We start from the raw sequence: 69,910 nt of genomic DNA, 5'->3' as shown, positions 1-69,910 counted from the left end.
CACCATCCTTCTGCCCTGCACCTTGCCAGAAAGCAGAAAGTCTCCAGTCAGCTCAAGGGTGGGGCCTCCCTGGGGCTGGGAAATGCTGCCTGGTGTGTCCCATGCTGTGGGGAGTTGGCTGCTGGGAGTATCTTTGGAGAGACTCGCTCTGCAGTAGGGGCTTGTTGGGCTGGTGATGGGCACTGGGCAGGGCTGTTGGGGGGGGGGGGGGCTGCAAGTGTGGCATTTTGCCCTGGGCCCCCACAAGAGTTTTCAGGGGCCCCCAAAGAGTTTTTGGCAGCGGGTCCTTCAGTGCCACCAAACATGGCTGGAGTGAAGGACTCGCCACCACTGCTTCTGCTCCTGGTCTTTGGCGGCAGGGGTCCTTCTGCTCCATGTCTTTGGCGAAGTGCCCTGAAGACCCGGAGCGGAAGGACCCCTGCCACCGAAGACCCCCCAGCCCCCTGAATCCTCTGGGCAGCCCTGGCACTGCGGGGGGGGGGTGCTCAGTGACCCACTGCAGTGCTGTGATGGGGCCCAGCAAAGGCAGTCCTTCAGGCTGGGGGTCCTGTGTGGGCAGAGTGAAGGGTGGGTGGCTCCATGGAGTGTTTCTCTGGGTGTAGTGATTGGTCTGCAGGTGGAACCTGAGTGCTGAGCTTCCCTCTGCAGGCTCAGACAGCCCCCACTCTGCCTAGATGCAGGATTGGCCATGGGTGGGTTGGTCCCAGCTCTTACTGCTATCTGCTCCCAGCCAGGGGAGGAAGGGGGCTCCCTCTGTCTAGAAGGCAACTCTAGAAGGGGCCAGTCCTGTCAAGGGGTCTGCCCCTTGCAGACCCTGGGCAATGGGGACACAGCCTGGCATCAGCACAACTTCATATAGGCCAGCACTTACCTTGGGGCTCTGCCCCAGCTGGGGCTCGGAGCTGCAGTAGAGGGAGGAGCGCTGCTGTGCGCTCCTCCTGGAGAGAACAGTGTGTGGGGGTGCATGCAGGATGCTGTGCTGGAGACTAGGATCTCAAGAGCTCAAGCAGCTGAGTCCAGGATCTCCCGGCTGGCTTGAAGTCTTGAGCTGGATGGGAGATGCCCAGCACTGGGAGCGCAGGCCCAGGGCTCCCCTCCCCACCAGGAAATGGGCCTAGAGCATGTGTCCACATGGGGAGTGGACAGGGCTTTCCAGTTGGCTTGCAGGGAGGGTGCTGCGCCCTCCCTCCCCTGTGACTGTGACCATCCCCAGCACATGCTGCTCCTGCTCTGGTGAGGCCTCCTAGCTTTGGGACTACAGAACAGCTGCCTCCTGCAGGCAGGGGAGGTCTCTGTCCCTGGCCTTTGGCAGGGGTGCCCCACTGTAGTAAAGCCCCCCCCCCAAACTCAGAGCAGGGGGGGAATGTTCCCAGGGCAGTCTCTAATCCAGAGCCAGCCAGGATCAACTCTGCCCTGGGATGCCCAGCAGTGGCCAAAGGGGCTGGGCCCTTGGTGCCATTTGGGTCTGGCTGATGGATGCTGCTGTCATGGCTCAGACTGCAGAGGGTGCCTCACTCAGCTGCCCTGTCTGTGTTGGCCCTGCAGACACTGCATCTTTGCCATGGCAAACAGGGGACCAGCCTACGGACTCAGCTGGGAGGTTCAGCAGAGGATCGACAAGCAGTACGACCCAGAGCTGGAGCAGATCCTCACCCAGTGGATCCTGGCACAGTGTGGGAGCATCCAGCCACCTGAGCCCGGGAAAGAGAAATTCCAGGAGTGGCTGAAAGATGGCACAGTGAGTATCGCTGGGGCAGAAGGATCTCCTTGTGTGCCCCAGCAGCTTGGGCTTTCTTGCATGAGCTGGGACGTCCATTCCCCTCCAGGGAGCTGGAGCCCCAGGCAATTCCCCCTCCTTGATGGGGCAGTGAGATACAAGCAGCCTCCAGGGTCTCTGTGCGGGGGCAGCACAGCTCCATAGACCAGGGGCACCTGGTCCTCCCTGCTGCACCTTGAGCCTCCCCTAGCAGGGCTGGAGCACACCAGGGCACACGCTGGCTGTGCTGAGCTAACAAGGGTGGACTCTGCCCTGAAGTAACCCCCACAGATGGTCCTGTCCCTAGATACAGGGTGCTGTGGAGACTGCTACAGAGACCTGCCCAGCACACTGGCTGAGTCCTTGTCCTTCCTGCCCAGGTGCTCGGCAAACTCATCAACAGCCTCTACCCAAAGGGCCAGGGGCCGGTCGCCAACACAGAGCCTTCAAACAAGGCCTTCAAGCAAATGGAACAGATCTCCCAGTTCCTGCGGGCTGCTGAGCAGTATGGCATTGCACCCACTGACATCTTCCAGACTGTGGACCTCTGGGAAGGTAGGGAGAGTGAGGGTGGCCTGGCACATAACTGCCCTGGCTTATGTGGGAGGCTTAACCCCTAGCATGGGGATGAGCAGGGAACCCCTGAGTTGGAAGCTCCACATGAGCAGCCTGCCCTAGATCCAGCCCTCGTGCTGTGCAGAAATCCAAACTCTTCCCCTTCATGGGGTCTGGCTTCATCAGCAGAAAGCTGCCTCCCCAGGCTCTGCTTGTCCTGGGGATCCTCCTCAGGGTGACTCAGCCCATACCCTATATCTTCTCCTGCCTCCCTTGTATCTGGGTGGCATTGGGTCTCCTGCCTCCTTGAGTTAGCAGAGCCCATTTGACCCTTTCCCAGCAGGCTCCACACCTGCTGGGTCAGCAGATGCTTCTGGCACATCCAAAGGCTGTGCTTGGACCCAGGAGAATCTGTCTGGGGATGGTATTGTCACCATTCTCTGGAATGGCTGCTTATCCTGAACCCTAGCCAGGGCTCTGTACATGCCCCAGAGAGCTTGGGGGTGAACTTAGATGAGCAGCAGGCCCCACTGGCAGGTAGGGTTGGGTAACTGACCCCATCCAAGTGCTGCCTGGGCTTGCTGCAGAGGCTGGGCTCTGTGCTGAATGCACCTAGGTCAAACCACAGCATGTCACTCATGGGCTCTCTGCCCTGCCAGGAAAGAACATGGCCTGTGTGCAGAGGACCCTGATGAACCTGGGGGGCTTGGCTGTCACGAAGCAAGATGGGTTGTTCGTTGGAGATCCCAACTGGTTCCCCAAGTAAGTGGCTCTTAAACTTCTGAGGGGCTGGTTTTCTGTTACTCTCAGAACAGGGTGGGGGGGTGTCAGGCCAAGCAGGTGTGGCCCAGCCCTGGGTGCAGTAAGGTTTGGGGCTCCCTGTCTCTAGCTGACCTTGGAGCCACTGGAAGTAGATTCCACTCTCCAGGCAGGGAGTAGAGCTGGGCAGCCTTGCTGTGCAGGAGCCACCTCTTCCAGCAGGAGGGCTAGAAGTGATGCAAGCACCTGCCAGTGTTCTGGTGCCCCCTCTCTCCCAGCCTGCAAGAGGGACTCTGGGGCTCAGTCTGTGACTGGCTTGGGGACTTGGCTACATGGAAGCAAAGTGATTTGGGTCTCAGTCCCTCTACAGAGGAACAGGGCATTGGCTCATACAGCCTGACTGTCCTGGAAGGCCCTATAGTGTAGCCAATACAACGAAGGCAGAGTTGCTGCTCCTCTTCAGCATGCACTGCTGCCTAGCCATTAGGTGCCACCCAGGTGTTCTCCCTATGACCCCTCTGGTCTGACTCATGTTCTCCTCACCCCAAGGAAATCCCAGGAGAACCGCCGCGACTTCTCTAAAGACAAGCTGAAGGAGGGTCAGAACGTGATTGGGCTGCAGATGGGCACCAACCGGGGTGCATCACAAGCAGGCATGACAGGCTATGGGATGCCACGCCAGATCCTCTGATCAGCCCAGCATGGCAGCACTCCCTCTCCACCATCTTCCCCCCTACCCCACCCCCAGGGTTTAATATATTCGTCTACAGTCTAGAAAATTGGGGAGTGGTGCCTTGAACACCCCCCAACAAACCACCACAGTGAAATGGGCCAGGGCCTCATGCCCTGACAGTCTGTATTCAGAGCTCCCTATCCCAGCACCATGAACTCCCCCCAGCTGTCTTACACCCTAGTTCTGTAGGGACCAAACAAATTTCCATATGGACCAAATGACTGTCTAGACTGACACTGGGACCACTCAAGGCTGCCCCCTCCCACCCTGCCATCAAAGCAAAGTGCCAAAGCTATGGCTGCTAGCCAGATCTCTCCTCCCTGGGGCTTGGGGCTCTGCCTGAAGCAGCAAACCCACTTCTTGCATTCCAGGTACCCAGGCCAGTGGCTCTTGCTGATCTGTCAATAGTCTTAGGACCAAAAATCTCCCTTGCAGGGCTCCGTCCACCTGTTCAGCTGTAAGACCTGCTAGCAACTGTCTTGTCTCTAATCCCACGTGTGTGCTGCAGAGCAGTCTGTATTGTCTCCGAGTAACTCTCCTTTGCTAGTAACAAAACATGTAACCTGATGTCCCAGGCTCCCGTAGCTGGGATGGAGGCAGAATGCTGCCCAGCTGGGGCTGTGAAGAAAGGGCTGCAATACCCTGCCCTGGTCCCCTGGGGCTTGGAACAGGGCATTGTCAGCCAGCTGGTCCAGGTCCTCCCTCCGGGTTAGGAGCAGCTGTATGCTGTGCTCTCCTGGGTGGAGGAGCTAGGAAGTGCATTGCATCTGTGACACTGGGGCTAGCTCCAACACCAGGGGGCCCCATTGCTCCTGGCTGACTTGTGGCTTGACCCTAACCCTAGCTGGTCCAGCAGTGCTGCATGCCCAGCTCAGCAGCTAGGCTGTAGCTGTCACCTGTGCTCTGATCACTCTGACTGGAATGTATCGCTGAGGTCACCAATCAGAATAAAGGTCACCCAAATCTTGTTTATACCCCTGAGTCCTTGTGTGTGATGGGGAAGCCTAGCAAAAAGCAGAGTGGGGGTGGAGGGGTGGCACTGGGGTCTGAGCAGCTCATGCAGGATTGGCTTAGCTGGCAATTCTCCGACACTGTTGGGGCAGCAAAGAGTGAAATGACAGTGCAAGCGAATGGCCACCTCTGCACGGCCTGCGGGAAAGGGGAGCACAGGAAGGGTTAGTGCCAGGACTCTGCTCAGGCTTGGGTCCTTCTGTGCTGGAGGGAGCATGAGTTGGTGGAGACCAGCTGGCTGCTCCTATTGGCCCAACTTCCTCTGTCTAGGACACAAGAGGCCCCCTGAAAGGGAGTGAGGCCAGACTTTCACTGGTGGGAGCAGCCTGCTGGCATTAGGCCCTTACCCCAGCTGGGCCTCCGTTCCTGTATTGAGGGGCAATCCACAAAGGATCAGGCATGTCCATGCAGAACAGCCTGTGCCTTCAAGCAGCTGGACTGAGTGGGTAGGGTGGGAGGGGCACTCTGCCTTGGCTGTGCCATGGCCTGTGATCTCTAAGAGGATGAAAGGGGCAAAAGGGGGAGATGGAGGTAATTACCTGGGCATGCTGTAGGGGCTGCAAGCAGCAGCCTGCTGCCCAGTCACTGTTACAGTAATGGCCAGACAGCAGCAAGCTGAGCATGGTGTGTGTGGCTCATCCCCCTCCCAGGACTCTGTGGGGCGGTGTTCAGAAACCAGGGCCCTAGTTTTGGAAGCCCCTATTGGGCCCCTGGATAATGGGGCAGCACCTGCCAGGAATCACCCTCACCTCAGCCTGCTGAGTCCCTTGGTGACTGTAGGCTCCCTGAAGTGGCAGGATGCTCTTGGTTGTAGAATGGGTGTCTGGGTGGAGTCCTGACTTCTCATGGGCTGTTCATCTGGGTGGGTTGCTCAGCACCAGGTGTGGAAACTAGCTGTGGTGGGGCACCAGCTCTGCTCCCAAAGTACTGGAGGGGGCAGTCCCTGGAGCTGTTTTTGCTTCTCCCCTCTAGGCTGCTTTGACCTAGGGGTGCTGGGTGGCCATCTACACAGGCACATCTGCTGTTGCTGGGACTCATTGCCCTTTACAGTGGGCAGTTGGCTTAGGAGGAGCCAGTCACCTCAGGCCCTGGCAGTGCATGGCAGGTTCTTCTGCCCTTGGGGCACTCTGCTCCCTGGTGTTTGGGGGGTGCCCAGCTCTGAGAGAAGCTGCAGAGTTAATGCTGTTGCAGTCAGGATGGGCTGCTTGGAGCAGAGGCTAGTAACCCTGGCACAAGCTGGCAGCCTGGGTTCTCTGTATCTTCTACAAATTGGGTGCAGTGGTCTGAATTCTCAGAAGCAAAGTGGCTTGCTCTGGCTCTGCTTTGGAGCTGGGTCCAGCATGCTCTGCACTGCTGAAAGCAGCAGCTTGCGCTGCAGCAGAATGGAGTCTGGTTCACTACTTAATGTACTAGCCTGGGCAGCAGGAGATGTGGCCCCTCCCAGCTCTGCACGTCTTATCTCTCTGTCACTCCATACAATAGAGGCAATAGTGACCCTGACAAGGGCCTGGCCCAGCATGGTCAGGGCAGGGCTCTGCTTGGAAGGGCAGCCCCAGCCATTGTTGAGGAGCGGAAGGTTGATGATATTAGCAGAGCTGCTGCCCACGTCCCAGCTCTGGTGGGAACAAGGTTTGCATTGTAGCCAGGGCTCGGGCTCGGGCTCAGCTCACTGCCAAGAACCTGCTTCGATCAGTGCATGTACTGCCTGGAGCCGAGTGCTGCAGCAGCACCGGCAGACCTGCCTCTCTCCAGTCACCTGTCTGGGAGCCCTGAGTTCCTAGCACTTGGTGAGAACAAACTGAGCCCACACAAAGAAAAGGAGGACTTGTGGCACCTTAGAGACTAATAAATTTATTTGAGCATAAGATTTTGTGAGCTACAGCTCACTTCATTGGATGCGCACAGGCTCTTACCCTATCCCCAGCAGGCAGACAGCTCCTGGCCCTACTCAGCTACAGTCTGTGGAGCCAGCCACCTACCCACTCTGGCCTCCCAAAAGACAGGCAGGCCCTGGGCCCCTTCTCAGCCATGGTGTGGTGTATTGAGCGCTGTGGGAATTGCAAGCTATCACTTTCAAGACTGGGGTGGTGGGGTTGCCTGGTCCTGCTTGCAGGCTCTGGGGATCAGGAGCAGAGTCAGTCTAAAGAGTCAAATTGGAGCAAGGTGGGGTGAGTTGTGCCTTGCTGCCTTCCACCCTCTGATGGACAGGAGTGGGTAGTAGGGGGACCCTAGCCCAAGCTGGGAGCCTGGGTTCTCTCTCTTCTACAGGTTGGGTGCAGCAGTCTGAATTCTAGGAAGCGAAGTGGCTTGGTAAGTTGCAACACTCCCAGAAGAACATTTGCCTTGGTGCAATCTGTCTGCATGTGTGTTGCAAAGTAACACTAGGCAGCACCTGGCCCTGGCCATGCTCACAGCCAGTCCAGGAGTTCCAGCTGGAACATCCCTGATCCCTCAGCTAGGCACAGTGAACACACCCAACTCCCATGGCCCATGCTTAGACACCCTGGGCACATTCTGGGGCCTTTACAAGCAGCAGTGAATATGCCTTCAACACCCTGGGGTGCAGGCACCCCCACCCCCCTGAGGACCTGCAGTGGGCCCACCTGGAGGGGATTCCAAGTCAAGGCACCACACCCTGTGTGTTCCAGTATCCTGGATCTGGGGAAAGCACAGCCAGAGGGGCAAGTACACCCTCCCAGCATCTGCCCCTGCAGCCAGCCTGATCCTGCAGTCACTGCCCCCTCCTGCTGGCACAGTTTGTGCTAGCTAATTGCAGAGTCTGATACCAAAGGCATTTGCAGCCCTCTCAAACCACAGGCTCAGGCTGAACATGCAGCCACCTCCCAGCGCAAATATTTACTCTCTGTTGCTGCCGTGTTGCCTTAATTGACCAGCCTGGGTCAGGATCCCTGCAGCCACCAGCCAAAATTTTCCTGAGCAAGAACCCCTGATGGAAGGCTCTCTGTGGGTGCCAGGGCAAGGCCACCCCTAGGACTGGTGTAGCCTGGCCCTAGGGCATGGTGCTGAGGAAGAGGCCAGCCATGGAGAAGGCCTGCTCTGAGTCAGCACTGTTAAACCATGACTTAGCTGGGCTAGAGTGGGGATTTGATGCAGGTTAAACCCACTCTGGCCACAGCTGCTGTGGCCAGGCAACCAGCATCACCTGCGCCAGGCAGGCCTGTTGCTGAGCTGTAGGTCAGGCAGGATGTTACCATGCTGGCCTGATGCCCTACTCCTGTTATCATTTATATCAATGCCAAGGGCGTGCAAAGCACCACCCTGCTGACCTGGCAGCGTTTTGCATGGGTGTGAATGCCTGCACACAGGGTGGGTGGAGGGCTCAATGGGAGCAGGGGTGTGGCCCTGGATGAGGGGAGGGGGTCAGCCTCAACCCCCTTGTGGCATGCAGGGGAGTAGAGAGCCAGGCCTGGGGGTGGGGCAGCTCCTCCCCTCGCTTTGAGTCTTGGCTCCAGGGATGCATGTGCCAACATGGGGCTTGTGCTGCAGCATCTGGGCTGGCAGACTGTACCTGCTGCATGTGTGAGTGGGTGCTGGGGGATGATGACAGGCTCAGGCATGGCTCCATGCTGCAGCTGGCAAGGGGTGAGGCAGGGTTTGTACTGCTTTAACGCTATAACTTTGAACCCAGCACCACTGGACCGGGCCGGCCTCTGGTGTGGACACTGCAGACCTGGGGTGAAGGGCCATATGTTGGTGCTATTCCTCTGCAACATACGCTTGGCTGGTAGAAGGCCCCTTTAGCCTAGTCTAAGTCCACAGGGGGGCTGTGCCAATTTCACTCAGTAACACTCACATCCCACCCACCATCATGCCATCCCTGCAGAACTGGGTGCAGGCCTGGCCTGAGACTGACAGGCCCTTGCTCCAGCCCTGGCGAGGGGGCAGAGAGCGGGGAGGAGAGACTCAGCTGGGATGAGGGGTGACTGGGGAAGGGAACAGAAACCTGCAGGGTCACTGCAGCAGGACAGGCACAGAGCCAACCCCTCCTTACAGGCTCCCCTGGCTGAACTGAGACCCTTGCACAACTCCAGAACCAGCTGATAGGAAGAAAGCTGGGCTGGGGGGGCATCGTGAGGACAGGGCAGGGTGTTTGCACTCAGTGTGTGTGCACATGTGGTGGGTGTCAGGGTGTGTCTGTTTGCTCTACTGTCATTGGTGCACATCAGCTCACCTACGTGCACTGGCCAGACACAGAGGCTGGCTCCTAATCCTGTCTAAAGAGCCACCAGTCAGCAGTGAACCAACAGTCGGGCTGGGTGTGAGGCTGGGAGCAGCGGCAAGGAGGTGACACAATATCCCAGTGAGTCATTTCCTTTCATTCACGTAGTGGAAAATCATTGTCAAGGGCTGTGTCCGGGGCAGGCCCTCAGATCAGAGGCACTGGAGTGTAATGGAGTGAATGAGACGTTCCCAGTGCGGGCGGGGGAGGGAGGATATAAAATGTCCCAGCTCCAGCTTGCATGCGTGTGCTCATGTGCGTACACACTGTGACCCAGCATTCTCTCGAGGACCCTGGGAAGGGGCTGGGCCTCCGGCCCCAGGAGGGAAGAGGGGCTGATATTCCCACCTCCGTAGGGCTGTCAGGTTTCCTCATCCCCTGAGTAGTCAAGAACCAGCTCTGCCTCTTGGCAAGGGGCAGTGTGATGAGCCCCTGTTCTCAGTTGTGCTGGGTCTGGCATTACCTTGCAATCCCCCTGGCTCCCTCCACATTGCAATAAAAGGCCCACTGCAAGGCTTCAGCTGGCCCAGGTCAGCTGACTCAGGCCTGCAGGGCTATAAAATTGCAGTGAAGATGTTTGGCCTGGGGGCTCTGGGACTCACAGTGGGGGAGGGTCTCAGAGCCCAGGAGTCCACCCAATAGCTACACTGCTATTTTTAGCCCTGCAGCCCAGGGCTGTGAGACTTGGTGCTGCAGATTGTTTTACTGCAGCGTAACCATTCCCCCTCAGCACGGCACCACTGCACAGGCCAGAGGGGGCGCTAGCTCTGCACAGGTGGTGCTTCAGGGGGGGCTGCTGCTGAGGTGCCGTTTGAGGGGTGCTGCTCTTGCTGGTTTTAGACATTCGGGCTTTTAGCTACAATGGGGGTGGGGGAAGTCACAAACCCTGCTGAACCAGGACAAGGATTGGCAGGGAATTTTCCTGGCTTGGGCTGACATTTCTTTGGCTTCTTTAGCAGCATCTTGTGCTGGCCCCAGTCACTGACCTGACTGGCCTCATTAGGCCACCCATCTCCTTGGCACGTTCACAGGAGGAAGCCAGCTCAGCGGAAAAGTGGCTGAGATGCTGTGGAACGGCAGCTTGATGGGGTCAGGGTGCCCCTCCATGGCGCCCCTCCATGGCCTTACAGACCAGGGGACACAAGGAATACCCCCTTACTCTGGGGTGAACATGCCTGACTGCCCTGCTGCTGGACAAACTTGCTGACAGGGGAGGGGAGTCTCATGCTGGGGCACTTTGCAAGAAGGTGAAGGAGATGGGATGGAGTCAGCCTCTTTTGGGGAGAGCTCAGCCTGTTTATTCCCAGCATTTGAAGGGTTAACTGTGCACCTGTTCCCTCCTGAGAGCTGGCCATCAGCACAGGGGCTCTGGAGCCCGGAGCCAGAGCTGCAGGAGCCAGAGCACAGAAGCCAGGGTCTTTGGCATAGGCCCCAAGTCACCCATTGCTATGTACCTGCCCCTCATGCCTGTGATACATTCAAGGAGGCAGACACCAGCTAACGCCATGCAAGAGCCAAGGAGTTAAAGAGAAACCAGGCAGCTGTCTGTCTGGGTCAGTCAGGACTATATGATCCAACTGTTTGGGAAGATCCTCCACTTCCCCTTCGAACAAAAACTCCATGTTGTTTTCAACCTGCTTCTAGGGTGTGAACTTCATAAGACTCTCCAGAACCAAATGCCATGGCCCTGCCCAAACCCAGAGCATTGCACCCCATTCCCCCAGGAGCCAGGTAATCTCTACTATGGACATTTATGAGGCATCACCCAGGAACTGAATTCCCTAGCCCACAGGTGGGCAAACTTTTTGGCCTGAGAGCCACATCTGGGAATATAAATTGTATGGCGGGCCATGAACGCTCACAAAATTGGGGTTGGAGTGTGGGAGGAGATGAGGGCTCTGGCTGGCGGTGCGGTCTCCGGGGTGGGGCCAGAAATGAGGAGTTCAGGGTGCAGGAGGGGGCTCCAGGCTGGGGGATAGGATGTGGGGGGGCGGTAAGGGCTCCAGCTGAGGGTGCAGGCTCTGGGGATGAAGAGTTTGGGGTGCAGGAGGGTGCTCTGGGCTGGGAGCGAGGGGGTTGGAGGGCAGGAGGGGGATCAGGACTGGGGCAGGAGGTTGAGGCATGGAGGGAGGCTCAGGGTGCAGGCTCTGGGCGGTGCTTACCTCAAGCGGCTCCCGGAAGCAGCGGCATATCCCTTCTCCGGCTCCTATGTGGAGGCGCGGCCAAGCAGCTCTACGCGCTGCCCCGTCCAGAGTCATCGTACCTGCAGCTCCCATTGGCCGCGGTTCCTGGACAATGGGAGCTGCAGGGGCGGCACTTGGGGTGGGGTCAGCATGCAGAGCGGAGTCCCCTGGCTGCCCCTACGCACATGAGCCGGAGGGGGGCCATGCTGCTGCTTCTGGGAGCAGTGTGGAGCAGCCCTTGACCCTGCTCCCCGGCTAGAGCAGGGCAAGCCCCAAACCCTGCTCCCCAGCGAGAGCTTGAGGGCCGAATTAAAAAGGCTGGGGGGCTGTAGTTTGCCCACCCCTGCCCTAGCCTCTGCACTTTTCATAGATCCTAAGGCCAGAAGGGACCATTGTGGCCTCCTGGATACCACAGGCCATAGAAGTTCCCCAGAATAATTTCCAGAGCAGAGCTTTTAGAAGAACATCCAATCGTGATTGAAAAGTTTGTCAGTGATGGAGAATCCACCATGACCCTTGGTAAGTTGTTCCAATGGTTAAATTAGTCTCAGTTAAAAATGTACATCTTAGTTCCAGTCTGAATTTGTCTAGCTTCAATTTCCAGCCATTGGGTTGTGTTAGACCTTTCTTGGCTAGACTGAAGCCCAGTGTCAAATATTTGTCCCCATGTAGGTTCTTACAGATTGTAACCAAGTCACCCCAGAACCTTCTTTTTGTTAATTAAGCAGCTGAGCTAGGAGTGGAGCTTGGGCTGCGTGCTGGAGAATGTGGATTTCCAGCCCAGCAGCTGGACACCCCTTCATGATAGCCGTAGCCCAGCTCTATCAGCCAGACCCTATCACAGACCAGAACAGCTCAGTTAGGGGGCTGGGATGTTGCAATCAGAACAGAAGTTAGCAGCAGCAAGGCCCCAGCACAGCTGTTTCATGCAAGGAGAGTGAAGGCTGTTCCAGGCAGGCCCTGTTCACACTGGGAACACATGATCTAGGCTCCTTCCTCTCTTACCTTTGGCCACTTCCCTCCCCCTGAGAGAAAAGGCAGGCTTCCTGCTGCTGATGTATGCCATAAGTATGGAAATTGTGGGGAGCTCTCCACAAGGTGGGTCTGAGTGGCGGTGCTGCTAAGCTCTCTGTAACCTAGCACAGGTAGTGCTGACATCTCTGCAGGCCTGGCAGGACAGAGAGCGTGCAGCTTGAGTGCCCCATATTCTTCTCCTTGAAGGGGAGGTGTGGGGTGTGTGTGATTTGAACCTAGACAAGGAACTTAATCACAAGCCCATCCTCTCTCCTTAGGCAATCAACCCTCCAGGACCCAAAGCCTACTGTGCCACCCCCTCCTTTCTAGGTATTTGTTTGGATTCCTGAAGCCCTTTAGGGTCCAGGTGCTGGCTCCCTCATACCCATCTCCCTCTCCGCCAATATGCCAGCGAGACCCAACTGTGATACCACCTGCATGGGTAAGATCAGCTGAGGCACTTGGGCTAAAAGCCCCCAGGTGTAGGTGCAAGGATTTGGGGATTAAGCACGCTTGGAGTGCCTGCTCTCCAGGGGCCAGATCAACTCTTTGTGGGCCCCCCGGGGAACGATTGTGTGAGACAGCAGAGCGACGTAGGCGTTGTCTTCACACAGCAACACAGGCTTTATTTACGAGTTTAAGTTGCAGATGGAGGTGGCTGCCACGAGGGCTCCAGCCACGGTAGCCCTAGAGCAGCAGTTCTCAAACTGTGGGTCATAACCCCGTTTTAATGGGATTGCCAGGGCTGGCGTTAGACTTGCTGAGGCCCAGGGCTGAAGCCAGAGTCCAAGCCCCACCACCCAGGGTGGAAGCTGAAACCAGAAGGATTCAGCCCTGGGCGGTGGGGCTCAGCTTAGAGCCCCCTGCCCAGGGCTGACACCCTCAAGCTTTGCCCCTACCCCACAGGGCGGTGGGGCTCGGGCTTCAGCCCTGCTATCCAGGGTGATGGTGCTAAGGCTTCACTCCCCCTTCCCGGGGTCCTGCAGTAATTTTTGTTGTCAGAAGGGGGTCGCAGTGCAATGAAGTTTGAGAACCCCACTCCTAGAGCAAAAGGCACGCACACAAGTGTACATCAAATCCATTATAAAAGAAAAAAATACAAAATAAAAGACAGTGGGTAACAAAAGCCAAAGCAGCGAAAACACCAGCTAAGTGCTGCTCTCACTAAAAGGGAACCTTCACATTTCTCATCTGAACCACCAGGGCTTGAATCACATTTTTGTATGAAATTGGGGCAGATTTCCAACTCTTTAAAACGTTTTAAAAATAAAATGTATGAAAACTTTAACACATTTTATTTACAGCATCATTATTCATACTGGTCTTGCTAGTCAGACAGAGAGACTAGGATCAGGACCAACTATGCCCCCAAGACCGTGCCAACCCTCCAGATCAGACCAGACCTGATCCACATCCCTCCCCACGGGGTTACCTCGTGCAACGAGCACTCACAAGTTGGAGTGCGCATCCACCAGGCCACAGGCGGAGACTTTCAGCTTTTCCCAGGGATGCTCCATGGCAGGAGGGTGGGGTCCGTCAAACAGCTGATTGGCAGGTAGCTGGTGGATGCTGAGCACCCACTATGTTTCTATGCACCAAGTACCACCCCCTGACCAGCACGGTCTGGGACCCCTGTGCTCCCGCACCGCCTGGTTTGGCCTCTGCATTCATATAACGGCAGGGCCAGGGTGGATGCACTGAGGGTGGATGCACTCCCAAGTGCTCAGCACCCTCCTGCCAGCGCTGCCCCAGGCTGGGCGGGGGCCATGCGATCGGCACACAGGCGACACAGGGGAGCCCAGCCGTCTGCATGGCAGCCAGAAAACCCTGACTTGGGCCTGCTGAGCTACCAGGAGGAGAGAGGGCCAGACAAACCGCACCACCTATTGCTTGCTGCCTCCCCGGGCCTGGTGTGGCAGAGCCGCTGTGCTCCCCTGAGCCCTTCAGTCAGTGTGAGGCACTGACCTGCTCCATCTTCAGCTGAGTGACAGACAGACATCCCCTGCCCCCCCCCCCGCAGCCTCTCCCCTGCTGCCCTCACCACATATGTGACCCAACCTTCCCCTCTTACCTCCCAGCCCCAGGGAGAGCTGCCAGTAGTCAGGGGAGGGATTACAGGCCCCTTCCTGAGGGTGGGCTCAGCACCACGGCACCCTTGTTAACCTAGTATTGCTGCTCTCCCATTAACCTGTGTTTGCCACCCTTCAATGCTTGCTGTAGCTTTCTATACAGGGAATGGTTGGTGTGGGAGAGAAGCCACAACCCTCTTCTCAACCACTGAGGTGAAGGGGAATCTCCTGTAGGAGCCACCCATTCTAGCCTCTCTTCTCATATGTACACACATTTTCAAATCTGTCCTGCAGGAGGCAGCGTTGCATGCAGCCTACGGCGCTCTCAGGGAGCAGCCAGGCATCTTGGTAACCAAAGCTGCTCAGAGGCCGTTTCCTGCCAGGGCTGGAGAAGAAACCCTTTGGGTAGTAAACACAAAGTATTATACTGAATCAATGGTTTTGTACGCAGGAACTTGAGAAAGCTACTGATAGTCACAAGACTACATCCCCAGTTAAAGATAATACATGCAACAATGTTTATATCTCTCCCTAAAAGCAGTTTGAGAGTTGTCTTGGAATTCTATAACGCCATATGGAAAAAAGGAGCAATACCGGTAGGGTGGAAACACGCAGCAGTAATTCCAATGTGAAAACCAGGCAAAGTAGCCATGAAAGTGGATGCCTATAGACCAATTACCCGCACATCCTGTCTGGGTAAAATTACAGAGAGAGAATGGTGAATGAAAGATCAGTTGCCTGTTTGGAAAACAATGGCATAATAGACAAGGTGCAGAGTGGTTGCAGGAGAGGAAGATGTACCATTGATCCCAGTGTTTAATTAAGTATGAGGGAGAAAGGTTTTAAGAGAGTGGTCTTTCTAGATATTGAAAAGGCGTGTGACATGCTGTTGTACAAAATAGGTGGCCTAGAGATACAGGGAAGAATGTATGGGTAGATTAGAGAGACAAGGTGGGTGAGGTAATATAATTTATTGGACCAACTTCTGTTGGTGAAAGAGGCAAGCTTTTGAGCTACACACAGCTCTTCTTCAGGTCTGGGTGGATTAGACACTTTTTGAGTAAAAGGACCATGCAGGTCAGAGTTGGGAAAGTTATATCTAATGTACACAATATTGAAAAATGGTACACCACAGGGAAGTGTTATCCACCCGATATTTATTATGATAAATGATCTCCCAAAATGAATAAGTACTGGGGTAGGTGTCATTCTGTTTACAGATGATTGTGCTCTGTGGGTTAGAAACAGGACTGTTGGCATGGCAGAAAAGAGAAAGTGTTACAACAGACCTCTGAGTGGGGAAATGCCTGGGGTTTTAAGTTCTCCATTGCTAAAAGCAAAGGACTGATCTTTACAAGAAAGGTAAGTTATAAAGGAATGTGAACTGCACCTGTATGGAGAACAAATATTGTTAAAAGGTTTAAATTCATATGGGGGTAATATTTGATACTAAATTACTTTGGAATGATCACATAGCTGATGTTAAAGATAAATATACAGGAAAGATTAACCTACATAAGAGTCTTCCTGGGACTAACCAGAGGGCAGATAAGTAAACACTGCTGAGGGTATATAGAGCCTTAATCTGAGCCGTTACTGACTATGGCTGCCAAGATTTTGGGTCAGCATCAAAATCAGAACTTAAAAAATTAGCTTTAATTCAAGCTAATTGCATGTAGCACATCTATTATAGCACCTATATGCGAACTACGGATAGCTTCTAGTGAAATGCTAGTTACACTAGGAATGAAACTACCAGACCTAACTTTTGGGGCCAGAGTTAATGGAAATTGCAATGATAGTATCAAACAAATATATCAGGATTGTGGGGAACTTGACAGGCAAACTATAGCACACTAGCAAAAAACAAAGACTGACAGCATAAATAAATAAATAAATAAATAAATAAATAAAAAGTACATCAGAAGTAGGAAGCCTGCCAAACAATCAGTGGTGCCACAGGATGTAGGAGGTGCTAAAGGAGCACTCAAAGGAAGACAAGGCTGTTGCAGAGAAGCTACAAGTTAATAAGTCACCAGAACAAGATGATATTCACCCAAGAGTTCTGAAGGAACTCAAATATGAAATTGCAGAACTACCATGTAACCTATCACTTAAATCAGCCTCTGTACCAGATGATTGGAGGATAACTAATGCAACGCCAAGTATTAGAAAAGGCTCCAGAGGAGATCCAGGCAATTACAAGCCTGTACGCCTAACTTCAGTACCAGGCAGATTGGCTGAAACTATAGTAAAGTACAAAATTATCAGATGCACAGATCACCACAGTATGTTGAGGAAGAGCCAATATGGCTTTTGTAACGGGAAATCACACCTCATTAATCTATTAGAATTCTTTGAGAGTGTCAGAAAGCATGTGAACAAGGGTGACGCAGTGGATATAGTGTACTTGGACTTTCATAAAGCCTTTGATAAGATCACTCCCTAAAGGCTCTTAAACAAAGTAAGCAGTCATGGGATAAGAGGGAAGGTCCTCTCATTGATCAGTAACTGCTTAAAAGACAGGAAACAAAGGGTAGGAGTAAATGGTGGTTTTCACAGTGGAGAAAATTAAATAATGGGGCCCCCACAAGGATCTGTACTGGGGCCAGTGGTGTTCAACATATTCATAAATGATTCAGAAGAGGGGTAAACAGTGAGGTGGCAAAATTTGCAGATGATACAAAATAATTCAAGATAGTTAAGCCCAAAACTGATTGCAAACAGTTACAATGGGATCTCACAAAACGGGGTGACTGGGCAACAACATGCAGATGACACTCAGTGTTGACAAGTGCAAAGCAATGCACATTGGAAAACATAATCCAAACTATACATACAAAATAATGGGGTTTAAATTAGTTGTTACCACTCAAGAAAGAGATCTTGGAGTCATTGTGGACAGTTCTCTGAAAACACCTGCTCAGTGTACAGTGGAAATCAAAAAAGCTAACAATGTCAACAACCATTAGGAAAGGGATAAATAATAAGACAGTAAATATAATAATGCCACTATATAAATCCTTGGTACTCTCACACCTTGAGTACTGCATGCAGTTCTGGTTGCCCCATTTCCAAAAAAATATATTAGAACTGGAAAAATACAGAGAAGGGCAACAAAAATGATTAGGGGTATGGAACAGCTTCCACAGGAGGAGAGTTTAAAAAGACAGAGTGTTCAGTTTAGAAAAGAGATGACTTGAATGGTGTGAAGAAAGTGAATAAGGAACTACCCCTTCACATAACACAAGAACCAGGCATCACCAAATGAAATGGTTTAAAAAAAGCATAAGGAAGTACTTCTTCACAAAACGCAGTCACCCTGTGGAACTCATTGGCAGCTAGGGAATGTTGTGAAGGCTAAAAGTATAACTGGGTTAAAAAAAAAAAGTTAGAGAAGTTCACGGAGGATAGACCCACCAATGGCTATTAGCCAAGATGGTCAGGGATGCAACCCTCTGCTCTGGTGTCCTAAACCTCTGACTGCCAGAAGCTGGGACAGGACAACAGGGGATGGGTTCACTTTATAATTGCCCTGATCTGTTCACTCCCTCCGAAGCATCTAGCATCAGCCACTGCCAGTAGACAGGATACAGGGTTAGATGGACAACTGGTCTGACCCAGTACAGCCAACCTTATTTTTTGACCTCCTGAGGTCTCGTCCAACCCTAATCTTCTATGATTCTATGTTACAATGTTAGAACTCCACAAGTTAAAAGTGTGGATGCAGAAACACAGGGAAAAACTAAATGGATGGAAAGTCGCATGTCCAAATATGGATTTAGATTTATTTTTATAAACTTAAGAGTAAAAAAGAGACAGTGGGTATTAAAAATGAAGTGAACCATATATATATATATATATATATATATATATATATATATATATATATATATATATGAAAATTGGTGCGGGTTTTACCAAAAATATACAGATAGGTCCAAAAAAGAAAACAGGAGGAGTCGGAATAGCATATTTTATGCAAAAATTTGGAATTAGTACATCTAAAAGAATATTTGATTATAAAGCTGTCTTGAGAGCCAAACTACTAGCAGTAAATCCTAGCACTAAACTGAAATTGGGCTGTACATCCAGTAGTGGTACTCATTTTTTTGGACTCAATCTCAGGCTTTAGGGTGATAAAAAAGGTGTCTCAGTATGTAGAAGTGATTAATCAAAGAAATTATATTCCTAATAACAGCATTAGTACAGAGACGGATACACGTAGCATTAGCTTGGATCCCAGCGCATACTGGGATAACAGAGAACGAAATGGTGGACAAAGCTGCTAAAACGCTTTAAAAATGGAAAGACTGATGTAGAAATACCCAGGAATGAACAGGAATTCAAAAGTCTCCTACAGAAAAATGGAAAAGAGGAAAGGAAAAAAATCAGATTCGGATTAAGGAAAAAAGAGGAAGCAGCTTTTCTGAATTGCACCCTAGAGTTGAGGATAACAAAATACTTCAAGTCTTGGTTAGGAAAAGCCAGGTGCTTTGGTTCAGGTTACTAACTGGTCAGGGTGGTTTAAGCAAAGATCTTTTGGAATAACTAGACCCAAGGAAGGCCGATGAACGCTCTCTGGGCGAGAGAAACAAGCGATCACTCCAGGAGGGTGCGTAAGTGCTTGGACAGAGCCAGGGAAAAGCTGCGGGAGGAATTCAAAGGTCTCAAGGCAACAGGAGGGAGGTTACCCTGCTGTGAAGCTCCTGGGGCAACAGCGAGGCACAAAGAGGGACTGGCCCAGCACCCATGGGCCAGCCGGAGCACCGCAAACCGTGTAGGGCCACAGCCGGGGCAGCCACCATCTGCTCTGCCCTGAGGCGAGGAGCCGAGCCAACGGACACGCCCAGTGCCGCTGGCACTGGGGCCGAAGGCTGCAGCGAGCACCGAGGCAGGGCCCCGCTAGGCAGGGCTCAGGCCGGCCCCGGGCCAGAGGTGCTGGAACTAGGGGTGCTGGGGATGCTGCCACACCCCAGCTTGAAGCGGTTTCCATCATAGCCGGGGTTTACAGTTTGGTTCAATGGCTCTCAGCCCCCTGCCAACCTGGGGCTCAGGGCAGCGGCGGGCCCAGGCCAGGCCGGCCCCGCCCCGCGTGCCGTGCCCAGGCTGGGCTGGACTCACCCTCCTCGCGCGCGCTCCCGCTGCCCAGCGCGCCCCCAAGCGGGCCGTTCTAGCGTCAGCTCCTCCGACGCCTCCATGGTACCGCTCTCTCTGAAGGACAAGCCCACCCCCCGTGGACTGCCGCGGAAGCGGCCTCCCTTCAGCCAGGACAGCAGGGAGGGGAAGGGGGTGGGGCTGGGGCTGGGTGGATCACCTCCGGCTGACCCGCAGCGTTCCACCCCGTGACTCCGGTTGCCTAGGAGAGGCCGTGGGCTCCGCGGTTGCCAAGGCGACCAGTCAACACCGGGGGCGGGGGCCGGCGCCGAGCCGGGAGAGGGGCGGCCGCGGCGGCCCCAGCGAAGATGGTGAGAGCCCGGCCCGGCTCCTCGCCCTGCCCCGCGGGTCCCGCCATCCCGGCCGGCTGCTCCCACAGCGCGCTGGGACCTTTCCACTGACCCCTAACGACGGGCCGCGCCCCGGGCCTCGGGGCTCGTCCCGCCTTTTTCCCGGCGGCGGGCTTGGCCCGCAGCCCGAGCCCAGCCGACTCCCGGGGCTCTCCCAGGCGGAGCCTTCAGCCCAGGCCCCCGCCAGCAGGCTCCGCTCCGCTCCCTGCGCCCGCTGGGGGTGTCCCCCTCCCCTGCCCGCGGGCCAGGCCCCCCAGCCCCGCCGCTCCCTCGGAAGTGCCCGGCCTGGGCGGTGCGTGGATGTTGGGCGACCCCCTTGTTCCAGGCCCGCCCCGAGGGCAAGGGCACGTCCGCAGCCCAGGCTGAACCCTCTGGCTTCTAGGCTTGTGTTGGCCCCGTGCTGGGAGCGGCTGTGACTAACAAGGGCTTGGGTTCTCTCCCTGCTCCCCAGCCGGCCAGCGTGTCTGGCTCAATGAGCGCTTCATCCAGTGCATCCAACAGATCCAGGACCCGCACTCGCTACAGAACCAAGGCCGTGAACTCAGAGGTGGACGAGAGCCTGTTTGGAATTGCCAAGGTAAGGAAAAGGGCTTGTGTGGGCAATTGTCCCACCCTTTCGGCCTGTGCTGGTGTGGAGACACCAGCTGAACAATGCAAACAATATTTCCAAAGCACAACCATCAAGTATAAACACCCTAGAAAGAAGCGAAAACGAATATACCCCTGTTTACTCCCTTCTTTCCTTGGATATAAAGGAGCTCCACTAAAGCACCTTTCCAGCTCCTTTATTGATGAGGCTCAGGAAAGGGACTGTTTGAGAGCTCTTAGAAAGAGGCTTTTATAGCCTATGCTGTCACTATAGGCAGGGGTAGTCAGCCCACAGGTGGCCCATAGCTTACACTCATGGCCCCACTGCAATCAGGCTTTGAAAGAATCAGTTGTTCCTAATTAAATCCAACTGTATTCTAATCTCTTAGGCCCAGAGTCGCAAAGGGATTTAGGGGCTTGTGCCCCAATTTTGGGTACCACCAATGATCTACAAAAAACCTGCTCAGCTAGTGTCTAGCCCTGTAGGCATCTAAACTCCCTTGACACCTGTTTTCACTGTAAAGATTTCCTAGATGCCTCTGGGCACACATGCTGCTGCCTCATTCTAGGTGTCTCGATGCCTGAGACCCATTGCAAACCAAAGACCAGGGGCAGATAGTTGCTCCTCCACCTACCTTGCCTGATCCAGTAAATGTGCTTAGAGCATGCCCACCACATCAGGCGCCATTCAAAATCCAGGAGGCGGGGGAGGTAGTAGTGATGATCTTACAAGTTTTAGCACAGTGGTTAGAATGCTCATCTGGGATATGGGAGATATACGTTTAATTCCCCTCTCTTTTGTTGAAGCTGTTCCACTTACGATAAATGATGGAAGTATGCCTGGGGTAGCCGTGTTAGTCTGTATCCACAACAATGATTGAAGAGTCACTGGAGTAGGGGGTCGGGATCCTGGATTTCCCACCTTCCTGGTGGGTGTCCTAGCCACTAGGCTATAGAGTCATTCTCATTCAGTTTCTCTCTGTCCTAATGATTATTTAATTAGTTAATCCAAAGTGGAATGGCTTCAACAAGTGAGACTGAGAAATCTCCAAATCAGACTATCACATAGCCCCGTGGTTGGGCACTTTCCTGAGAGGTAGAAGACCCCTGCTCCAATACTTCCCCGCTCCCTGTCCCCCATCAGACAGAGGGAGGAACTGAACCTGAATCTCTGACTGCTTGGGTGAGTGTGCTAACCACTGTGATAAGTGTTATAACACTACCATGCTTTATTTTATATGGAGTTAGGTGGGTGCCTAATTCACAGGAAATAGTTCAGGTGCCTAAGCCACTTGACTCCAGGAGAGGGGTGTGCAACTCTGGGTCACATGCTTCCCTGCAGCCAGGGCTTTTAGGCACCTAACCCTGAAAGAGGCGGGGCTTAGGACACACCCCTCTCACTGATATCAGCCATTGATTAGTTTAGGAGATTCCCTGCCTAACATGTTTGCTTTTGTGGCTCGCATTCTCAGGCCTCTGTCTCTCCCCATTTGTGGTACAGTAACTCCTCACCTAACGTTGTAGTTATGTTCCTGAAAAATGCAACTTTAAGTGAAACGATGTTAAGCGAATCCAATTTCCCCATAAGAATTAATGTAAATAGCGGGGGTTAGGTTCCAGGGAAATTTTTTTTTGCCAGACAAAAGAACGAACACACACACACACTCTCTCTCTCTCTATGTTTTAAACAAACCATTTAATACTGTACACAGTGATGATGATTATGAAGCTTGGTTGAGGCGGTGGAGTCAGAGGGTGGGATATTTCCCAGGGAATGCCTTACTGCTAAATGATGAACTAGCAATTGGCTGAGCCCTCAAGGGTTAACTAGTTGTTAATGTAGCCTCACGCTCTACAAAGCAGCACGAATGGAGGAAGGGGAGACAGCATGGCAGACAGAGACACACACCCTTTGTGTGAAAGAGAGAGATGTGCATTTCCCCTTTAAGTACCTGACACCACTCTTAAGTACATTACCTTGTTAAGTTAATCAGCAAGCTGAGACCGCAGCAGCTGCTGCCAGGAAGATCCCTCCGTCCTGAGCCCTGTCGTGTGTCCCCCCCACTCTATGGAGATGGGGTAAGCGGGGTGCAGGTGGACACCCTGACATTAGCCCTCCTCTCCCCCCGAAAGCAGGAGGCTCTGGAGAGCAGCTCCAAGGCAGAGGGCAGGAGCAGCACATGGCAGTGGGGGGAGGGACAGCTGAACTGCTGCAATTGATAGCCTGCTGGGCGGCTGCTGCACAGGGAACTTAGGGGAGCAGGGATCTGATGGGGGGGCTGCTGGTCCACCCTGGTTCCAAGCCCCCACCAGCTAGCTGCAATGGGCTGCTCTTCCTGCAAGCAGTGGACAAAGCAGGCGGCTGCAAAAGACATTATAAAGTAGCATTGCACAACTTTAAACGAGCAAGTTCCCTAATTGATCAGCAAGTAACAATGAAACAACGTTAACCGGGACGACTTTAAGTGAGGAGTTACTGTATAGGGAATCCCAGCACCTTACTCGGACTTTGTAGGTCCCATGGATTGTTCCAGTGATTTCCTGGATGCCTAAAATGTAGGCATTGCAACATGTAAGTCTCGTTATGGCTCTGGGCTTTCTTGCTTGTTTTCACTGATTAAAAAAAGGTGTGGGGTGTTTTTTGTTTTTGTTTTTTTTAAAGCTCAGGGTAACTAATTCATGTGAGTTATCCCAAAGTAAAAACACCATGAAGACAAGGCACCTTGGCCCAGATCCACAACCCCAGACTTTGGCATCTAGACCCAGATTCCCAAAGGTACTTAGGTGTTGCAATACCTAATTGTTAGGTGCCTAGAAACACTGGAAGAACAATGGTATCCACAAAGCCTGAATTAGGCCCACAGGCTCCCAACATGCTAGGCGAGGAGCCACCTAAGCTAGCCAGTGGGATATGCTGACAAGAAGGGTGTGTCCTAAGCCCCACCCCTCTCATGGAAGTCCAGACAGCAAGGAAGTACCTAACTCTGTTTAGCAATGCACAGATGGGAATCTGTCTCCTGGAGTCACGTGGTTTAGGTTTCTAAAAGGTGGTGGTGCTGCTGCTGCCTCCTCCCTTGTAACTTTTAGCCCACTAATTGGAGCACTCATCTAGGATGTAGGAGACCCAAGTTCAATTCCCCACTTTGTCTGATGTGGAGAAAGGATTTGAAACGGGGCTGGAGAGGGGCCAGTCTCAGGTCTCTCAGGAGACTGTCTTAACCACTGGGCTATGTAATAGTCTGATGTGGGTATTCCTCAATCTCTCCTGTTAAAGCCATTCCATTTTGGATGAAATAGTCATTGGGGCAGAGAGAGGGAATGGCTTTATAGCCTGGTGGGAGATATGAGGAGGAGGGATTTCCCCTCTCAAGTGTCTTAGCCATTGAACTATGGGATATTCTGATGTGGGTTCCTCCATCTCTCCTGTTGAAATAGTTCTACTATAATGAAGTAATTGAATATTCTCAATAATTAAATATTCATAGACTCATAGGAGCACAGGGCTGGAAGGGGCCTTGAGAAGTCATCAAGTCCAGTCCCCATTGCTGAGGCAGAACCAAGTAAGCCTAGACCATCCCTGACAGGTATTTCTCCAATCTGTTCTTAAAAACCTCCAATGTCGAGGATTCCACAACCTTCCTCGGAAGCCTTTTCCAGTCATAACTCTCCTTATAGTTAGAATGTTTTTCCCAATATTTAACCTAAATTTCCCTTGCCACAGATTAACCCATTACTTCTTGTCCTATCTTCAGTTGACATGGAGAACAATCGATTACCAGTCTCTTTATAACAGCACTTAACAGTCTTCAAGTATGTTATCAGGTTCCCCTCGCTTCGGCAGCACATATACGAAAATTGGAACAATACAGAGAAGATTAGCATGGCCCCTGTACAAGGATGACGTGCACAGTCGTGAAGCATTCTCAGTTGTCTTTTCTCAAGTCTAAACATGCCCAGTTTTTTTAACCTTACTCATAGGTCAGATTTTCTAAATCTTTTTATCATTTTTGTTGCTCTCCTCGGACTCTCCAATTTGTCCACATCTTTCCTAGTGTGTGGCACCCAGGACTGCACACACTACTCCAGCTGAGGCCTCACCAGTGCTGAGCAGAGTGGGCAGTCACCTCCCATGTCTTATATATGACACTGCTGTCAATACACCATAGATGACATTAGCCTTTTTCACTACTGCATCCCATTGCTGACTCGTATTCAATTTGTGATCCACAATAACCACAGATCCTTTTCAGCAGTGGTATCACCTCCTAGCCAGTTATTCCCCATTTTGTAGTTCTGTATTTATTTTTCTTTCCCAAGTGAAGTACTTTGCACTTATCGTTATTGAATTTTATCTTGTTATTAATTGGGGCAGACACAGAGCAACAGTCATTCCACAGTCCGGTGGTTAGGACATTCACCTGAGAGGTGGGGAATCCTTGTTCAAATCGCTTTGTCTCATCAGGCAGAGGGGGGAATTGACCAAGGGTCTCCCATATACTGGGTGAGTACCCTGACCACTGGGCTAAAGATTATAAGAGTGGTTGCCTTTCTCCCTCAACCCTAGCCATTGTGTGCATAGTTAGGGAGACCCTTACTCATTCTCATAAGAAACAGCTGAGGCACCTAAGCCATCTGACTCCACGAGAGGAGTTCGCGGCTCTGGATCCCAAGCAGAGAGAGGCACTTCCCTTGCAGCCCAGATTTAGGGGCTGAACTCTGAGGGGCAGGGGGCTAGGACATGCCCATCTTGTCGGCAAGCTTAGGTGGTACCCCGCCTAACATGCTGGTTTTTGTGAGTCACAGTGTAAGGCACCAGTTCATTGTAGCGGCGCCTAGGTGCCTAACTCAGACTTTGTGGATCACATTGTTTATTCCAGTGATTTTCTAGAAGTCTAAAAGTTAGGTGTTGCAAAGCTTGGTGTTGCCATGCCTAAGTCCCTCTGTGGATCTGGGCCTTTAGTTTTACCATGAAGTAAACTAGGTGAGGTCAGCAGTATACCCACTCCTGGGGCTTACCTCCCAGTGAAACTAGTGCCTTGTCTTCACTGGGTTTTCCCCATGGGATAGCTCATGTGCTATATACTCCTTTCTAGCAGAGAAGGCAAGGCTTTAGTAGCTGCTTAGTCAACACAGATTGAAAACATCTTTATTCAGTCACAAGGGGAAGAGCTGTATAAGCCAGGAGCGGCTGCTGGCTCCCAGTCCCGTAAGTGCTGATTGCTGCACTCTAGCAACTTGTGAAGGACGTGTTCCATTCTTTTATCCAAAATGGCTGTTTTGGGCTAACACTTCCTATTTCTGCCTCACTCCCAAGATGATTCTTTCAGAGAAGATCGAGTAAAACCCTTTTGGCCATTTCTGAGTTAGGAAAGCAGAGGTAGAAAATGTGGTTAAATGAACAGTAACTGCCCTTTCACACTTCAGGCTTCTCAAGAGGCACCCTGGTCCACAAGGAGGAGGAGTCCAGCTTTAGCTGGGGAATGAGCATTGGCCTGAAGTCTGGGACTTGCTGTATTAAAGGCCAGACTAGTGCCAGAAGAGCCCTAGACAGGTTTATGATCTGATATCGCACAAGCCTCCAGGCAGATATTGTTTTTCAGCAGGGAGATTAGTGTAGTAATCACTGTAGCATTAATTGAGTTCCTTGATATGTGTGACAGCACAGAGTAAACACAGCCACTCCAATGAGTTCTGTGGGATCAAGAGGAACTGTGGGACTGGCTGACTCAGTCACAGACTGGAATAAATGACACTGTTTTCTTTGTGTTAAAGGGTAGGTAATTCAGTGCTAACATTGTTATTTCATCATTTGCCACTTAGACACTATATTGACAGGTAGATTATATTAATCTTGAGAATTCTGACATGGACAAATCAGGATGATCCAAAGTTACAATCCCCAGAGCAGCATTTATCTTAACCACATTGCACATCTATTTCTAGGCATGTGTCACAGGACCCAGTCTGACCACTCTGGGTCTGTTTCCCCCATCTGTAAAATGGGTGTAATAAGGTTTGCTTTGTCTCATGGGATTAATTAGTCCAGGTGTGGAAAGAGCTTTGAGGTACTGCAGACGCAGCACTATTCAGTATGCTGCATTCACCACCCCGGGACCATTCTGCACTGGGTCTGTCCCAGCACCACAGTCCATCTCTGATCTCCAGGAGTGCTGCACGGCTCAGTTAGCATTGTTCTGGAGACCATCATCTTTCAGTTTCTTGGGTTTGTGCATTTGAACTTTTTACCTCCATGGTGCATTAGCATACCGCTTGCACTGATGCATGTTTTTGTATTAGAAGACAGCACAAGTGCCTTCAGGCTGGTCTAGCTGAATCACCCCTGGAGTGTGCTGGATTGTTCACTAGGTGGCAATGTCAGCTCAAATGAATGGGGGCAGGACCAGCTTTAGGGAAAGCTATTCTTTGGAAGGTTCATTTCTAGGGCTGAATTAATCTATTCTGCAGGATCCAGTGTCTATGACAGGGGCTGGATGCTTGGCTCCTACAGAATCCAAACCTCATCATCACTCCTTTCTGCTTTTAGCTTTTTGCTTCTGCCAGGCCCCAATCAGAGTAAGTACGGCTATTTCTGGGGCATTAGGCAGGTGGATTGTGAACAATGTCAGCTCAGTTCAGCCAAATGTTCATGGACTAGGGCTGATGCTGGCACCTAAACAGCTGTTAGGAGAAAATATCCTTCAGGTTCTGGTTACTGGGGCTAGAAAGGGGCTGGGTGTTTGGCCTGGATTAGAACCAGGTGAAAAGCTCCAGCTCCAGTTCCCTGACCCAGTAGTCTGTCAGGATGTTTGCCAGAAAGGGTCATGAATGTTCTGTGGTAAGTTAGTGCTTGGGGGTTAGTGCTCACACAATGGTACAGCCATGCACAGGAGCCAGGGGAGAGACACATCAGGATTCCAAAGGTGTGTTTTGTGTGGGGAGCAACGAGCAACCCTGAGAAGAGTCCATTTCTTTCTTTCTTTCTTTCAGAACCTGCAGCGATCATGCTCTGGCAGCCCCCTAGTGATCCTACGGGATGTGCAGACTGTCCAGAAATCACCCTCTGCCTGTGGCTGGGGCCACAAACCTGAGACCATCCGCCTCATCACCAGGGACCTCATCCGTGATCTCGTGTAAGCCAGCACCTGAGCCTCTGCTTTGAGGTTGTGTTAGGGACCCCATGGGGCTGCATGCCTGTCCCATGAAAGTGCTACAGTGCTAGGCTAGCCCTTACTGTGTAGTCTCCTGTAGATGAAGCAAGTGGCAATGCCCTGGAATGCCTGGTCTGAGGTGTGAAGTGAGTTACCCACCGTGGAGGGGAATGACTCCTCCTGAGAGCCGGTCAGAGAGCACTTTTAGCACCCTGCTCTATAAAGCTCCCTCCCTCAGTGGCCACATTACAGGCCCCTCTTGTTCAGTCAATAGTATATGCAGGGCAGGAGCAGCACAGAGCACCTTCAAGACATAAGCAGTGATTGGTCAAACACTGTTCCATATGTCCCCCTATGTGTGAAAGGCAGCCTAAGTACAGAAAATAGTGCATTGTCAACACCCAGCAGACAGGGCTGTGGATTGCTCCAGGAATGTTTTCTAAGCAGGACTGAAATGTAAAAGAAGGGCCATGATTACTCATTAAAGAACCTGCAGCACTTTGCAAGAATAGGGCTATTGTCTGAATTGGTATTTGGCCAGGACATTTACTTTCTGCCTCCCTAAATTTTCCCTGCAGTTTTAACTTCATGCAGGCTTCTTCACCTCCTGGCTTGAACTGTTGTGTAGTGTTACTGTGCATTGTTAAACAGCCATCACATCTCACTCCAGAGGTGGGTTCATTTTTGTGGTAGGTGAAATGATCCAAGGCACTCTAGTTAACGTTTTCAAAGGTGGCTACTGATGCTGAGCACTCCAGTTTTTTGGGCACCCAGTTTGAGATACCGGAGAGCTGACTTCTAGAGATGCTGAGCAGCCAGAGCGCCAACAGAAGTCAATGGGAGTGCCTGAAAATCAGGCCCAAGATGTCTCAGACTGGGCAACCAAACACCGAGGCACCTTAGGTTAATGTCTCATTTGACAAGGTGGCTGTTTTGGATCCTGTGGGATGAAAGGTTCTGAGTACAGCAATGATATTATTATTATTACTATTAACCATTCTTTGAAGTGTTTCTGGAATCCTGTCTGCTGCTGCCCTCTTTGAAGAAATCGTTCAGCAGGTATCACTATTTATGTGGGTGGATGAAAGGCAACATATAATAATACTACTAATAATTATTAAATACTTAGCACGGAACATCTTCAAAGTGCCTTACACATTCTCTTCTATTTGAGTTCTTATACCGCGCCCATCACCATGGTATCTGAGTAATACACAGAGTCATTTATTTCTTAGAACTCCCCTAGGGACTAGACCCATATTATCCACATTTTACAACTGGGAAAATGGGGGCACAGTCAGCTTCCCCTAGGTCACACAGTGAGTCAGCTGCAGAACCTGGACTAGAATTCAGTTGCTTCTGCTTCCTCATTCTGTTCTCATTACAGGAAACTACGCTGCCTTCTATAAAGATATTAACCCTTTAAGGGTCATTTGTCAGCAATGTGTGTAGCATACAGGTGTTTTCTGTTTCCTGGTTAGGAGAGTGTCCTTATATTTTCCTGGTATCTTCTGTCCCTAGAGACTCAATACACTTTGCAATCTCAACAAACTGCCATACAAACTAGGCACAGGGATTACATCATCCATTTCTGAAATGCAAACATCACTGGGGTGGTGTTATGCTTATAAGAAGCACACGGAATCTTTTTCAGGGGAAAAGGCAATACGCCGTGTTTATTGGATATACAATAATTAGCATATGCATTCAAATACACACACACACTGTCCTGCCAGTCAATGTTATAGTTACCAGTCCAGATCAATCTAGTGGACAGCTAGGTTGATCACAGGTAGAGAGGAGCCAGGTTCTGTCGGTCGCGACATGATGCTCCCGGGAAGTTTTGGCCAGACGAACCCAAAGTTTCATGGCAAAGCACCCTGTTTACATAGTGATTTTTTTTTTTAATTGGGACCAATGAGTTCTGCACCATTATGCTGTAATCAATTGCCATTTGATGAGTGCTTGTTTTTTAGATTTTTTTTTCTATTTTTTATTTTGTTCTTTCATTAGTCTTTCAGGGAGAGACATGCTGGTTTTGATTACAGCTATTTTGTCCCCATTGATGGGTGCCTGCCACATCTTTTAGAGTCGTTAATTTGCCCCCCTCTGATATCTCAATAGGGGCGTGATGCAATCTCCTGGCACCTTTATGTCCATCCTTAATTCCTCCCTAGAACATCTTTACACTTATTTTCTAACACACACATTCCTCATTCACACACAAAACAGGATTGATTTACACAAAGCATTGAACAGGAACATTAAATTGCAAAGCAAAAGAAAACAATCATTGCATTTTTTTACTTATTTTAAAATGCTAAACCTACAACAAAGTGGTGATCCTAAAGGTCTGTCACTGCCTTGAAATTAGTTTCGGACACAAGATTTTGGCTAATGCATCTTTACCAATGGCACACTAGGCCATTCCTTTCTGCTTTCAGAAAGGGTGGCTGTCAGAATATGATTGAATCATACATCAATACATTTAATGCATGCTACATTATTATTTTTTATTTAAAATTATACAAAATACAAACACAAAATCCTACTACTACAGTGGAGGACAACAGCTGTTTGACAGTGCACAGCAGTGCTGACCTGCTGTTGAGGACAGGCAGTGAAGATGATCATGTCCCACTGAAACTGGTGAAAGCACCAGGATGACAGTTGAGCTGCTTTCACAAAAAGTTGGGAAATTCAAATCCGACTCTGAAATGTTTTGAACTTCTTTTATCAGGGGCTAAATAGCTCCACATGAAGTGTTTTTGTGATTCCGGTCAAACTTATGGGGAGTCCACAGGAAATGACCTGTTGGCATCATGCTGTTACAGATGCACCTTGTGCTGTTCGGTACCATGTGCTTCTATCCAAACTCCATATGGATCAAATCCAGTCCCTGGAGGAAAGCTGGCCTATAGGCTTTGGGCTTGGGCTTAGTCATGATTGTCTTTGTGCTGCCCCTCTCTCTCATGTGCATGTATGGCATCTGCAGAGCAACATTCTGTAGATGCACTTGCAGGTCGATAAGCCATTTCAAGGCCTGCTCTGTGACGTTGTGGATATCACCCAGTTCACCTTTGAATCTGTATTTGGAGTTCTGCATTATGATGTGTTTGATGGTTTCGATGTTTGCACTGGAGTCGCATGAAGGGGAGTCTTTGATTTTCTGCACTTACACAGTATCACTGGACATGTCTAAACACCGTCACTCTTGGAGTGAGGTCAGTTTGCCCAGCATGTGATAGCATCATGCTGCTCTCACTGGGGTTTGGGGATCTTCCTTCCCCACTAACCTGATAGTGCTTCTCCTGAAGCACCATTGCCTACTCCCCACACTAGACTATGCCCAGGCACTTTGGCCCATATACACAAAGGTCCAGATTTGGGTACCACGGCAGTTCACCAAATCCCTGCTCAGCTGCTGCCTAATCCTGTAGACACCTACATGTTCATTGTAAAAGTCCCCAAGGCACTTAAGTTTTTGCCTCGGGGCATGGACACTGCTCCCATGGGTGTTTGGGTGTCTGCCTATTTCCTAATGTGATCCTCAAACCTATCCTGCCTGCAGGGCCTGCTCTGATCTGTGTGCTCTGAGAATGCCTAACTACACAAACTGGCCAGGGAGAGGGGACAAGGAGGAACTCCCCCATACCCTTCAGTGTAGCGATTATGAACCCACCTGGGTGTGGGAGACCCTGATTCAATTTCCCCCTTTGCCTGATGAGGAGAACAGATTTGAACAGGGGTTTCTCACCTCTCAGGTGAGTGCCCTAATCACAGGGCTATGGGGTGTTCTGGAGCTGGACTCTCCATATCTCCTGGTGAAGGTGTTCCACTTCGTATAAATAATGAAATAGGCACTGGGCCAAAGGCAGTGCCAGTGACTTTACACCCAAATCCCTCATGGTCCTTCCATGGATCCAGTAACCCTTATTGCAGGCAGCACCACAGGGTCTGTTCTCCACACAGGAAACCACCAGACATTGCCCAGGCTGACGTGGTTATGGGGAAGTGTGTGCGAGGAGTGGGGTAGGGAGAATCTATGTCAGTGACTCTGCTCTCTGTGCCCTGCTCACTTGTTCTGCCAGTGTTCCTGCAGAGGACCCGTCAGGAGAATCCCTCATTATGAGCCCAGAGGATTTCCACCGCATTAAGACCGCATCCCGAGTCCTGACCAAGGAGGAGCGTGAGGCCAGCATAGCAGCCCTCAAGGCAGAGAAGGAAGCTGTTATAGTATGTGTCTCCTGTCGCTTCCTTTTGTCAGCTGGTTTGTAGGCAGATTCCAGGATGCTGTTTGAAATGGCTGTGTAGGGTTGACTTGCTGGGGAAAGGCTCACTGAAGGGGCTACGGCAGCCACCCCAGGCATTCGTGGTGTGCTGGGTCCAGCTGTTGCCTGCCAGAGGTCATTGGGCTAGACAGAGGGGGAGGTGGGTGTGACATTCCCCTCTGGTGTTGTCTGGACCATTGATCTGCTAGGCCAGTAAAGGCCACTCCCATCCTTGACTCTGGGAGCCAGCCTTACCCTGCTCTGCGGTGAGAACCCCACTCCTGGGCCATTCATGCACAGCCTCTGGCATATCAGCTGCTCCCAGCTACTTGCAAGCGAATGACACTAGCCAATATCTAGACACAACCCTGGGAACCTCAGTCTTGCAGTGTCCAGTTATGCCCACTGGATGCTGCAAACTTATATAAGTTCATCAATTTAACAAAGAAATTAATATGTACTAGGCTTCTTATCCCAGGGGAGCCTCTGACACTGCAAACCAAACACACTGCTTCAGGTAGGATAAACAGATTTATTAACTATAAAGATTGATTTTAAGTGATTATAAGTCAAAGCATAACAAGTCAGATTTGGTCAAATGAAATAAAAGCAAAACGCATTCTAAGCTGATCTGAACGCTTTCAATGTCCTTAAAAACTTTGATGCTTCTCACCACAGGCTGGCCGGTTACTTTTCAGTCAGGTTCGCCCCTTTGATCAGCATTTAATCTGGGCTTTGCTCCCCCCACCCCCTTCAGAGTCAGGTGAGCATTACCTCATTGCAGTCCCAAACTGCCCAAAGAAAGGGGGTGATTGCCTCAAGGGTCTAACAGATTCTATCGTTGCTGCCTAAGCCAGCGTCCATTGTTCCTGTGAGGCTGGGCTGGGGTTGTCCCATTCATGCCCTGACAAGGTGTGAACTGCCTCTCTGTTTTTGGAGACTTTTTGCATGGGCTTGCTTTAAGCCATGAGGATACATTTTCAGCCTCATAACTATGTACTATGTCCCTCATACCTATGTATGAAATTATAACCTTACTATAACATTACTGCGACAATTACTATAACATCACTATAACAACCATGCTCAGTGTATTAGGAGCTTTCTGAAGACACCCAACATGACAAACTTTGCATTGGATACCACACAGTCATTTTATAAGGATGAACATGGGGGTGTAGGGTGTTCCCCCAGGTTACAGAGCATCACACCTCCCCTGTTATTCAGTGACTAACCCTCTTGCAGTAAACTTTCTCGAAGGCAGTTTGTTATAGTTCTCTTGGCATCCTGCCATTAAGGCCATGACGCAGCGTGCCTCAGTTTTCCCAGTCACACACAGCAAACCAGGTGTTTTTTTTTTTTTAATGACAGGTTTCAGAGTAATAGCCGTGTTAGTCAGTATTCACAAAAAGAAAAGGAGTACTTGTGGCACCTTAGAGACTAACCAATTTATTTGAGCATAAGCTTTCGTGAGCTACAGCTCACTTCATCGGATGCATACTGTGGAAACTGCAGAAGACATTATACAGTATGCATCCGATGAAGTGAGCTGTAGCTCACGAAAGCTTATGCTCAAATAAATTGGTTAGTCTCTAAGGTGCCACAAGTACTACTTTTCTTTTTTTTTTTTTAATGGTTTCTCTGCTGTGATAAGCTTTAAACCTGTTTACAGGTATTAATTGAAAAGTAGCATTATCATAAGGTTTAACATCTGAGTTGAAATTCTTATCCCCAAAACTTAACATTAATACCAAAATATTTATCACAGATGGGTGTTTACAAGTATCTTTATGATACCATGCCCTCTGTTCAGTTAGTGTAGTTTGAGGTTAGTTTGTTCATTACCCATGGTGTCCTTTGACTCTCTCCCATGTAATTAGTCACTGGCTTCATAAACCAGTCGGAGAACACTTCAATCTCTCTGGTCACGCAATCACAGACATGAGGGTCGCTATCTTAAAGCAAAAAAACTTCAAATCCAGACTCCAGCGAGAAACTGCTGAATTGGAATTCATTTGCAAATTGGATACTATTAATTTGGGCTTGAATAGAGACTGGGAGTGGCTAAGTCATTATGCAAGGTAGCCTATCTCCCCTTGTTTTTTTCCTACAACCCCCCCCCCCCCCAGACGTTCTGGTTAAACTTGGATTATTGCTGTGCACATTGTAAGATGAGCTATTGCCAGCAGGAGAGTGAGTTTGTGTGTGTGGTTTTTGGAGGGGGGGTGTGTGTGTGTGTGGGGGGGGGTGAGAAAACCTGGATTAGTGCTGGAAATGACCCACCTTGATTATCATGCGCATTATAAAGAGAGGTTTCAAAGAGGGATGGGCTATTACCAGCAGGAGAGTGAGTTTGTATGTGTGTCTGTGTCTGTGTGTGTGTGTGTGTGGTGGGGGGAAGAGTGAGAAAACCTTGATTTGTGCTGGAAATGGCCTTCCTTGATAATCACTTGATGATCACTTTAGATAAGCTGTTAGCAGCAGGACAGTGGGGTGGGAGGAAGTTTTGTTTCATGGTCTCTGTGTGTATATAATGTCTTCTGCAGTTTCCACGATATGCTATGCATCCGATGAAGTGAGCTGTAGCTCACGAAAGCTCATGCTCAAATAAACTGGTTAGTCTCTAAGGTGCCACAAGTACTCCTTTTCTTTTTTCTTTTTACGAATACAGACTAACACGGCTGTTACTCTGAAACCTTTCCCTCCAGTGTTTCCCTTTGTGTGGGCTCTTAATTTAATCATGTTTCTGGCATTTTGGTATCTCAAGGTCTGGCAAGATAAGGGTCCAGGTCCTCGAAGGCCCTTTGGGGAGCTGTCTCCCAACCCCAGGACTGTACATATGTAGGTAATCGAGCTCCCCTTTTGGGGTTACCCTGTGTTTCCCCCTCCCAGCACTGAGTCCTTCCCTGCCCCCGAGAGGGCTGTGATCTGTGCTCTCTGGGCTAGGTGTATTTACCCTTTGATCAGATTCAACCTTTCCCAGCAGCTTTCCCATAACTGCTCTCTGTGTCTCACCAGCCTGGGGGAAAGCACCCCCACTTCGGTGAGTTGGGTTGTCTGTATTCTGGCAGATGACCACCTCGCAATTTCCTGGTCTCAACTCTTCTGCTGTTACAGGCGTTGGAGCTGCATCTTGATGTAAAGAGACACAGTTACTTTCCAAAAACTTATCAGGAATACAAGATGCATCCGATGAAGTGAGCTGTAGCTCACGAGATCTTATGCTCAAATAAATTTGTTAGTCTCTAAGGTGCCACAAGTACTCCTTTTCTTATCAGGAATAGCATCCTGAAAAACTGGGACTTGGATTGGGGTACCCTCCATCACCTCTGTCTCTGTCCCTGAGAAGTCAGCTGTGTGACTGCTCCCCTCCAGGAGGTCAGTGACACAGTTCCTTCTCAAAACCTGGGTCACAGGCTGAGTGCCTGGGTGCACAGATGCTGACCCAGCCATCCTCCTAGTGTCCTGGGCATCCTGCCCCAAGTGACTAGTGAGGAGACATTCCTTTACCCCCACTATTCCTTCCCCAGTTTCCTCCTCTGGGCCCCTTCCTTCAGCTGCAGAACTCTGTCAGCTAACAACTGGGACAGTTTCCTTAATCACTGACAGCACCTCTCCTGCCCCTGTGCCTGAGGACATGTTGCTTTCTGCTGGAAAGGAGCTAGTCTCAGCCCCTCCCATACTTGGAAGCATCCTGCTTCCCTGTGTTACAGAGTCACAGGAATCCTCACCCACCTCAGTGGTTTCTGAGATCTCCTACCCCTTCTCTGGGCTCTCCTCTGGACACATTGCTCTCTGCTCCCTTGAGCTGGTTTTGCCTCTGGTTCAGCTGCGACCTGCTAGCAACTAACAACCTGAACAAGTCTCTCTCCGGCAAGTATTACACTCCCATCCCTTCCTGAGGTGGTGTTGCCTCCAGCTGCAGTGCAGGAGTTGGTCTCAATCACCCTCCCACCTGGAAGCACACTGCTTCCCCCAGCTGCAGAAGTATCAAGGAGACTCTTTCCCATTCTCTCAGCAGTTCCTGAGACCTTCCCCCTTCCCCTCACGGGTCCCAGCATAACACTCCCTCCTGCTACAGGCAAATACTTTAACCTGAGCTACACAGAAAAAATCATTACCAAGGAGCAGGTCAAATAGGAGGTGTTCCATTACCCCCACAGTCAGAACACTTTCCAAACCAATGGATTTTAGCTAGTGGTATGAGGAATCTGCTTTCACCCACCCCCACAATCTCTCCCATTTGGCCAGGCAACATAGTAGCCTTTAGGACCACACTTCGCTTAAACAGAGAGATCTGGGCCCCTGTATCCATCTGCTCCGAGTATTCCCTGCCATCAATTTGGACAGACAGCCTTAACATGTTCCATATCTGGTTCTGCAGAGACTAACCTCACAGAACCAATATGATAGGTTTCCATTGCTTGGGGGTTTCTGTGTTGAGGACAGCAGAACTAACATGAGCTATTGTTTGCCTGCTTCCTCCTAGCATAGGGCATCTATTGCTCAGGTGATCAGTGTAATTACACTGATCGCACCTTCTGGGCTCTTCTGCTTTTACAGGAGATTTGGGATGAGAGTTACTACTGTATGCATCCGATGAAGTGAGCTGTAGCTCACGAAAGCTTATGCTCAAATAAATTTGTTAGTCTCTAAGGTGCCACAAGTACTCCTTTTCTTTTTGCGGATAGAGACTAACACAGCTGCTACTCTGAAACCTGTCAGTAGAGGAATGTTTTTGGGTAAGAGACTGTTTAGGCTCCCAGTCCCCTTCTCTCTTCCCAGGGGCAAAATGGGATCCTCCCTTCCCACCAGTTTTAAACCCCTCTTTCTGGGGCCTGCCCTCAATAGACTTCTGAGTCTACTCAAAGGCATCAGCAAAAAAAGCTCTCTCATCCACAGACTTGACATCTTTGTCCCATAGACGCTGCTTCACGTCAGCCTCACATATGCTTAGGAAATGCTTTTGAGCAACAAGATCCAACATTCCCTCAAAACTTGCCACCTCCTTACCCCTCACCCATTTTCTCAACACATCTTCCATTTTGCTTACATATTCCCCATTACTCATACCAATATCCCTTTTAAGATTCCTAAATTTAACTTTATACGTTCCAGGGGTAATCTGAAAACTTCGCAAAACAGTATCTTTAAATTTACAATAGTCTAAAACATCGTCAATAGGCATTCCATTGAATACATTTTCAGCTTTACCAGTTAATTTTGTAATCAGGGTAGGAACTCTTATCAAGGATTTCATGTATTACACACAGCCTTTCGAAGGTAGTCAGATATTCAGCAATATCATTGTCCTCACTGTATGCAGGACAGAAGTGTTCCCATTTGTGAATTTTTGGAGTGATGGGAGTCATTGAGGTCAGCAGGTTCTCATTCTGCTTCTCTAGCAGGTCCAGTTGATGTTTTCACTCTCGCTCTCTCTTTCTTCCTGCTTTCTCTCTCTCTCTCGCACGTCCCTTCTGTGTGCAGCTTCCTCCCTGGCTGCCTCCTTTTCTTTTCCAAAGCATAACAAGTCAGATTTGGTCAAATGAAATAAAAGTAAAATGCATTCTAAGCTGATCTGAACACTTTCAATGTCCTTAAAAACTTTGATGCTTCTCACCACAGGCTGGCTGGTTACTTTTCAGTCAGGCTCGCCCCTTTGATCAGCGCTTCAGTCGCTTGGTGGTGGTGGTGGTGTTTGCAGATGTAGGTGGAAGAGAGAGAACGAGCATGGCAAACATCTCTCCCTTTTATCATGTCCTTTCTTCCCTCTTGGCTTCCTCCCTTCCCCCTTCAGAGTCAGGTGAGCATTACCTCATTGCAGTCCCAAAAATGCCCAAAGGAAGGGGGTGACTCCCTCAAGGGTATAACAGATTCTTTTTTGATGCGTAGGCCAGTGCCCTTTGTTCCTGTGAGGCTGGGCTGGGTTTGTCCCATGCATGCCCTGACGAGGCATGAACTGCCTCTCTGTTCTTGGAGAGTTTTTGCATGGGCTTGCTTTTAGCCATGAGGGTGCATTTTCAGCCTCATAACTATATACATGAAATTTTAACTGTCAAGGTTCCTTCCCCACTCTGAACTCTAGGGTACAGGTGTGGGGACCTGCATGAAAGACCACCTAAACTTTTTCTTACCAGCTTAGGTTAAAAACTTCCACAAGGTACAAACTTTGCCTTGTCCTTGAACCCTATGCTGCCACCACCAAGCGTGTTAAACAAAGAACAGGGAAAGAGCCCACTTGGAGACATCTTCCCCCAAAATATCTCCCCCTGTAACCTTATGTCATAAATATAAAGGGAAGGGTCACCACCGTTCTGTATATAGAACTATAAAATCCCTCCTGGTCAGAGGCAAAACCCTTTCACCTGTAAAGGGTTAAGAAGCTAAGATAACCTCGCTGGCACCTGACCAAAATGACCAATGAGGAGACAGATACTTTCAAAGCTGAAGGGGTGGGGGAACAAAGGGTCTGTCTGTCTGTGTGATGCTTTTGTTTAAATGGCTGGTAAATAAGCTGTGCTGAATGGAATGTATATTCCTGTTTTTGTGTCTTTTTGTCACTTAAGGTTTTGCCTAGAAGGATTCTCTGTGTTTTGAATCTGATTACCCTGTAAGGTAGTTACCATCCTGATTTTACAGAGGTGATTCTTTTACTTTTTCTTTAATTAAAATTCTTCTTTTAAGATCCTGATTGCTTTTTCATTGTTCTTAAGATCCAAGGGTTTGGGTCTGTGTTCACCTGTACCAATTGGTGAGGATTTTTATCAAGCCTTCCCCAGGAAAGGGGGTGTAGGGCTGGGGGGAAGATGTCTCCAAGTGTGCTCTTTCCCTGTTCTTTGTTTAACACGCTTGGTGGTGGCAGCATAAGGTTCAAGGACAAGGCAAAGTTTGTACCTTGTGGAAGTTTTTAACCTAAGCTGGTAAGAATAAGCTTAGGGGGTCTTTCATGCAGGTCCCCACATCTGTACCCTAGAGTTCAGAGTGGGGAAGGAACCTTGACACCTTACTATAACAACCATGCTCGATGCATTATGAGCCTTCTGAAGACACCCAACATGACAAAGTTTGCATTGGATACCACACCATCATTTTAGAAAGATGAACGTGGGGGTGTAGGGTCTTCCCCCAAGGTACAGAGTGTCACAGTGGGGTGCAGACTGCAAGGAGGGGGTGGGGTTCGTGACCAGCCAGGCCCCAAACCATGTAGGGCTTTACAGAGGAAGCCCCTGGACAAGCTCATGTCTATGGGCCAGCGAACTGTTTATGCTGCTAACCCCAAACTGCTTCCCTGTCAGGGGAGAGGGGTCATTGTGCTCCAGAGTGGCCTCTGGTGGCTCCTAGCAATTGGCAGAGGTCTGGAAAGAGCTCTCCACCCAAATGCTCCTAGCAGCAGAGACATAGAACTTGTACCCTACACTGGGACCCAAGGGAGCAAGCCCAGGCTCTGATGGAGGGGTGTAGGGATCGGCCAGTCCCCACAGTTCATATCCCAGTGAGAATCCTCACCCCCTGTAGGGTGGGGAGACAGCAGTGCTACAATCTCAGGAAGTTCTGGCAGTGGAGAGAGTGGCTCATTTAATGGGCTTAGGTGGTTGCTACTAAACTCAGGGATCCCATGTAGGAAGGAGCCTTCTGCACAAAGCCGCTGGCTCATGAACACAGGATGAGGGGGTATATCACAGAGCCCATGGTTCCAGGCAGCTCTCCTGTCTCAGAGACTATAGGATTCGAGCATCTCCCTCAGCACTGCTGCCTCCCTGAAGCACCCTCCAGGCAGGCCTAGCACTCCCCACAGTGCAGGTCAACCCCACCCAGCTATGGTGTCATTGTGGTGCTGGCCCAGAAGAATCTGGCTTGTGGCAGCACTCTGGAGCGAGGGTCAGCCAGTCTCTTCAGCGCCAGGAATGTGGTGTGGGGATCCCTCTGTCAGCAGCCTGCCTTTCCCCTCCAGGCTGGGGTGAATGAGCGCAAGAACGTCATGAAGCTGAAGGGGATAGTGCAGAAGAAGAAGGAGAAGCTGAGTGACCTGGAGGAGGAGGCCAAGGAGCGAGCCCAGTACCTGCTGCAGCGGGCCAACAGGATGCGCATGGAGCAGGAGGACGAGGTCAAGGAGCTCAGCGAGGTGGGGTCCCGGGCTCTCTGCTCTGCAGTCTGCCCCTCTCCCCAATAACTAGGCCCTTCTGCAAAGCAGGTCAGTGCTGTACCCACTGACCCATGGCACTCAGAGCCAGGTTTATCCAAAGCAGGGCAAGCTCAGCCTTGCCCTGGAGGGACCCTGTACAGGGAGAGGGAAGCTGAGTCTTCTTGGCCCCTGTGTGATAGCTGTCAGTGAAGGTGCCTGCTGTGATGGTGCAGATCATGACCTGTCTATGAGGAGTGGGACCAAGACTCATTCCACATGGTAGCACTGGCCAGCCATCTGCTAGCAAGGACTTATGGTCACTACTGACCTGGGCTGGATATGAACTGGTTACCTGTGGGGGGAAGCTCTTTGGGTCATTACCAGCCTCCTGTGCCATGCAGTCCTTGCTGTACTCAGATGTGAGGAAACCTGGGTGCAGAAAGGTTAAGTGACCTGCCCGAGGGCACAAGGTGAGTCAGTGGTATAGCTGGGAACAGAGCTAATTCTTTGCTCTAACCACTGGATCATGGTCTGTTTCTTTCTCCTTGAACTCTCTCCCCCTTTCCCTGCCCCGTGTGCAAGGTTGAGCCAGTGTGGTTCTTTGTCCCCACAGATGATCCTGAACGCAAAGTGCCAGGCGATCCGCGATGCACAGATGCTGGAGAAACAGCTGATTGAGAAGGAGCTGGAGGAGGAGGAGAAGCGCCTGGACCAGATGATGGAGGTGGAGAGGCAGAAAGCCACCAAGATGCAGGAGGAGCTGGAGCAGAAGAGGAAGGAGGAGCAGATCAGGTGAGCAGGAATGCCCCTCCCCCAGCACTGGGCAGAGCTAGTCATAGTGCAGCCCCTCTCCCAGCACTTCCCACTTCCAGTGCAAGGTGACAGGCACCCAGGGATACCTGCCTGTGTGGCCATGGGGCATGGCCAGCATAGCAGCCCTCAAGGCAGGTTTTGCAGGCATTTGTGCCGGGGACAATATGATGGGCCACTCATGTCTCCCTGCCAGAGACATTGTTGTGTCCTGTTCTCAGAGGGAGGCAACATATCATCAAGCAGATAGAGAAGAACCAAGAGGAGAGGGCTATGAAGGCGGAGCAGCGGGATCAGGAAGCCCAGGAGATGCTGGATTATCTGGAGCAAATGCAGATGGAAGACCTGAGGGTAAGAGATATATGTAAGGTGAGGTGTCAGATTGATTCTGAGCCCGTCCAACCACTCTTCTCTCGCTCCCAGCAGTGTAAGTGAGGAGGAGCTCTGCTGCCAACCCAGCGCATGTGAGAGGAGACTCAGACTCCGGCTCTCTAGTATCCCCTGGGGCCAGGGGAAGGGGCAGCCCAGAGCTAGTTAATCTCCTCACGGTTGAGGACTATGGGAAGCAGACAAGGAGCCCACCTGGAAAGTGAGCAATTGGAAAGTGGGCTCTTCAACCCCAGCCCAGTAGCTGGCCCCTCTGTCCCTCCTGGTGCATGGTACCAGGAAGGCTCCAGGCAAATGCCAAAGCAAGAATGGGTCGGGAAGGGGTCTGTGCTGGGGCCATCTTCCTGGGGTCCCTCTCTCATGACCACCTTGTCTTGTACCTTTCTGAGGACATGGAGCACAGACATGAGCAGAAGATGAAAATTCAGGCTGAGATTAAACGTATCAATGATGAAAACCAGCAGCGTAAGGAGGAGCAGCTGGCCCAGGAGAGGATGGCTGACCAGCGGGTGCTGGAGTACCAGAAGCAGAAAATAGTATGTTCTGTGGGCAGGGGGACAAGAGACCAGGTGGCATTCCTGCCCAGTAAATTGAGCTGCATGTCACCATGAAGGTTCTGCTCTAGTTTAGCCAGGAGTTCTGGGCCTGGTGCAGAAATTACTGGGTGAGGTTTTCTGGCCTGTGCTATGCAGGAGTTGAGACTAGATCATCATAATGGTTCCTCCTGGCATTAACATCTGGGAATCTGTCAGCGAGATCCGTCTGTGCTGATGGATGTCCATATCCCACAGGCAGAGACACACATCTGTATGTACCATGTTTTCTGCTCGTGAGCATTGTTCAGCTGAGAACAGAAGGAGCATGTCTGGAGAGCTAGATGCTGGCCCCTGTAAGGAGTCCAGACAAGAAGGGGAACAATTTACTAAGGGTCGTGGTGGATTCTCCATCACTGACGAGTCTGGATGTGTAGCTAAATATCTGCTTTAGGAATTATTTGGGGGAAGTTCTCTGGCCAGTGTTATACAGGGGGTCAGAGATGTGTGTGTGAGCGAAAGACAGAGACGCTGGGTCTGTATTATGCTGTGCACTCGCATGGGTTGGCGACGGGGAAGGGTTACTGTTAACAGCCCGGGTGCAGTTCATTGACCTGGGGCTGTTTGCCTGGCCCAGGCACGGGAAGCAGAGTTCGAGGCTGAACAGGAGAAGATCCGTCGGGAGAAGGAGATGGAGACGGCACGTCTGAGGGCGATGCAGGAAAAGGCCCAGGATTACCAAGCAGAGCAGGTAACATGCTTGCAAAGCCTGCCCCCATGCCAGTCCGTCTCCCTCCCTACCTCTCTCTCCCCTGCTTCCATCCCATCCCAGCTACGTCAAAACCTCAAGAAACCCAATGGGAGTAGCAGGGGAATGGTTCCTCTTGCCAGACCAGTCCCTAGAGCCCTAGTGGTGAAGGGGGCATGGGTGGGGGGCACCCCCTGGCCAGCACACCTGGTCAGAGTGCATTATGTCTGCACGCTCCAGAGCCAGTGGGCGGAGGGGCCAAGCAAGGGGCCAGGGGAGATGCTGCATTCTCTTAACAGACTTGCATTGAGCAGCATGTTCCCCTGAGCAAACTCCTTCCCCAGCCCCAAGGAATTAGCAACTTCCCTTTACACAGAATGTCTGTTCCCCTTGCTGGAGCTGGCAAGGGGCTAGCAAGGGCTGCTGGGACTGAGATAAGATGGAGAAGCTGGAGCTTCTCTTCTCTGCTGGCTGTCCTGCCAGGAGCCCCTCACTCAGCCCATGCTGCTGCGAGGAGGGGGAATATTTCAGTGAAATGCACTGAGAAATGGACCTTGTTAAACCAGTTGTGTTGCCCTGTTGAGGTACTGTGGTGTAGAGCCTTCCCTTCCCCTGGGAGGAGGTCTCACCCCATCCCTCGCCTTGGCAAGGGACCAGGGATGATGCTGCTGCCTCACATACCTCGTGGGGGTCTCACAGCAAAGCAAGGGAGACATGAGAAACCTGTGTCCACAGGGCTGTAACCTGGCTGAGAAAGCTCTGCTCTTTGTCCTGGAGAGGCAACCTCAGGAGCACAGCCAGGCTTTGCTGCCATAATGGGGTGGGAGGCAGGTTTCTCAGGTGGCCCCAGCCCAGAGCTGTGGAGATCTTACCAGCCCCTCAGTGGACCCACTAGAACCAGTGTTATGCGCTCCCAGCAGCCTGCCTTGCTCAGGAGGTGCCTGCAGCATCCTATAGATCAGGGATAGTCTATTTTTTGTCAAGGTACAGTCCAGATCCACACTCCAGAGAAAATTAAAAAAAAAAAAAAAAGCACACAACAACAACGATAATAAGTCCGAAAAAAAATTTCAGGGTCTGTTCAAAAGCATCTGGCAGTCCGGATTTGGCCCACAGTCCGCATATTGACTACCCCTGCTATAGATGATCACTGGCTCTGAAGGACCATGAGGACCCTGAGGCTGTGAGCTGGGTGCCAGCATAACTCATAGATGGCACCAGCACATTGGTCTGTATCTTTCTTCTCTCTGTTCGCTCAGATCCCAAGTCTAACAAGGTTTCTGTAACGTCCAGCACCACTGGCTCTGCCCGTGCTCAGCCACTCTGGCTGGGTCCATCCTGCATCACTAGTAGGAGCATACACATAGCTGGATGCTGTGCTGTGGGGCAAGAGGCAGGACAGAATCCAGCTGTTTCCTCTGTAACCCAAACAAAGGGAGCCCAAGGTCCTGAGCAGCAACAGGGGCTGTCTGTCCTGGGCCCCGCATCAGGTGTGTGTTGCTAGGGTCCCTGCTCTGCTCACAGTGGGAGTCAGTGCTCTCCCTTCCTGGCAGGATGCGCTGCGGGCCAAGCGGAACCAAGAGGCCACCGAGCGAGAGTTGCGCCAGAAGGAGAAGGAAGCTGCGCAGAGGAAGGCGGAGACTGAGGCCATGCTGAAGAAGAGCCGGCTGGAGCAGATAGCCTACAAGGAGCACAGCCTGGCTGTGCAGGTGCAGCGGGACCGCAAGGAGTTCGAGAGGATCCTCAGGTAGCACAGGTGGCGCTGGTGGGGTCACTGATGAAGTAACTGAGGCCCAGCCCCGGCGAGCCAGGTAGTTCAGGGACCAAGTTCCCAGTGATGTTGCGAAGCAGCCCTGGTTGTGCACCTTCCCTCTGACCTGTCCAGTGCTGAAGGGACTGGGGGCTGATCTCCTGCCCCCTCAGCACCAGGGTTTCCTTCAGAGGCTTTTCACACCGTGAATTTTCTTTATATGGACAATGGTTTTGTGGATCTTTGATCACATGATCAGAAAATTCTACCCAGCATGCACTGTGTCATTTCTGCCCCTCCAGCTTTGAGCAGCATAGTGGGAAGCAGGGTTCTGTAGAAAATCTCCCTCTGTATGTCAGGCTCATGCTGCTCAGCCTGGGAGCTGGGTGGGCACATCAGCCAAAACACTGGGCCTGAGTTGCCTGCTCAGACTGCAGTCTGCTTTGGACTGCACGGGGAGCCTGCCCATTACAGATCTGCCTGGGGAGCCCAGCTTCCCCCATGAAGCCATGGTGGGGAGGACACAGCCTGGGCAGTCAGCAGCAGGAACAAGGAAATCCTTGTCTGCATGGGAGGGTGTGTAGCATGAGAGTGGGGAAGTGAAACTGGAATGCATCGGGAGGAACCTATGGCTGCAGCATGGGCCAGAGCCTTGGACAGAGGGTTATTTGCCTTTCCAGTGCTGCTGCTGGGGCAGGCGGCAGTTCTAGCACAAGGGTCATGCAGCCCGATGTCTCCCTGCAGAGCCCAGCGGGATCAGATTGAGAAGGAACGGAAGGAGCAGGAGCGACGCGCAGCCCTGCAGGTGATGCATGCCGACCAGGTGCGACGCCAGGTGCGTGAGCATCAGCAGAAGCAGGTGCAGGAGAGAATTGCTACCTTCGAGGAGGGCAAGCGGCTGAAGGAAGAGGCACGCCGGCGCAGTGAGCGTATCAGCGAGATCAAGAGGAAGAAGATAGAGGAGCTCAGGTGAGGTTGTAGGGCCAAGCAGGAGGCCTGTGCCTTGGGAGTCTGGGCTCCTGGGCTGGGCTTGACATGACATCAGCCCATTCCTAGTGCTGGGAAAGGCCATGGGAAGGGCTTAGAGGGTCACTGCTCATGCAGCACAGTCCAGCAGAATACCCCATTACGTTTTGGGGTGTAATCCAGACCAGTAAGGGGTTGTGCCCTGAGTGCTGTAAATGTTGTGCTGCTATAGTTCACAGCTCAGATACCAACAGCCAGCAGACAGGCATGCGATATCTTGAGTGTTTGTGTGCTGTGCAGCCCTGGGTCAGCACTTGTGACTTCAGCAGCCTGCCACAACATAACAGTCCCACCCTGCTGTCCACCAACTTTGGTTACACCTGGGAGGACGACACTGTAGCAAACCGCCAACTCACCAGTGCAGCACCTCCTGCTGGTTGTCTTGGGAATTAGCTCTTCAGCATACAGAGCACCTCTTACTGGCCAGTGTCTTGCCTGCCGCTGGCCCCTGTTTCCCTCCAGATCCCAGTGCCCTTTGCCCCTGCAGTACCCCCACACTCTGGGTCTCCCCTCCCAGTGGAAGCCCCATCCCTCTCACCCACCTTGCGTCAGTGACTACTGCCAGTTGTCATTTAGCCCCCACTTACTGGGGCAAAGTGCAGTCTGTCATGGCCACTCATCACTGGCAAGGAGATTGGACCAGCTGCCTCTGCCTGTCTCTGGTCTGCACCTCCCAGCCCCTGCATAGGCCTTTACCAAGACCTCAGCCTGGGGAGTTGAGTTGAGTTGAGTTGAGTTGAGTTGAGTTGAGTTGAGTTGAGTTGAGTTGAGTTGAGTTGAGTTGAGTTGAGTTGAGTTGAGTTGAGTTGAGTTGAGTTGAGTTGAGTTGAGTTCCGTGCCGTGCCGTGCCGTGCCGTGCCGTGCCGTGCCGTGCCGTGCCGTGCCGTGCCGTGCCGTGCCGTGCCTGACAGCTAGGTCCTTCTCTTGCCATAGCTAGAGAGAGACCAACCCAGCTCCTCCCTGAGCCCTTATAACAGGGCCAGCTGTGTCCTAATTGGGGCGTGGCCCCAGCTGTGGCTGTTTCCCCAATCAGCCTAGCCTTTTCTCTCAGGAGCGGGGTAACTGCCCCGCTACAGACCCCAACACCCTTCCAGTCCTGAATTTCCCCAAAACCATCTGCCTTGAAGCGTCCAGCCCTGTCCTGGATCACTCAGAAAAATCAGGGTCGTTTATTCCTTTAAAGAGACAGTACCCAGCAGCTTGCCCTATTAATTGGAGTTAACAATTCCTTCAATTCAGACACAGCACTGGGTTGGTTTAGATTAAAATAAAACCAGTTTATTAGCAACAGGGCACAGGTTAAGTGATGCCAAGTAAAAGATATAAAGGGGGAGATGGTTTCAAGAAATCAAAGTGAAAACCCGTATTTAAAAGACTGAAACTTTATCTAGCAAGGCACTGTGTTTTGCTTAAGATGGTGTCACTGACCAGTTACTCATGGTCCAGCATGGCTGACTGTCCTTCAGTCAGGACCATCACAGAAATACAGGGCACTGGTTCCCTTGTCTCCATGGTGAAGGATAATAACTCAGTGGTTCACTGTCCCTCTCTTTATGGTCCAGTAAATCTTTGAAAAGCTTCTCTCTTAAAGTGCATTGATCCTGCTTCAACAAGGACGAAGGCTTCCTGGGGGTGGTGTCTCCATCAGCCGTTGATAGTTTAGTCTTCGCCTCTTCCCCTTGTTCACTGAATGGCTTTGTTACCTTTCATATAAATGTAGCTTCATTGTCTCTGCCTGGTGATGAGGCTGGTTAGACAAGTGAATACACAGTCGTTTATGGTCTAGACATGCTGACTCCCCAACCACCAGGTGAGATTTAATGGTTCTAGGTTTCAGAGTGGTAGCCGTGTTAGTCTGTATCAGCAAAAACAACAAGGAGTCCTTGTGGCACCTTAGAGACTAACAAATTTATTTGGGCACAATCTTTCGTGGGCTAGAACCCCAATTAACAGTAGGATACCAAGGGAGGAAAAATAACTTTTGTAGTGGTAATGAGAGTGGCACATCTCGTTAGACTGACCTCACACTTGGTAGGGCAACTCCCATCTTTTCATGTATGTATACCTGCTCCTGTATTTTCCACTCCATACATCTGATGAAGTGGGTTCTAGCCCACGAAAGCTTATGCCCAAATAAATTTGTTAGTCTCTAAGGTGCCACAAGGACTCCTCGTTATTTTTGAATGGTTCTGTTTACAATTCCATTGTCACCAGTCACCTGCTTCATTGGTATGCAAGCCCTGGGCAGACCTGTTTCTACTTTGTTCAAATACAGACTTTAAAACATCGTCCCAAGGGATGTTCGTAACTCTTCATGCAGCTTTGTCACATCTGTTCTACAATGATAGTATTGACCTGTGTATTAGTAGTTTTCAAATGATACCCCACAAGGATAGTTTGATCCGTGCTATGGGCGTAGGGCAGAGGTGGGCAAACTACGGCCCACGGGCCACATCCGGCCCACGGGACCCTCCAGCTTAGCCCCTGAGCTCCTGGCCTGGGAGGCTAGCCCCCGCCCCGCCAGCCTCAGCGCGCCGTGCCACGCTCTGGGTGGCCAGGCAGTGCAGTTGCAGAGCTGCAGCCTGACCCAGTGCTCTGGACGTCACAGCTGTAGCGCTGCCAGCCACCGGTGCTCCAGGCAGCGCTGTGAGGGGGCAGGTGGGTGGATGGGGTCGGGGGGGTCAGAGGGCAGGGAACGGGGGGGTTGGATGGGGCAGGGGTCCCGGGGGGGGGAGTCAGGAATGAGGTGGGGATTGGATGGGGTGGCAGGGGTGGGGGATCTGAGGGTGGTCAGGGGACAGGGAGCAGGGTGTGGTGGATGGGGCAGGAGTCCCAGGGGGACTGTCAGGGGACAGGGAACAGGGGGGTTGGGTGGGGCAGGAGTCCTGGGGGAGCCGTCAGGAGGCGAGAAGCGGGGGGGTCGGATAGGAGGCGGGGACCGGGCCACACCTGGCTGTTTGGGGAGACACAGACTCCCCTAACCGGCCCTCCATACAATTTTGGAAAGCCGATGTGGCCCTCAGGCCGAAAAGTTTGCCTGCCCCGGCGTAGGGTGTGAATACAGGGGTACGTAGGGTCACAACCCCATCCCTGCTTTCTCTCCCCATATCCACTCCCTGGTTCTGGGCCCAGCAGGGTAGATGGGGGCTGTGGAGATGATGGAGTCGGCAGGGAGATGGGGAGGAGCAGCTGCTGGGCAGAGCTGGGCAGGCCAGAAGAGGAAGTTGGTTAGCAGGGCTGAAACAGTTCACTAGGAGGGGTTCCTAGTGCTGCCCCCAGGGCTTCCCTTTCTGCCCCAATACTCTGAGCCTCCCCTCCAGCCCTCCTTTCTGCCTCCCAGCACTTCTTCCAACATACACATGTGGGGATGGATCACCCCGTGGAAGAGGTAGCAGATTCCCTCCAGCTGCTGCCAGCCCCCAACCTCTTGGTCAAACAGAACCAGCCCCATCTTAGAATCCTAGAATATCAGGTTTGGAAGGGACCTCAGGAGGTCATCTAGTCCAACCCCCCCCTAGGTAACACATTCCAGTGTTTCACCACCCTCCTAGTGAAAAAGGTTTTCCTAATATTCAACCTAAACCTCCCCCACTGCAACTTGAGACCATTACTCCTTGTTCTGTCATCTGCTACCACTGAGAACAGTCTAGAGCCATCCTCTTTGGAACCCTCTTTCAGGTAGTTGAAAGCAGCTATCAAATCCCCCCTCATTCTTCTCTTCCGCAGACTAAACGATCCCAGTTCCTTCAACCGCTCCTCATAAGTCATGTGTTCCAGTCCCCTAATCATTTTTGTTTCCCTCCGCTCGATGTTTTCCAATTTTTCCACATCCTTCTTGTAGTGTGGGGCCCAAAACTGGACACAGTACTCCAGATGAGTCCTGACCAATGTCGAATAGAGGGGAACGATCACGTCCCTCGATCTGCTGGCAATGCCCCTACTTATACATCTCAAAATGCCATTGGCCTTCTTGGCAACAAGGGCACACTGTTGACTCATATCCAGCTTCTCATCCACTGTAACCCCCCTAGGTCCTTTTCTGCAGAACTGCTGCCTAGCCATTCGGTCCCTAGTCTGTAGGGGGATCTAGGATGGGATTCTTCCATCCTAAGTGCAGGACTCTGCACTTGTCCTCGTTGAACCTCATCAGATTTCTTTTGGCCCAGTCCTCTAATTTGTCTAGGGCCCTCTGTATCCTATCCCTACCCTCCAGTGTATCTACCTCTCCTCCCAGTTTAGTGTCATCTGCAAACTTGCTGAGGGTGCAATCCACACCATCCTCCAGATCATTAATGAAGATATTGAATAAAACCGGCCCAAGGACTGACCCTTGGGGCACTCCACTTGATACCGGCTGCCAACTAGACATGGAGCCATTGATCACTACCCATTGAGCCCGACAATCTAGCCAACTTTCTATCTACTTTATAGTCCATTCATCCAGCCCATACTTCTTTAACTTGCTGGCAAGAATACTGTGGGAGACCATGTCAAAAGCTTTGCTAAAGTCAAGGAACAACACGTCCACTGCTTTCCCCTCATCCACAGAGCCAGTTATCTCGTCATAGAAGGCAATTAGATTAGTCAGGCATGACTTGCCCTTGGTGAATCCATGCTGACTGTTCCTGATCACTTTCCTCTCCTCTAAGTGCTTCAGAATTGATTGCTTGAGGACCTGCTCCATGATTTTTCCAGGTTTCAGAGTAGCAGCCGTGTTAGTCTGTATTCGCAAAAAGAAAAGGAGTACTTGTGGCACCTTAGAGACTAACCAATTTATTTGAGCATAAGCTTTCGTGAGCTAGAGCTCACTTCATCGGATGCATAAAGTGGAAAGTATGGTGAGGAGATTTTATATATACACACAGACCATGAAAAAATATACATTGTAAGGAGAGTGATCACTTAAGATGAGCTATTACCAGCAGGAGAGTGGAGTCGGGGGAGAGAAAACCTTTTGAAGTGATAATCAAGGTGGGCCATTTCCAGCACATTTCCAGGAGTTAACAAGAACATCTGAGGAACAGTGGGGGGGCAGGAATAAACAAGGGGAAATAGTTTCACTTAGTATAATTACTCAACAACTCCCAGTCTCTATTCAAGCCTAAGTTAATTGTATCCAATTTGCAAATTAATTCCAATTCAGCAGTCTCTCATTGGAGTCTGTTTTCGAAGTTTTTTTGTTGAAGGATACTCACTTTGAGATCAGAAATCGAGTGACGAGAGAGATTGAAGGGTTCTCCGACTGGTTTATGAATGTTATAATTCTTGACGTCTGATTTGTGTCCATTTATTCTTTTACGTAGAGACTGTCCAATTTGACCAATGTACATGGCAGAGGGGCATTGCTGGCACATGATGGCATATATCACATTGGTAGATGTGCAGGTGAACGAGCCTCTGATAGTGTGGCTGATGTGATTAGGCCCTATGATGGTGTCCCCTGAATAGATATGTGGGCACAGTTGGCAACGGGCTTTGTTGCAAGGATAGGTTCCTGGGTTAGTGGTTCTGTTGTGTGGTGTGTGGTTGCTGGTGAGTATTTGCTTCAGGTTGTGGGGCTGTCTGTAGGCAAGTACTGGCCTGTCTCCCAAGATTTGTGAGAGTGATGGGTTGTCCTTCAGGATAGGTTGTAGATCCTTGATAATGCGTTGGAGAGGTTTTAGTTGGGGGCTGAAGGTGACGGCTAGTGGCATTCTGATATTTTCTTTGTTGGGCCTGTCCTGTAGTAGGTGACTTCTGGGTACTCTTCTGGCTCTGTCAATCTGTTTCTTCACTTCAGCAGGTGGGTATTGTAGTTGTAAGAATGCTTGATAGAGATCTTGTAGGTGTTTGTCTCTGTCTGAGGGGTTGGAGCAAATGCGGTTGTATCTTAGAGCTTGGCTGTAGACAATGGATCGTGTGGTGTGGTCTGGGTGAAAGCTGGAGGCATGTAGGTAGGAATAGCAGTCAGTAGGTTTCCGGTATAGGGTGGTGTTTATGTGACCATCGCTTATTAGCACTGTAGTGTCCAGGAAGTGGATCTCTTGTGTGCACTGGTCCAGGCTGAGGTTGATGGTGGGATAGAAATTGTTGAAATCATGGTGGAATTCCTCAAGGGTTTCTTTTCCATGGGTCCAGATGATGAAGATGTCATCAATATAGTGCAAGTAGAGTAGGGGCATTAGGGGACGAGAGCTGAGGAAGCGTTGTTCTAAGTCAGCCATAAAAATGTTGGCATACTGTGGGGCCATGCGGGTACCCATAGCAGTGCTGCTGATTTGAAGGTATACATTGTCCCCAAATGTGAAATAGTTATGGGTGAGGACAAAGTCACAAAGTTCAGCCACCAGGTTTGCCGTGACATTATCGGGGACAGTGTTCCTGATGGCTTGTAGTCCATCTTTGTGTGGAATGTTGGTGTAGAGGGCTTCTACATCCATAGTGGCCAGGATGGTGTTTTCAGGAAGATCACCGATGGATTGTAGTTTCCTCAGGAAGTCAGTGGTGTCTCGAAGATAGCTGGGAGTGCTGGTAGCGTAGGGCCTGAGGAGGGAGTCTATATAGCCAGACAATCCTGCTGTCAGTGGTTGAGTCATTATACTAAGTGAAACTATTTCCCCTTGTTTATCATAGAATCATAGAATATCAGGGTTGGAAGGGACCTCAGGAGGTCATCTAGTCCAACCCCCTGCTCAAAGCAGGACCGATCCCCAATTAAATCATCCCAGCCAGGGCTTTGTCAAGCCTGACCTTAAAAACTTCGAAGGAAGGGGATTCCACCACCTCCCTAGGTAACGCATTCCAGTGTTTCACCACCCTCCTAGTAAAAAAGTTTTTCTTAATATCCAACCTAAATCTCTCCCACTGCAACTTGAGACCATTACTCCTTGTTCTGTCATCTGCTACCACTGAGAACAGTCTAGAGCCATCCTCTTTGGAACCCCCTTTCAGGTAGTTGAAAGCAGCTATCAAATCCCCCCTCATTCTTCTCTTCCGTAGACTAAACATCCCCAGTTCCCTCAGCCTCTCCTCATAACTCATGTGTTCCAGTCCCCTAATCATTTTTGTTTCCCTCCGCTGGACTCTTTCCAATTTTTCCACATCCTTCTTGTAGTGTGGGGCCCAAAACTGGACACAGTACTCCAGATGAGACCTCACCAGTGTCGAATAGAGGGGAACGATCACGTCCCTCGATCTGCTGGCAATGCCCCTACTTATACATCTCAAAATGCCATTGGCCTTCTTGGCAGCAAGGGCACACTGTTGACTCATATCCAGCTTCTTGTCCACTGTAACCCCTAGGTCCTTTTCTGCAGAACTGCTGCCTAGCCATTCGGTCCCTAGTCTGTAGCTGTGCATTGGGTTCTTCCGTCCTAAGTGCAGGACGCTGCACTTATCCTTATTGAACCTCATCAGGTTTCTTCACTTAGTATAATGACTAGTCTGTAGCGGTGCATTGGATTCTTCCGTCCTAAGTGCAGGACTCTGCACTTGTCCTTGTTGTTATTCCTCCCCCCCGCACTGTTCCTCAGACGTTCTTGTTAACTCCTGGAAATGTGCTGGAAATGGCCCACCTTGATTATCACTTCAAAAGGTTTTCTCTCCCCCCACCCCACTCTCCTGCTGGTAATAGCTCATCTTGAGAGATCACTCTCCTTACAATGTATATTTTTTCATGGTCTGTGTGTATATATAAAATCTCCTCACTGTACTTTCCACTTTATGCATCCGATGAAGTGAGCTGTAGCTCACGAAAGCTTATGCTCAAATAAATTGGTTAGTCTCTAACGTGCCTCAAGTCCTCCTTTTCTTTTAATGATTTTTCCAGGGACTGAGGTGAGGCTGACTGGCCTGTAGTTTCCAGGATCCCCCTTCTTCCCTTTTTTAAAGATGGGCACTGCATTAGCCTTTTTCCAGTCATCCGGGACCTCCTTCGATCGCCATGAGTTTTCAAAGATAATGGCCAATGGCTCTGCAATCACATCTGCCAACTCCTTCATTGTGACCAGGCAGTGGGGCCCCAGGGGGAGCAGCCAGAGGGACAGATTTAAATTCCATGGTGAAGAGGCCCCCTGCCCCACCAGACAGAGGCCCCACTGATCATGGTGAGGAGGCTGGTAGTGCCAAGTCCAGTGTGGCCCTCCCAGCTGACTCTGTGGGACCTGGGAGAGATGGGGACTCCGGCTGTGGGCTGGGCCCATACCCCAGCATTCTGCAGCAGGGCCTTGGGGCTTTCAGTGACATCCCTTCCCTTGTTTTCTTTGTTTCTAGAGCTGCTGGCCTGCCTGAGAAGTACTGTGCCCAGGTGGAGCGCCGAGCCCTCGTTGGGCCAGCCTCCGTGCACTGAGGGTCTCCAAGGCAGCATTGCCTAGCCCAACCCGGCTCCACCGCACAGCAAGGAATAGCAGCCCAGCCTCGCCAGGGGCCTAGATTGTATATTTTGTTAGTTACTGAGAGTGTTTTTTGAATAGAGATATTTATGGAGGTGTTGGTGTCCTTCGCTTTACTGTGTCCCCAAATCAGCCCCACCAGGGAAGGTGGGAAAGCATCCCCTCTCCAGCTCGACCCAGCTCTGTGGGCTGTGGAGAGTGGCTCACCCATGCTCCCCAGGTGAGAGGGACGCATTAGAGGATACCTCCTCCGCTTCCATGGAGGGGCTTATGTCAGGTCCTGGACATGGGTGCTCCAACCACAGGCTTCCTGGGTTACTGTGGGCAAGGTATATGGGCATTTTCTTCACTGTGCTACAGTCCTTAGCTCAGTTACATGGGGCTGCTCAGCCAGCTTGCACCTTGTGGCCAGAGCCAGACCAGCCAGTCACTGGCAGCCGGGAAAAATCCCGGCTTGATCTGTTCCCATATCCCCACGTCCATCAGTATAGAATGCTAAAGGCTGGAGTCGTGCGCTGATGTCTGAGAAGAGCAAGAGAAACCATACGCTCCTGGAAACCCTGCTGGGCCCCTGCCCTCCAGACGGTATCGGCTCCAGACCCTGCTGGGCCCCTGCCCTCCAGATGGCATTGGCTCCGGACCCCCAAACAATTCTTTGGACAGAGTTAGATACAGCGCAGGTGGGTCCCTTCCTTGGCTTGACTGTGACTTGATGGTTCTCAGCTCAGTTCCAGGTCCCCTAGCATCAAGCAGCGCTCCCTGGACTCTAATAACCCTTGTCATTAAAGCTGGATGAACAGTGTAGCAGCTGCCAGAACACCATCAAGAACCCTCAACAGGTTCATTCTCCCAGTACACCCTGCCCTTGGCTCCCGATTCCCACTTCGATGGCTGACAGTCCCCGCACAGCCCCACCACCCGTCCTGCATGCAGTATTGGCTCTGTAGTGCTGTAGGGATTGGTGCTGAGAGCAGCACTAGAGTTAAAGTTGAAACCGGATTTTCCTTTGCAGTCTAGTTCTGTTCTGCTGTCAGTGTTTTTTGGAACAAATTCTTGATGTATACTCTGAGAACGACATATTGGAGGGAGTCACATTGCGTGGGGAAATGGACTGGCGCCAAGTGCAGCAACAGCAGAAAATCCCTGAGTACGGATAGATTGCTCCCAGCTGTGCTACACAGGAGTGCCAGGAGCCAGTGTGTCAGGCACAGCAGCGTACCCCACAGAGAGCTTTCTCCAGAAGAATCACTGTCAGAGGGGTTGAGGCAGGAAAATTTGCCTAACTGAAGGCTCCAGGCACCCATATCCCTGGGACAGAAGTTTCTCCAGCTGCTCCTCCCAGCTCATACAACAGCATCTGCCTGAACCCCAGAGGTGATAAACCCTTGCTGTTACAGAGAGGCTCTGGGCGGGAGGAGGAGGGGGAAAGGAGGAGAGAGAGAGCAAGCAGGGAATGGAAAGATGAGAAAAATCACCGGAGGGTCTTTGATAGAGGGAGGCACAGACTGGCTTACCTCCCTCCTCTGGCTCCTGCAAGTCCAGCTCTGTCCCCATGTCCCAGAACAGCATGGTCCTATACATGGCGTCAGGGGCTGTCAAGGTTCCTTCCCCACTCTGAACTCTAGGGTACAGATGTGGGGACCTGCATGAAAACCCCCTAAGCTTATTCTTACCAGCTTAGGTTAAAAGCTGCCACCACCAAAGTGTTACACAAAGAACAGGGGAAGTGCCCACTTGGAAACGTCTCCCCGCCACAGAATATCCCCCCAAGCACTACACCCCCTTTCCTGGGGAAAGCTTGATAAAAATCCTCACCAATTTGCATAGGTGAACACAGACCCAAACCCTTGGATCTTAAGAACAATGAAAAAGCAATCAGGTTCTTAAAAGAAGAATTTTAATTAAAGAAAAAGCAAAAGAATCACCTCTGTAAAATCACGATGGTAAATACCTTACAGGGTAATCAGATTCAAAACATAGAGAATCTCTCTAGGCAAAGTTACAAAAAGACACAAAAACAGGAATATACATTCCATTCAGCACAACTTATTTTATCAGCCATTTAAACAAAACAGAATCTAATGCTGTCATAAATATAAAGGGAAGGGTAAACCCCTTTGAAATCCCTCCTGGCCAGGGGAAAGCTCCTCTCACCTGTAAAGGGTTAAGAAGCTAAAGGTAACCTCGCTGGCACCTGACCAAAATGACCAATGAGGAGACAAGATACTTTCAAAAGCTGGGAGGAGGGAGAGAAACAAAGGGTCTGTGTGTCTCTCTATATTCTGTCTTTGCCGGGGATAGACCAGGAATGGAGTCTTAGAACTTTTAGTAAGTAATCTAGCTAGGTAGGTGTTAGATTATGATTTCTTTAAATGGCTGAGAAAAGAATTGTGCTGAATAGAATAACTATTTCTGTCTGTGTATCTTTTTTGTAACTTAAGGTTTTGCCTAGAGGGGTTCTCTATGTTTTGAATCTAAGTACCCTGTAAGGTATCTACCATCCTGATTTTACAGGGGGGATTTTTTTTTATTTCTATTTACTTCTATTTCTATTAAAAGTCTTCTTGTAAGAAAACTGAATGTTTGTTTTTTTTTTTCATTGTTCTCAGATCCAAGGGTTTGGGTCTGTGGTCACCTATGCAAATTGGTGAGGCTTTTTATCCAACATTTCCCTGGAAAGGGGGAGTGCAAGGGTTGGGAGAATTGTTCATTGTTCTTAAGATCCAAGGGTCTGAGTCTGTAGTCACCTAGGCAAATTGGTGAGGCTTTTTACCAAACCTTGTCCAGAAAGTGGGGTGCAAGGTTTTGGGAAGTATTTTGGGGGGAAAGACGTGTCCAAACAGCTCTTCCCCAATAACCAGTATTTGTTTGGTGGTGGTAGTGGCCAATCCAAGGACAAAGGATGGAATATTTTGTACCTTGGGGAAGTTTTGACCTAAGCTGGTAAAGATAAGCTTTGGAGGTTTTTCATGCAGGTCCCCACATCTGTACCCTAGAGTTCAGAGTGGGGGAGGAACCTTGACAAACGCATATCTAACTAGATTGCTTACTAACTCTCTACAGGAGTTCTGACCTGCATTCCTGCTCTGTTCCCGGCAAAAGCATCACACGGACAGAGAGGACCCTTTGTTTCTCCCCCCCCAGCTTTGAAAGTATCTTGTCTCCTCATTGGTCATTGGTGCCAGCGAGGTTATCTTAGCTTCTTAACCCTTTACAGGTGAAAGGGTTTTGCCTCTGGCCAGGAGGGATTTAAAGGTGTTTACCCTTCCCTTTATATTTATGACAGGGGTGGGCTGAGATCTCAGCTAGTGGGGCTGCCTCTCCCTCTCTGAGCGTATGGCATCGGACATGGAGCTCAGAGCTTCTTCTGCTGAATAATTCAGAGCAGAGTGATGGACCCAACAGATCTGAGAGCGTGTGAATCTCTACAGTGCCTTGCGGGCCTCAATCAGCACAGGGGCCTCAGAGAGACTGTGTGCCTCTCCTGTGCAGAGGCAGATGGAGACAGATTGGCGAAGGCTAGAGCAGCCTGAGGGCTGCCCTAAGTAATAGGCTTTCTAAGCATTGTGGCAGCAGAGGTTAGCTGGGGTGCAAGACTCCGCAGGCCATGTCTCCTGTCCCTGAACGCTCCCTGTACCAGTGGTTCTGCAGGGGTGGCACAGAGCTGGGAGATCCAATCCTCTTTGCACAGCTTAGCAGGTGCAACGTATCCCCAGAGCGAGGGTGAATCCCCTGCATGGGGGAAGCAGGCCAGGCAATTCTTCCCAGAGCCCAAAATGTCCCAGACCTATCTGTTACAACGGGACAGGGAATAAGGCCCAGCTGACACCCGCACAGAGGAGAGCGTTGAGGTTGTCTGGCCTAGGAGGGCAGGGACTGTGGGTGATAGAAGAGGTGCTGTGGGAAGTCCGTGGCTTTAGAATAGGTTCTGTGGTGCTGGGTGTTGTATCATTGTTCCTTAGGAACTCGAAGTGCTTTTCCAGAAGCATTTACGTGTGAATAGTCCCAGGCCCCGTACCACCTTGTGACCTCTCACGAGCAGACCCTCCCCAGCAGGAACTGTAAGAATTAATTCCTCAGTAGGAGATTCCCTCAACCCTGTACGTTGTCGGAGACGTCAGAGCCAGACGCTCAGAGACGTGTGCACCAAGCGTTCCCAAAGAAACCCAGAGGAAACGGCTACCTCCCTGGATAGGCTTAGCCCACTGACTAAGAGCCAGCGCACTAACCTGTTGTACCACAGCCATGGTTTGCGAAGATAATGGGAGGAAGCAGGTGGTGCGAAGCTTGTCGCTGGCTTTTCTCCAGGAGGCTATTGCTGCATCCAGGCAGAGTTTGTAGAGAACTCTGTAAACGGTACAGCTTGGAGAAAATGTTTACACAGGGGCTTGGTGTAAACTGGAAGGCGGGGAGGTGGAGGAATGCCAGCTCTTTGAGGGGGATGTCTCAGCCAGACCATTAGCAGCACATTAGGATAGGGACCATGAGCAGCGGTCCGTATCCCCCCACCCAACCCCAGCTTCAAGTTGCGCAGTGCAGCATCGTGCAGGTGCCTCTCTGGGCTCCACAGCTCAGTTTGGGCTGAGTTTTGGATTTACAGCAGGGATTCAACCACTTTGTTAATGTGAAAAGTGCAAATAGCCTTCAACATGACAGCACGTGCTCTGAGTTTGGAATGGGTTTTCTGAGAATGTACCACAACATCTGTTAAATAGTTTGAATAAAAACTAATTAAAAAGGGATCCTCTAAGATTTTGAGAACCCTATGTCAGACCTTTTCTGTCTGAGATGATCTGAACAGAATAACTCTAACTCTTCCAGCTTCCCAGAATCATAGAATATCAGGGTTGGAAGGGACCTCAGGAGGTCATCAGAGACTTAGGATGCACTGAAATCCTGCACACTGACCATGTTTCCAGCCACGTTTTAGAGGCAATGGCCATTTTTGACATTACTCAGAGTGAAAGTTTCTCCTTCAGCAGAGGCTGGCCTATAGTCTGTCAGAGAATGCCATGAGCTGCCCCATTTCAGAATGGGCTGCCATCTTTTATTGTTCTCAATAGGGCCGAAGCTCCAGGTGCCCTCAGCAGATATGTCCACTGCCTCCATTTGCTGGCTCTTTGCAGGGCTCCTGAATCTGCTTCCGAGCAACACAGGATGGTGCTACAGTTTTCACTGCTGGAAGCAACAGCAGCTAGGAGCCATTTTGAAAGAGGGCCACTCTTCACAGAAGATCAGGGTTGGAAGGGACCTCAGGAGGTCATCTAGTCCCACCCCCTGCTCAAAGCAGGACCAATCCCCAACTAAATCATCCCAGCCAGGGCTTTGTCAAGCCTGAGCTTAAAAACCTCTAAGGATGGAGATCCCACCACCTCCCTAGGTAACGCATTCCAGTGCTTCACCATCCTCCTACTGAAATAGTGTTTCCTAATATCCAACCTAGACCTCCGCCACTGCATCTTGAGACCATTGCTCCTTGTTCTGTCATCTGCCACTTCTGAGAACAGCCAAGCTCCATCCTCTTTGGAATCCCCCTTCGGGGAGCTGAAGGCTGCTATCAAATCCCCCCTCACTCTTCTCTTCTGTAGACTAAATAAACCCATTTCCCTCAGCCTCTCCTCGTAAGTCATGTGCCCCAGCCCCCTCATAATTCGTGTTGCCCTCCCCTGGACTCTCTCCAATTTGTCCACATCCTTTCTGTAGTGGGCGGCCCAAAACTGGATGCAATACTCCAGGTGTGGCCTCACCAGTGCTGTTTCTTGGAAGCTGATTTCATTTTGCAACCTCTGATGACCTTTGTTAAAAAAATAACAGCAAAAAGTGACCATTCCCTCTAATGATTTATCCTCTAAAACTGATGCAGGGTCAGAAACCTGTGTGCATGCGGATGTGTGATTGCATTCAGGGGGTGCGGGAGGGAGAGAGAATCTCCAAAACTTTCTTTAGTGCCGGAATAGCAAGGGCAGCTGGGAATGCTCTACATGTCTCAGCCAGCAGGGACTCCAAGCAATCTGGACTCCAGCCAGGCCTGCCCTTTGCCTGGGAGCAGCAGTGCAGGGGAAGTGTCTGGGAGGGGAGCATGCAGAGCCCTTGGGGATGCACTGCAAGAGCGGGCAGGTCTCAGGCTCCTTATCTTTAGCTGAGGTGCATGGAGTCTTCTCTGCCCAACAGACGCCTATGGGCAGAAGCGGATAAAGATTTATTGGGGCCTTGGGCACAAAGAATATTCCCCCCACCCCATTCCCTGCTTCTCCCCTTCTCCCCAAGGTCATGGCCCCTGCCCTGGCCAGAAGCAGGGCCATGATAAGAGCTGTCTGGTGCGCCCAGAACCCTCCACCTGCCCAGGGCAGTGTGCCCTGGAGGGTAAGGACATGGGCTGGGGGCTGCTCTCGGGGCCCCTGGCCCCCCCACCCAGGGCAGGTGGAGGATCTGGGGTTCCTCACAGCTGCCCGGGCTCCCTGGGTGGCTCTTACCACAGCCTAGGGCAGTGGTCCCCAATATGCGTTGTACGCCCCCTAGGGGGACACGGAAGAACATTTGGGGGGGGTATGGCAAGGCCTGGGTCAGCCCCCATGGGGAGTGGGGAGGGAGTGTGCCCCAGTCACGGTACCGCTCCTGACCACGGCCCCAGCCACAGCTACAGCCCCACTCCTGGCCCCTGGCTCCCAACCCCCACTCCTGGCTCTGCCCCTACTCCTGGCTCTGGCTCCCAGAGGCATGCAGACTGGGTAAGCGGGGGGCGGGCGGGCACCAAAAAAGTTTGGGAACTACTGGCCTAGGCCATATGTCCAATTTTGGCCCCGGTTTGGCCTCTTGCCAACTGATAATCAATTGGCAAGAGCAAATGAGATAAATGCCCAGTTTTGCCAAAAAGGGGATCAGGGGGCCGAGTGGCAGGGCTTGGGGGGGGGGTGAGCAGTGGGACTTGGGCCAGGCCCACACAGGGAGCAAGGGGGTTGGGCCAGCTCCACTCGGGGGCTGGGGAGGGGCTTGGGCCAGCTCCTCATGTGGGGGCAGGCAAATATGGTCACCCTCCCACAGCCAGGCTCCAGCTTCTGGCCTGGCCAGGGTGTGGGGCCTCGGGGGAAGAGGAGGAGCAGGGGTAGGGGCCAGAGTTCCGGTGCTCTTGCAGGGTGCCCTCAAATTGGCTGGGGCCTTTGGGCAGGTGTCCCATGGGCCCGTGTGGTAATCCGCCACAGCCTAGGGGTGGCAGACAGCGCCACCCGGAAATAGACTGCCGGGCTCCAGGATCGTTCTGGAGTCTCCAGGAGTAAAGATTAACCTTTAATTAAAGGTTATGTTGTATGATGACACCTCCAGGAATACGTCCAACCAGCACTGGCAACCCCAGCCAGAAACAAGCACCGTCTCGCGGCAGCAGGCCCAGCCCTAGCACAAAGGGGGCGGGGGCGGTCCACCATTATTCCTCAGACAGGCCTCTAGGGTGAACACCACTTCTTGCTTCACTCATGTGTGCCCCCAGAGCGCACACACTGTGTTCTCAGCCCTATGCACCCCCCCTTAATCATCCATATAGCCAGCCCTGCTCCCAAGGGAGCCCCTCGTCCCCCTACGTTCTGGCCTGCAGGTCCCCCTGGGCGGGGTCCTTTCCCACACTGCTGCCTCACAGGGACTCTCCCGCAGCTCTTGCCTGGGCTGTTTGCCCTGTGAGCCACACTTTGGCTGCAAGTTCCACCCCCAGCCCCATTAAGTGTACCCTGCGCCTGCCCCATTCCCAGGCTGTAACACCAGGGGTGCAACAGCTGATTCTCAGGTCCTGCCTTGTGGGGAGCTGCCAGCCCATGCTACTCAGAACCCCTTTAGGCCCCTCTGTTCATCCATTCAGCTGCAGGGCCCCCAGTCTCTGCTCCCCACAGGCTCTGTGCCTGGCCTGCTGGCCAGCCAGCCTGTGTCCTACTGCCACAGCTCCAGTCCTCTCCTGCTGCTGGGGCCCAGAGAACCCCTTCCTTAGTCTTATCCTCCTGCAGCCCAGGAGAGCCGTGGGTCTGCTCCCCCACGCCTGCTAACCTGCCCATGGGGAAGGGAGAAAAGCAGTGAATCTGCTGCTCAGCAGGTTGCTCTGAGTAATTGCTGCCTTTCTCTGGTGCTCCTAAGGCACCTGTCACGCTGGTGCCAACTCTCTGCACCCAGCCCAGCCAATTATACCAGTGCACTGGCTGCAGCATCCCCACTCTGAGTCAAGAGCATTTCGCACCCACTCCAGCTCCCTTTGTCCTGGGAACGGGATCCAGCAGCTCAGTGAGGGGACGCTCCCGGCTGGAATGAGAGGGCTCTGCCAGCCAAGGTCCCAAGGACAGTGCTGAGCTGGGGGAATACTGCTGCTGTCTGTGGGTGAGAACGGACCCAAGGGACAAAGATGCTGAATCTTGATTTAGGGTTTACAGGGACGCTGAGCTACTGGGTCCAGCCAGCCTAAAGGACACTGCGCCTCTCTGCAGATCCCATGACATGGGACATGTTGCCGAGTGGTGCAAAGAGGGGGTTGGGCCCCAAGGCTCTGGGGTTCTAGTCTTGTCTCTGCCACTGAGCTTATATTTATTTATCAATGTGCTTGCAGGTGACAGGAGATGAAGCCATAGGCAAGCTCTGAGGTTCCCATCAGAGCCTCAGGAGAGGAGACGCACAGCCTCCCAGTCCTCTGCCGCTACCAGCGCCTAGCACAGTCCAGCACTCGGCCTCATAAGCTCTATGGCAGTGGTCCCCAAATTGTGGGGCATGCCCCTATGGGAGCATGGAGGAAAGTTTGTGGGGTATAGGGAGGCTTGGGCCAGGGTTGCGGAGGAAGCACCACCCAGCCCAGCTCTGCTCCGGTCCCTCCCTCAGCCACGGCTCTGCTCACTGCCCCGCTCCAGCCCCGCCCTGCCTTGCCCCGCCCAGCCCCCAGCCCCAGCTCTACTCCTGGCCCCAGACCCACCCGCAGCTGTGGCTCCAGCCTCAGCCCCCTTACCCCTGTCTGCACAACCCCCAGCCCCCAGGAGAGCAGCCCTACTCCTGGCCGCCTAGCTCCTGGGGGGGCACAGGAGGCATGACATAAAAAGTTTGGGGCCCACTGCTCTACGGTAATACAAATAAATAACTAATAACTGAGCTGTGCCTGGCTCTGGAGCACCTTGGGTCATAGAGGTCTGGGTCCCTAGGCCCGGCTGCAAGGCCCTGGGGGATTTCTTTGTGTCTGCTGCCGCTGGGGGGCTCCATGGGGAGTTCTGGTGAGGGCAGGAGGCAAGGACAGATTGTTGCTGAGCTCAGGATCCAGAAGCCACTCAGCCTTGTGGTGCAACAAGGAAGAACGCTTTGATGAGATTTTGTCAGCGGCCCCCCAGAGAGTGAAGCCCCATGAACGTGAGCCTTGTGGAGGGGTGTGGAGCAGAGGAGCTGCCAGGGCATCCAAGCTGGGCGCAGCATTCCTCCCAACAGTCATTCTGGCTTCCCCACCCGACACTTCTCTTCAAACCAGATCTAGTCTGGGCTGGATAAATCACAGACACTGCAGAGCGTGTGGCTGGCTCAGAGCCTTCGCGTGGATCCAGCCCTCTAAGGGTTAAATCAGAAGACTGAGCTCGGTGCAGCAGATGACCCAGCGGAGTGTTAATAATCAGGCTGTGGCTGAGTCTGGCTGGAGGAGCAGGCCGGGCAGCACTGAAGAGGCTGGTTCCACACCACTCACAAATGGGCGTGGGGCCCATCTGGGAAACCACAGACCCAGGCTGTGCCCAATGCCCAGGGCAGATGCTTTTACTGAGCAGGAGCTAGGTCTCAGTGCCTGTGCTGGCAGCGGGAGCTGACGAGGCGGGTGGATGGTGCTGCCATGGCCTGGATTGGCAGGGGCTGGAATTCAGGGCCTGTGAGTTAATGCCCAGGTGCAGGGTATCAGGGCTGGAGCCAAATCCTTGGATTCGGTGCCCCTGCTGGGGGGCAATTCTGCATCAGATGCAGGAGGTTTTTACTGGATCCGATACACAAACAAAAGCTGTGCCCGGGTGGTTTATCTTGCGATTCCGATGAGGTCAATTTATCTCCCCACACGCTCAGCTTTCAAGATGCCAAGGATCTTTGTATCCCAGCCTCAGAACTGCAGCGTGGAAACGGGAGCGAGGCGAAGCTGGGGATGCGGCTTGGTAGCTGAGAAGGGACCCTTGGGGGGTTGGTCCCCAGAGGAGCAGGTTAGGATTGGGGGATAAGCACGCTAGCTGGATGTTGCTGCTAAAATGTTCAGCTGTGAAGCAGTTAACAACTGTCATTTAAATTATCTGTAGGTTTCAGAGCCAACCCCCCACTTAAATGAACAGGCTGTTTTCACCTCTTTTGTTTCAGGCTCTCTGCAGGCTCAGGCTGTCCCTGCTGCTTGGTCTCATTCTGCTCACATTTCTAGGGGGGTTTTGTGACCAGGAGGGCTGGCATTATTGTGGAGGAGCTGAGAGTCCAGGGCAGGGAGGGTTCTGTGATTAACCACACAGTTACAGCATGGCAGACACCACAGCCCCTGATCAATGCCGGACTCTCACTAACCCCAGTACTGCACTCAGAGGGTTAAATGACAGGCATTCTTAGCCTAGGGTTAGGTCAGCCCTGCTCACCCCCCGCCCCAGGCAACACTGTTGTCCTAGCCCAGAAACAGGGTGGAAGCAAAATGAGGGGCAAGGGGGCTCTCAGGACTCCAGTGGGGCCCATCATGGAGGGAAGCTGCTGAAGCTGAGGGTGGCTGCAGAGATGAGATGCATTAACAATGAGATGCAAGCCATCTTGGAAGGCCACGGGAGGGGGACCAGAGGGCTGCACTCAGCCGCAGGACCAGGCTTTGGTGGCCGTTGGGTGAATTCTGCAATGCTTAAATAAACTGATGTGGGCATTAAATACAAGCGCCCTGAGCCTTAACAAGGAGACGCCAAGGCCATGGAGGCACTAACTACGCTGCATGGGTGTGCTGGGAACATCAGAACATGTGGGGCCACCTGAGTCAGGCCGTGAGCACCAAGCACAAGACTGTAATTAACAAGCAAATTGCACCCATAGGCTTAGGTGTAGTTTGACTTCTCTATTGGGGGCATGGGGGTGGGAGGGAAGGGGTTTAATCATACATATAGATCTACCGATTGTTCGTGGTACAATTGTTAGTGGTAGTTAAATTACAGTGTACCCAAAATCACAAATACAGTTTACATTCATTATTTAATCACCCTTTTTTTATTTTAACTTAATTATTTGCCATGTTTACCAGCTACCACTTAAAAAATCAGCATTTGCTTCAACACAAATTATTGAATAAACAGAACCGAGCTCTTTCATGTAACTATGACTCATAACTCCCTGGTTTGAGAGTTACACAAAGATTGTCTTAATATAGAAATACTGTATTTATCTTAATGTAGACGCAATCGTCTTTCCCTACGGTTAGCTTTTCTCGGTTTTAGCTAAAGTAAAATAATTTGATGGCTCTAAATTAAAACAGAGTAATATTTTACTCAAATTAAAACTTTCATAGGCCACAGAGTCACTTTTCCACAGGTGTTTTGCATCATCCTATAGCATCTAATAGAAAATTATAACTATGCTGTAGCTTTTTAGAGTAATATTTCAAGATGCTTGATCCAATTCCCATTGAAGTCAATAGGAGTCTCTGGTGAGGTCTACACTACACACACTGTGGTAACATGTTACTGAGGGGTGTGACAAATTCATCCCCTGATCGATGTAGTTATAGCAAACCTAACCCCCTGTGTAGACAGAGCTATGTTGGTAGGAGGGCTTCTCTCTCCCATCGGCTTAAAGCATCCTCCCCAGACGTGCTACAGCAGCGCAGCCAGGGCTGGCCCTAGGGGTGGGTGGGCTGGGCCCCTGCCCAGGGTGGATAGGCAAGAGGGCACAGTGCTGGTAAATCCCACCCACTTGACCTGCCGACAGCGGGGCTTAGAGGCAGCCAGCCAGGCATGGCAGCGTCTGGAGAGGGTGGACAGACTGAGCTGCGGGGGGAGAAGGGAAGAAGTGGGGGCAGCTGGAGCAGCCAGGTAACTGCTCTGAAGTGGGGGTGCCCCTCCTCCCCGCTGCCCTGCTCCACTGAGTCTGCAGCAACCACTGCTCCTGCCTCCCCCTCTGCCCCCACCCATGGAGCCACCTTGGCCAAGCTCAAGACCTGGAGCCTGGCTCCTGTGTGCTGGAGAGGAGGCTTGCTGATGTCAGGCTGTCCCCCTCCCCCGAACCCGTGTACCCAGTCTCTGCTGAGCTGGGGTGGGGGCGAGGGGGAGCCTGTCTGTGCTGGTGCCTCCATATCTGGAGTGGGAGCTGACGCTGCTGTTCAGGCTCCTAGTGGTCTTCTTAAACAGACAGCGCACTGACATACTCACTTGGCACACACACACTCCCCCAACACACACACTGTCTCTCTCACACACACACTCCTCCCAACACACACTCTCCCTCACACACACTCCCCCAACACACACACACACACACACAGACTCCCAACACACTAGGGTGACCGCACATCCGAGCACCCCCGCCCACGTGTGGCTGGCCCAAGCCGCTCACCTGAGCCTCCGTCCCTGCGCCAGGTGCAGGCAGGATTCAGGTGAGCAGCAACACACATGGTGACCATATTTCCCAAAGGCTGGGCATGGCACTGCTGCTCACACGAGTCCTGCCTCCCCCTGCCGGAGTCCTGCCTCCCCCCTGCGCAGGGCTGGCATCGCCGCTCGCCCCCACTCACGCTCCTCTGCACCCCACCTTTTTTGACAAAAGGGGCATTTCTCCCGTTTGCTCTTTCCAACTGATCAAATTGTCAAGAGCAAGTGGGACAAATGCCCACTTTTTCCAAAAAAGCACTGTCCTGGCCAAAATGGGACATATGATCACCCTACAACATACAACACACACTCCCCCCAACACTCCCCCAGCCCGCAAACACTCAGAGAGAGGTGCCTGGCCAGCACCAGCCGCCAGTGCTGAATTTGTATGGGGAGCTCAGCCCCGGCATCTCTTCCAATACAAATTAAGCACTGGGGGGAGGCAGTGGGGCCTGGAGGTGATGGGGGGAACCGTGGGGATCAGGGGCGATGGGGGAGAGCTCTGAGGGTCAGGGACAATGGGGGGTGGTGTGCCTGCGGGGGTCAGGAGCGCCAAAATACAAGTGTGCCTACGGCACCATTTTCATGAAGGTCAGCCCTGGGCACAACTACATCAGTGCAGCTGCGCTGATGTAATTTTCAAGTGTGGACCTGCCCTTTGACGTCTAGCTCTTTCTAGGGGTGTTAGAAGAGGCCACAGAGCCCCACGATGTTGCTAAAGACACCTGTTGGTTCCACCTCTATTGATTCAGTTGAATTCAGCTTTCAGTTAGTTCCCCAAACTCCAGGCAAGCATGCGGGAGGGGAAGAAAAGGGAAAGCAACATCAACAAAACAAGATTTGTACAGCCCACTCCAAACTGAGATCTCTGTCTTGCACATAAGTTCCCCGTTTCTCACCCTTTGCATGAAGCAGATCTGCCTGCATCGCTTGCCACAGAGTTAATTGCATTTTTAATAAACACTTTGTATTTATTAACCATACTAAACTGAAATTAAATCCTCATATGACGTGTCAAAATATGTCTTTCAGAAAGACTGGTAGCTCCGATTTTCTCTTTTCCTATGTCACCTTTTTAGAAAGAAATACACTCTGTTCCCCCGAAATGGGAGGGCTAATGTCTTTTGCACACATCAAACAAACCCATTGCTAAAGTCTGTCCCCAGCCCTCCACACCAGGTGCACCAAGATAGCAAGCGAGAGGGACAGAGTCTCACAGGCATGCCCAGCCCTGCCCCGCAATCCAGGTGTGGGACAGGCAGTGTCCAAGCCTCAGCCTGGCAGTGTCCAAGGGTGGAGGGGCTCAGTGTGGGGGAATGCAGGTGCGGGGTAAGAGGGTTCTGTGTGGGGCAATCTTGGTGTGGGTGGCTGTCACGGAGTGTGGAGGAGTCAGGACCCGGCACCCCCCACTTCCTAAGATTCACTGAGACTCTCAGCCAGCCAGTAAAACAGAAGGTTTATTAGACGACAGGAACACAGTCTAAAACAGAGCTTGTAGGTACAGAGAACAGGACCCCTTAGTCAGGTCCATCTTGGAGGGTAGGGAGCCCAGACCCCGGTTCTGGGCCTCTCTCCATTTCCCTGGCCAGCCAAACTGAAGCCCCCTCCAGCCCCTCCTCTGGCCTTTGTCTCTCCCCGGGCCAGGACACCACCTGATCTCTTTGTTCTCCAAAACCTTCAGTTGTTGGAGAACAAACAGGGGAGGGGCCCATGCTATCAGTTGCTAGGAGACAGGGTGTCGGCCATTCTCTGTGCAGACAGCATCACACCTGCCTAGAGCTCTGCAACAATCACACACCCTTATCCCACCACCTTATACTTAAGATACTTAAGAAATGCATAGGAGAAACTGAGGCACCCACACAGTATTCAGAGAAAACATTAAGAACATTCCCACTTCGTCACAGTGGCTCAGTGCGGGGTCCGGATGCAGGGGGAATTTGAATGCATAGAGGCTCATTGTGGGGTTCTGGGTGCAGGGGGAATGGGACTCTGCATGGGGTGGGTCCAGGTGAAGGTGGGTGGGGCTCAGTGGCGGAGGGGTCTGGGTGCACAGGGGTTGGGCAGACGGGGCGGGGGGAGTGGCTCCGCATACAGTGACCCCTCCCCACCGCAGCTGAGAAGTGATAGGGGCAGGAAGTTGGGGAGAGGTGCAGAGCTTCCTGCAGCCGGGGGAGGTTCCTGGGGGTGGGTCTGACTGGCCCCAGTGGCTCCCAGCAGGGGCAGTCCAGTCATCCTCTCCCCCACACCCCCAGCCGGGACTAACAACTGAGAGCTCACCTGGGTTGGGAAGCAGCTCAGGCGCCTGGCTATCCTCGGTGAAAATAGCCACAGCCCAGGTGGGGAAAGTGACCAGCAGGCACAGAGCTTCCAGCATCACTGCTCCCCCCACCCGAAAGTTCCAGAGCTAAGGGAGAAATCTGGGCGCCCCTCCATGCATCACCTCTGCCTCCTATTCAATTTGGGGGGGCAAGGCCCTCCCATGCCCCCCAATCTCCACCCAGGCCCATAGGACTGAACCTCACTTTACTGCTTCCTTTGCCCCTCCTGCCTCCCACTGTCCTTGCCCCTCCCAGTAACACGGCCACTCCCTAGGCAGCCCAGCTCTCTGGCAGAGGCCAGTTCTCCTGGCACCGTCTAGGGATTGAGTGACACTTGGGCTGGGCTGGTCAGACCTGGGCAAACCAGTTACAAAGCTGTCACTCACAAAGGGACTAAGCAGTGTTTAATTTGTGCTAGGGCTTGCCAAGGCTGAGCCCCGACACTTCTAAGCTTGACAGTTCACAGCCCCGGCACCTCTGGGCTTGGCAGTTCACAGCCCCTGCACCTCTGGGCCTGGCAGTTCACAGCCCCGGCACCTCTGGGCTGGGCAGTTCAGAGCCCCGGCACCTCTGGGCCTGGCAGTTCAGAGTTCCGGCACCTCTGGGCCTGGCAGTTCACAGCCCCGGCACCTCTGCGCTTGGCAGTTCACAGCCCTGGCACCTCTGGGCCGGGCAGTTCACAGCCCCGGCACCTCTGGGCCTGGCAGTTCACAGCCCCGGCACCTCTGGGCTTGCCACATCAGGCATGAAAGTAAAAATGTTGCTTGAGCCCAGGCACCTCTTTCGTTACACATTAAGCACTGAGACTGAGGCTCCTAAAGATGCAGACAGGCACCTAAGACTAGGTTCACAAAGGGGATTAGGCACCTACCTGCCACATTAAGTGCCTACGTCCAACGTTTAGGCACCTCTGACATCCTTAAGACCAGCACTCAGTGGCTACCTAACCCTGAAGGTGTCTAAGTCCCCCAGTGCCTAAGTTCCTGCTGGTTGGCATAGGCAAAGTTCTGATGCGGCCCCCTGTAAACGAGCAGTGCAGACCCCTTGCTCGTGCCTAAGACCCAGTGGGATTCTCAGGCCAGGCATTCCCCTGCCTAGCTCCCCTGCACACAAGAGACAGCTGGGGTGACAAGGTCCAGCATTTTTCAGTCTTGGATGTGCACGTGTGTGTCTCCAGAGAACCCAAAGGCCTGGGGGTTAGAGTGCTCACCAGGGTTGTGGCCGATACAGCTTCAAATCCCTGCACTACCTGAGTTGGAGCAGGGATTTAAACCTGGCTCTCTCACACTCCCGGAGTACCCTGACCTCCTAGCAAGGAAGTCCTTCTCTCTCTGGCCCAATGAGTAGTGAACTACGTACAAAGTGGAACTGCTCCAACAATAGTGATGGAGAGTGTCAGTGACCAGGACCAGGGCAGTGGTTAGAGCAGGTG

At 51.7% G+C, this 69,910-nt stretch overlaps 2 protein-coding genes and 1 non-coding gene across 5 annotated transcripts in view; all 3 read left to right on the top strand.

Moving 5' to 3' along the window:
- TAGLN2 (transgelin 2) overlaps nucleotides 1-4,777 on the top strand; it is a 15,269-nt gene extending 10,492 nt beyond the window's left edge. The window contains exons 2-5 of the mRNA XM_074939025.1: nucleotides 1,546-1,738; nucleotides 2,137-2,311; nucleotides 2,971-3,073; nucleotides 3,620-4,777. Coding sequence (XP_074795126.1) covers nucleotides 1,562-1,738; nucleotides 2,137-2,311; nucleotides 2,971-3,073; nucleotides 3,620-3,761 — 597 coding nt within the window. The 5' untranslated portion in view covers nucleotides 1,546-1,561 and the 3' untranslated portion in view covers nucleotides 3,762-4,777. The remainder of the gene's footprint in view (nucleotides 1-1,545; nucleotides 1,739-2,136; nucleotides 2,312-2,970; nucleotides 3,074-3,619) is intronic.
- Nucleotides 4,778-19,504: 14,727 nt separating this feature from the next.
- On the top strand, nucleotides 19,505-62,176 carry CFAP45 (cilia and flagella associated protein 45). 3 transcript variants are annotated; one of them, XM_074938936.1, is made up of 12 exons: nucleotides 19,505-19,522; nucleotides 20,279-20,404; nucleotides 27,403-27,545; nucleotides 31,655-31,799; nucleotides 39,786-39,956; nucleotides 40,570-40,748; nucleotides 40,988-41,117; nucleotides 41,543-41,689; nucleotides 42,324-42,437; nucleotides 43,988-44,181; nucleotides 44,929-45,153; nucleotides 53,461-55,237. In XM_074938936.1, the coding sequence occupies exons 1-12, from the start codon at nucleotides 19,520-19,522 to the stop codon at nucleotides 53,534-53,536; spliced, it is 1,653 nt and encodes a 550-aa protein (XP_074795037.1). In that variant the 5' UTR covers nucleotides 19,505-19,519; the 3' UTR covers nucleotides 53,537-55,237. The 3 variants fall into 3 exon arrangements, with proteins under 3 accessions (XP_074795037.1, XP_074795036.1, XP_074795038.1); XM_074938935.1 differs by lacking the exon at nucleotides 19,505-19,522 and adding an exon at nucleotides 19,665-19,788 and having other exon boundaries at nucleotides 53,461-55,236; XM_074938937.1 differs by lacking the exons at nucleotides 19,505-19,522; nucleotides 53,461-55,237 and adding exons at nucleotides 19,666-19,788; nucleotides 62,158-62,176.
- LOC141977620 (U6 spliceosomal RNA) lies at nucleotides 24,238-24,347 on the top strand. Its single transcript, XR_012636248.1, has one exon. It is a non-coding gene; the product is annotated as a U6 spliceosomal RNA (small nuclear RNA).
- Nucleotides 62,177-69,910: the final 7,734 nt, after the last annotated feature.

This window comes from Natator depressus, chromosome 24 (assembly GCF_965152275.1).
Source record: "Natator depressus isolate rNatDep1 chromosome 24, rNatDep2.hap1, whole genome shotgun sequence".
NCBI classification, from domain to species: domain Eukaryota; kingdom Metazoa; phylum Chordata; order Testudines; family Cheloniidae; genus Natator; species Natator depressus.
Note: the sequence above shows the minus strand (reverse complement) of the source record. Positions and strands in the feature narration are given on the sequence as shown.

Excerpts from the sequence above, each read along its gene's own strand:
- CFAP45 (XM_074938936.1), top strand. Across the intron at positions 27,546-31,654 it reads GACCTCATCCGTGATCTCGT|TGTTCCTGCAGAGGACCCGT; the intron begins GTAAGCCAGCAC and ends TTGTTCTGCCAG. Across the intron at positions 39,957-40,569 it reads AGGTCAAGGAGCTCAGCGAG|ATGATCCTGAACGCAAAGTG; the intron begins GTGGGGTCCCGG and ends TTGTCCCCACAG.